The 72,089-nt window shown below is 31.4% G+C and overlaps 1 protein-coding gene across 1 annotated transcript; it reads left to right on the forward strand.

Annotated features, from left to right (window-relative positions):
- The first annotated feature begins 4,956 nt into the window (after positions 1–4,956).
- LOC139512713 (uncharacterized) lies at positions 4,957–22,055 on the forward strand. Its single transcript, XM_071300577.1, has 9 exons — positions 4,957–5,097; positions 6,669–6,788; positions 8,094–8,392; positions 10,659–11,737; positions 12,424–12,538; positions 13,389–13,473; positions 13,948–14,082; positions 15,409–15,589; positions 20,654–22,055. Exons 1-9 carry the CDS (start codon positions 5,005–5,007, stop codon positions 20,836–20,838), a joined length of 2,292 nt encoding a protein of 763 aa, XP_071156678.1. The 5' UTR covers positions 4,957–5,004; the 3' UTR covers positions 20,839–22,055.
- The last annotated feature ends 50,034 nt before the right edge of the window (positions 22,056–72,089 follow it).

Here is a 72,089-nt window from a genome sequence, read left to right on the forward strand (position 1 = left end):
ATTTCTCGTATAGATATATACTACAAACAATTTTTTTTTTTTACAATCTAGACTGTCAGATTGTATCGTACATGTAATTGTGTATGTAAATAAACTCATCATAGATACCAGGACTAAATTTTATATATACGCCAGACGCGCGTTTCGTCTACAAAAGACTCATCAGTGACGCTCGAATCCAAAAAAGTTTTAAAAAAGCCAAATAAAGTACGAAGTTGAAGAGCATTGAGATCCAAAATTCCTAAAAGTGTTGCCAAATACAGCTAAGGTAATCTATGCCTGAGGAAATTTTATGCACCGACGATAAGTACTTTTTGTTGTAAGCATATCTTTATGAGAAAAATATATGAGTTTACATGTTATTTTCATTTTCGAACAATATTATAAAAGGAAATCTTATTTTTTTATATCTGAAAATAGAATTTCGGATGTTGATTTTCTGCACTGTTGTAGGATTAAATTCATATGGCTACACAAAAAATAGGAACAAAAAAATACCTATCCTTCGATTTTCGAAAAAAATTTCCATCCTATTGTCGCGAGTTTTCGGCATCGAAATTCGTAAAGAAATATAGATTCCAACAAGTGTATTACGATATTTCTCCACTCGAGACAGTTAAATTTTAATAATAAAGCGCGAGGCTTGCCGAGCTTTTTCAATAATTATAATTTAACTGTCGAGAGGGGAGAAATATCGTAATACACGAGTTATTGTGGTGGAATCTGTTTCTCTAATGATTTTCATCCTTATTTTTCAAAGATTTGAACAGACTTGTGTACTTTTTATGTGGCGTCATCAGGCGTGGTCGTCTTTTTTCATGACGTCATAATAGGAAAATTCAGAAGAAACCAAGAAAGTTTAACGTTACAATTAAATATCGACCAATCATTTGCCGAGAACAGATTTTTCACTAGTGAGGAGAAATATTTTTCTCACACCGATCAAGAAATGGGAAAATAGCGCAAACATTAGAGAACAGGGGTGTTCAACCCAGGGCATTTTTTCCCCATCTTTAATGTAGGGTCTCCATTTTGGGTTTTTTATTCCTTGTATGGTCGGTAGATTTAGAAATTGGAAGATTTTCTGTCTTTAAAGTAAATATTCTGTCAAATGCCATGCAAAAATGAATCCTTAGATATGAAACCCCTTTAAAAATAACAAGATGTGTCCAGTAACTGTAAAATTATAGATTTTTTTTTCGAATTTGAAGAAGGCGCCATTTTTGTCTATTTTTCTAGTTACGTCGTTATATTTATGAGTTGTTTCTATAATAAGCACCGCCTCTATTTTGTTATACTTTCATATAATAATCTTTGGTCCAAAATAGGCACTTCCAGCGAGTAGAAATAGAGAACGATCATCTTTATTTTGTATGGCCCCACTATGCGGGCATGATCCTCCTTTGACATTGTTTCTGAAGTACACGACAGCTATTCATCTCTCGAAAATAATTGTCCACCTAAAAAAATATTGAAACATAACAATATAAAAAAGAAGATGTTGTATGATTGCCAATGAGACAACTGTCCACCAAAATGATACAGACATTGACAACTATAGGTCACCGTACGGTCTATAAAAAAATGAACGAAAAAACAAATATGTAACAGATAAACAAACGACAACCACTGAATGACAGGCTCCTGACTTTGGACAGGCACATACATAAATAATGTGGCGGGTTTAAACATGTAAGCGGGATCCCAACCATCCGCCTAACCTGGGACAGTGGTCATGATAACAGTACAACATAAGAAATATATTTTAAGACATCAATACATTTTAGCTACTTTTTGGTATTTGTAATGGACAAGCAAGCTAACCAAAGATATTACTTTAACAACATACTCAATACAATCGGCTGTAAATGTTACGTTTTAAAAGTGTTTAAAGGGGCACTATCTCAGAAATATATAAAAAAAATAAAATATGAAAGTTTTTTTGGTTCAATCATGAAAGGGAAATAATAAAATAATTATTCGATTTTAGCAGCCAGTCTGTTTCAATTTTGTCAAAATAAGATAAGAAACATTGGTGATTTATTTTTCACTTGCAAGTGAATAATTCGATCTCATTGAATCCGTATTCATGTGAACTTCAATTAAAACTTTTGGCTGCACTAGGTGTCAAATTCATCAGGGACTTTCTATAGAAAATCCATGAATTCATGTTCACAGATTTGACTTTAAACTTTTTCATATATCTCGTACCTCAGTAGTGCCCCTTTAATTAAGAGTTGTGTATTTATATTTTTAATAAAATGTTTGTTCCCAGACTTTTTTTCCTAGAAGATTTTTAAAATCAAAATTTAAGTTTGTTTCCAACATTCTTACATGAAAGAAAAATTTAACGCATTTACAACTTGAGTTATAAAATAGGTTTGGTAATTTATATATACACTATGTAGATGGATTTTTCAAAATTGAACAGTCAATGATAAATTTTGCCACTGTTTTACTCTTATTGCTATTGAGTTGTTCTTTTAGTTTACAGCCGGATGCATATTCTATTATTGTAGAAACTGTGAGAAAAAAACCCACACTTTTGTATATGTAGCGTGGTCCATACCGTCCATTTCATAATATTTCGAAGTCAGTGAACCAAGTGACCTGCTCCCTATCATGTCATTTACATGCCTAGGTGAAAACGTCCATGCCCTTTATTTCAAAAAGCAAATATAAATGTAATGTAAGGGACGACATCAAAAGATGTATGATAAAAAAAAAAACTTAAATCAAATAGTTTGGGAAAGTGGTGTTAAACTGCTGCAAGTTTTGTTTATCCGACATTGATTTTTACATATATATACTTTTATATAGCCATATTGGTCAATCAATTTTTTCGCAAATTAAGTTAAAGAGGGGGTGGTGGGTCAGTGAAAAAACTATGTGAATTAAGTTTTTTTTTTATCCCTAATTGAACTTTTGATGTCGTCCCTAATGTAATATTTTTTAAGAGTTGTCTATATATTTTTTTAATTAACTATTTTCCGAGACTAAGTTTTCCTAGGACATCATATCCATGTCATTTCCATGCCTATGTAATAACATCAATGTCCTTTATTCTAAAAGGAACAAGTTATTGAATGATTTTTTCCAATTTTTATTACCTCAGAGAATATGTTTAATATTTTTTTGGCAGTTGCTATTTGTCCGGCTAGCCGGACGAATAGTACCAGGACTATTTGTCCGGCCAATACAATGCGCATGTCACTATTTGTGTGTGCGTGTAATATTATCACCAGCAGCACCAGGGGGCAGCAAATGTCTGTAATCTTTATAATTAGGGTCTAATCTTGTTACTGGTAATTGGACTTGTTATTTTCTGTATACTGATACAATTCCAATGTGGATAGCGAATAATTAGGGGGAAAATCATATTTATTCCATATGTATTACTTCATTTATGGTTACATTGTAAGAAAAGAAAAAAAAATACTTGTAAAACAAATTCGGTTCGTGTTTTACTCGTGCATTTTAAGTTGACGTACATGTAAGGATTTTGTCTAGCTGAAAAAGGTTCAAAATTACTATATATATGTCTGTAGCTGACAAAGAGAATTATAGACCCCTTCACATAAAGATGCCCATATTTTGGGTGAGGTGGGAGATTTTTCTATAATGCCCCCCCCCCCCTAAAAAAAAGAGTAAACAACACTGCCAAAATCTTATGAAGAAATTCCAGGTGGGATTTTTATTATTTACGTGAGGGGATAAAGGTGACACGGTATGCTCCTTTTTCCTCTTTTCTTTTTTTTCCAGATCCCACCTTTGTTGTCCCCTATATTTCATTACCCCACTTTTTATAATCCTTTACCCAATATCCCCACTTTTTGTAACCTCAACCCCCCCTTTATATCCCATGTCGAGGCCTACTTGCAAGATTCATTTTCGAAATATAATTAAATTTTATTAAGTTAGACATGACATTGTAAATGCCTATCTCAACTACTCTTGCTTTGAAAGTCTTTTCCACCATTTATCATCGACAGCTGTAGCGAGTTGAATAATTTTGTAAAACTATAGTTCTCCGATCAATTATCTTTCATTTACCATTTTCTTGTGATTTCAATTATTTTTTAGTCCCTTTCATAAGATTATATCATTCTTTGAAGTTCATGCTATCGTATTCCATTGTTAAAATTCCGAAAACTGCAAAATGTATCATAAATTTTGATATCGTTGTTTTCAGCCATGATATTAAAGATTGAATATCAGTGATCGAATTACACGCGACCCCTGGTGCTACTGAAGATAATATTACACGTACTTCCGAACGCTCATAATATGACATGCGTATTACAATGGCTGGACAAATAGCCCTGGCACTATTCGTCCGGCTAGCCGGACAAATAGCCACTCCGTATTTTTTTTTTCAGAAAAAAATATTAGAAGAACAAGTCGGCTTCGGACAATTTACGCCACTTGTGTGCCCTTAATAGAAGGTATCTTTGGGGTCTAAGCGTGATGCAGGATTGGCTGATTTTTTTACAGTGTGACACGTGAAAGTCGTACAATTGAGCGTGAAAACGGTGAACGAAGTCCAGTGGTACACGGACGGGAAATTGCATGCGCTATCATGGCAACGAGAAGCCGGATACCGTGGATTCCCACTAAAGATCTTTATTATATTGTGAATACTAAGATGGTAATTCTTAAATAAATATCTATTTCACTATACTACCCTTTGTAGGTACCGAATTTCAGTGAATTCTAATTTATTTTTAAAATATGTTCCTTTTTTTAGCGATCAAACTAACAAATTTGGAAGGTCCCCCTTTTCTCCCCTGTTTTTTTCGCCCACCACCCGTTGTGCATATCCATTAAAAGAAAAGACTCATTCAAAATTTTATTAAAGGAATTGAGATACATGTATTTTCTATAGCGTCACAGGGAAACCGTCCGCTTTCACGCAGGTGCTTGCTATGCGATCTAACAGTAGGTTATGTCAAGAGGGGTTCCGAAGGCTCTAATTAGCATACACACAGCAACAATGAGAAGTAAATGGCGCAACCAAGTCTAACAGTAGGGAAAAACCAGGAAAATGCAATAAGAGAATCGATGAAAACTAATGGAAACATTCAATTTGGTCTGCAGGTTTGTTCGTTGAATTCTTTCAGTCATATTTTTAGCATGACAACTGCTAATTACGGTTCTTTGCACATGCTGCAAACTGTCGTATGCTCGTCTGGTCAGAAACGCATTTCCTTTTCAGAAGAATTTCATTAAAAAGAAAAGAAAACACAGACGTCTGTCAAGTCGAATAGAAATTTTACAAGTATTTAATTGTTTTTTTAATTTTTCATTCAGATTTTCTTGTTAAATCAGGGTATTCAGGTAATTTTCTTTTATATCTTGATCGTCTGGGTTTCCCGTAAAAACGAATTTTTCATAATTTTACCTGTTTACGAGATAAGTATCTGTTATGATCATTGGAGATGTATAAAAATTCGCTTATTTATATGAGGTATAGATAAAGTCTATCTGGTAAAAAATGAACAAAGGGACCGAATGACAATACAGTTTTACTTGACCTAATTTATTACGTCATTTGTATTTTAAATTTAAATTACCCCAGCTGGTGCAAACGTGGTACTCTTTTCCTTGCTATGCTTATTAATAAACAAATTTAAGTTACAAAAAATAATTATTCACTTTAAACAAATTACTTTTTTTCTTTTCTCAAACTATCAAAGAAATCCAGACTATTATTGTTTTGATTGACTGCCAACAGTGAGGTCATGCACTTGGGGTCATGGCTGATCAGCTGTTTTCCCATATTTCCTATAGATACCTAATACACAACTCAAACATGTCAAAGAAAAATAATGTCTTAAAGAATTCAAGCAAATCACTTTTGTTATTTGTTTTATTAAACATTGAAATGGTTTGTCCATGAAGTGCATATATAAATTCTGCTGAAAAAAGAAGTAATAAGGAAAGAAGTTTTTATAATTTTTTTGGACTTTATTTTCAGAGTGTACATTTGATGTACACATTAACATTGATGCTGGAAGGATATTATCTTGACCATTAAATTGGAAAAGGGAGCATTTTATTAAGGCCAAACTATCATCAACCAAAATGTAGATTTTTTTCTCACAAAAATTAAGTGAAAATTGTAAATTGTGAACATGCAAAATCGTTCCTTTAATAATAATGGAATAAATAACATGACCAATAAGGGCTTAGGCCAATGGAAATTTTCAAGTGGATTTTCATCCAATTTTTGGGGAAAAATAGCATTTACAGAAGGATTTTAAAAATTTTATTTTTTTATTCATCGAAAAAAACAAAAATTGTTTTTCAACAAATGGTCAGAATCAAACAAATTAATCTCAAAACTGTCTTTTATAGATAGTTTTTAGTGATAAGATCAAATACCCCAAATTACGATGAACTATTCTGCCCCAGGGCCTTTTAACATCATGGTTATGCCTTGGTGTCTGAAGTGGTTTTCTTATAGATTAAGTTGAATAAATGAATGTGATGCTTTAATTTTTAAAAACAAGATGGCATTTTAATTTCCCCTCTTTACCAGGATGCTAAATGAAATATCTAGGGAGAACACTGCCCCCTATACCTCCCACCTATAAAAATTCTCCTCTTAGAAGGTCTTAATCTAAATTAATCTCATGATGTTGAAAGATGGTCTTATTTTTTTATAGGTTCCAGACCATTTTGCAAGTTCAGATTTAATGAAATCAACAGAAGAAAGTAGGTCCTTGAATTTCAATTTTCTTGGACCAAACCAGTCATGTTTTGATGAGACACACAGAAATGGACAGGTAACAATTAATGAAGGAAGATATGCCTGTCATTACTAAACAAAATGTTTCAAATATTTCCAAGAAGGCATTTCCAAATGTATTGCAGTATAGGAGTAATGATATTCCATGCATTAAATAAAAGCATGCTTTAGCAGGAACATTCATGTCTTCAGACACATTTTGCTCTTTTTACGAATACAGTTTGTTATATTTGTTTGATTTAGATTTTATATTGTCTGTTCTTCTGTACCATTCAAAATTGGTTTCTGTTCTCTAACTTTAGTTTGCATCAACCAAATGTTATGAAACTTATACACAATGCTTCATATAATATCACCACTCAACACAGATCAAGTTCTAATTTATCTGGCAACACTTTCTCTGTTCTCAAGTAATTTCCCTTTTTAATTGAATAAAATAGTTGAATATATCATTTTACACACTAACTCTTCCTTTCACAACCAAATGTTTTTAAACTTATAGACAATGCTTATTCAAAGTTGTTACCAACAAACACAGACCAGGGTAGTGTTACTTTCATCGTTCTTGTTTTATGCGGCATAATGCCTCTTAAAGTTTCAGATAAAATAAATTAAAGTCAATATGTTTGAATTAGTACAGTGCATTGACTTTTGCAGGCAAAATATTGTCCCATAGACACATTCTTTATTTTTTTCTAACTGAACTATACAAGGGGAGATCATTCAAATAACTGAATTTTATGAAGAAAAATTTAGAAAATCTAATTTTTGAAGCATAAGAAAAACCAAACCAAAACAAAGCATGGTGACTGGTCATGATGGTGACCCCTATTTATTTTTTTGTGTTTTTGCTTCAAATCAAAATAGTTTAACCTTTTTACATAACATGTCGAAACTAAAGTCTATAGAACAAAACTGTCAGCAGCAATAATGATAGCAATCTACAAATAAATCAATCATTTCAGCAGTTATTGCCCCTGAATCACAGTTTTAATTTTTTTTTCTCTTTTTTTGCCTATAATTTGGTAAACTTTGTCAATAATCATCTATAACAGATGGATTAAAACTCTATCCAGCAAAAAATATCAGCAAGAATGAAGACTCTCAACAAGATTTTGGCCAGCACAAGCTCCCATTGTACACAAATATTCTTGTTGCATCATGTGCATTGTATCAGTTTTATACAAAAATATAAACCAGGTTAAATACATGCTCCTTGGTACCTCTATTTCTTTGTGTATGACTTCATGCTAAAATCTTCAAAAGTACTTGTTGTTTTACCATGTATATGTACATGTATATTAAAGTGTAAGCTATTGATAGTATTTTTCCTATTTTACAGGTTTCTATAACAGATAACAACAGTCAAGATCCAACTGCTGGCAGGGATGGACCACAACCTGTTGATTTTAGTCTTTTCTGGAGTGATGTTAATGCTAATACCATTAAAAACAACAGACAACATCTTGACTCAGGATTTTTTGAACCGACAAGTTTCAATGACAGATATTGTATGAACACCAGTGGAGATAAATTTTCTACATTAGATGATATTGTTTCACAAATTGTTGATGATGAGAATTCGTTATACTCATTTAACCATAGCTTGGACAATGCACAACATACATATGGAATTGAAAGGTAACCTATCTGTATAAAACAAGAGTTATTCTAGAATAGTCGTCTCTCATATGACTCATTGTCTGAAACTCAGTAGATTTGATATTCTTCACAAGTCGAAATATTTGTGTTGTCCTGATGTTCAAACACAGTAGTTTACATTTATTCACACAGTTTGTGTTGATTTTTAAAGAGTCAATATTTGGCTTGGCTTTAACAATCTATTAATCCTCTAATAGTACACGATGAGCATATTTTTATAGTTGGATGTTAAAGCATGAAATGTACAAACAAATCAACTAAATTGTATTTTTACTTTTCCAAAGCCAGACATTCACACGTTTAAATTATACTTTGTAGCATGTAGAGATGTTTTACCAAACTCTTTATTTGAAATAAACAAGAAAAAGAAGCAGAAATATTTGTTTTCCCTCATAAATTTAAGGATATTTAGTTTCTTCTATTTCAAGGCAAGACATCCCTGAAATGCAAAAAGTTCAAAAGATATGTAGAACACCAATGAAATTTGTACAGTTGTTATGCTTATTACATTGTATTATGTTTGGAATAACATTTTTAGCTCACCTAGCCCAAAGGGCCAAGTGAGCTTTTCTCATCACTTGGCGTCCTTCGTCCGTCGTCGTCGTCCGTCGTTAACTTTTACAAAAATCTTCTCCTCTGAAACTACTGGGCCAAATTAAATTAAACTTGGCCACAATCATCATTGGGGTATGTAGTTTAAAAAATGTGTGGCGTGACCCAGCCAACCAACCAAGATGGCCGCCATGGCTAAAAATAGAACATAGGGGTAAAATGCAGTTTTTGGCTTATAACTCAAAAACCAAAGCATTTAGAGCAAATCTGACACGGGGTAAAATTGTGTATCAGGTCAAGATCTATCTGCCCTGAAATTTTCAGATGAATCGGACAACCCGTTGTTGGGTTGCTGCCCCTAAATTGGTAATTTTCAGGAAATTTTTATGTTTTTGGTTATTATCTTGAATATTATTATAGATAGAGATAAACTGTTAACAGCAATAATGTTCAGCAAAGTTAGATTTACAAATAAGTAGTCTACATACCGAAATGGTCAGTTGACCCCTTTAGGAGTTATTGCCCTTTTTAGTCAATTTTTAACCATTTTTCGTAAATCTTGGTAATCTTTTACAAAAATCTTCTCCTCTGAAACTACTGGGCCAAATTAATCCAAACTTGGCCACAATCATCTTTGGGGTATCTAGTGTAAAAAATGTGTGGCGTGACCCGGCCATCCAACCAAGATGGCCGCCATGGCTAAAAATAGAACATAGGGGTAAAATGCAGTTTTTGGCTTATAACTCAAAAACCAAAGCATTTAGAGCAAATCTGACATGGGTAAAATTGTTTATCAAAATTTTCAGATGAATCGGACAACTCGTTGTTGGGTTGCTGCCCCTAAATTGGTAATTTTAAGGAAATTTTACTGTTTTGGGTTATTATCTTGAATATTATTATAGACAGAGATAAACTTCAAACAGCAATAATGTACAGCAAAGTAAGATTTACAAATAAGTCATCATGACTGAAATGGTCAATTGACCCCCTAAGGAGTTATTGTCCTTTATAGTCAATTTTTAACAAATTTTATAAAATTTGTAAATTTTTACTAACATTTTCCACTGAAACTACTGGGCAAAGTTCATTATAGATAGAGATAACTGTAAGCAGCAAGAATGTTCAGTAAAGTAAGACGTACAAACACATCACCATCACCAAAACACAATTTTGTCATGAATCCATCTGCTTCCTTTGTTTAATATTCACATAGACCAAGGTGAGCGACACAGGCTCTTTAGAGCCTCTAGTTCGTTTGTTCAAAAATCATAAAGGAGAAGGGTTTTAAGAGCCATTATTTGGCCCCAAAAATGAAGAAAATAGTAAACTTATTTGCACAGTTGGAAGCAAAATATATTTTAAGGTAGAGCTGTTGCTTTACATTGCACTAGAATCTAAATATTAATGACAAGGTCTGAAAATGAGGCTATTGACATTTTTTACTGTTGTTCACTAATTTCATGAAAAAGGATGCTTGAAGCCTTAGCGCCTATATTCATTAGACAAAATTATAAAAAAGAACACCTGGTACTGATATATTACAGGCTTATATCTTATAGACATTATAGATATTTATTACACTTAAAAAAAAAATGTGCAAGCGTGATCAGTTTTCTAGTTCGTGATAGTAGCATTTGGATTGTTCATATTCATTTTAGTCATATATATAAGTTATTATTTTATTTGGTTTCAGCTCACCAACCACACCAAGCAGTGCATGGTCTTCAGGAACTGATGATTTTGGTCCTAAAAGTTCATCAACAAGTTTCAGTTTTTCTGAAGTTTGGGACAGAAGTACAGCTAATGATTTACTTAATCTTTCCAACAATCCTAACAATAATATCTTTCCTGTTGAAGATAAATCTTTCATATCAGAAAGTTCCGATGTTCTGGAAGGTAGCCAGTCTGCACAATCCAAAGCCTTAGAGAGTTTGATTCAGGATTTACAACGCACAGATCTTTCAGCATTTGACAATTTAAATCAGTTTCCTATTCAAAGTACAAGGGCACAAGCTAGCAGCACACCTATTTATGGTCACAGAAATGATACAAGACCAGAAATTCAACAGAAAGCTAGAAGGTCCTTGGTTTTTGGCCAAACAGAGCAGTCTAATGTTGGGTTGCAATCATCTCAACCAGGAGTCGATTTAAAGCACATGTCTCAAACATTTCCTCCAAAATGTTCTTTATCTCAGGGTGCTGCAGCATTTCAGACTAGATCACAAGATGTGTTCACAACTACACAGGGATACCCAGCTTCATACACAACAAGCAATACAGCCATACAAGACCATGTTTTGTCTGAAACCAATGGATTTCATTCTCGTTTGCAATCTCAAAAGCATCATCCATATAGCTCACCAGTTGTCTCATCATCACAAAACAAATCAAGTTTTCGAGAACCTGAACTAGGGACACCACATCATGTAATGGGTAATTCACAAGAGCTTCGACAGTTGGCAGAGCTTGCTACTAACCATAACATTTTGTCTCATCCCCCCCCAGAACTTCATCGCCATGACAGACTTGGAAACTTTGATTCCCATAAATTACCACAACCTGACAATTACATCCATGACATGCTTTTATCTCCAATGGTCGATCACTCGGTAGATCATGTCAATCAGAGAGACCTCATTTTGACTGATGAGTATGGCAATATTCCTCCTGCAATCCATCCTGCATTTTTGAAATACCACAATCTTGTAATGCCTCCTGTTTTCATGCCACAAGGAGCCTTTCCAGCAGCAGATCCCCTAGAGTATGTTGCAGGTATGTTTATGAATAGCTATATATTATAGGGATTATAGGTTATATTTCAGTGGGAAAGCGAAACCAACAACCAGATCTGAAAAGAAGTCTAAAGGTTGAATATAAGTTTTAACACGTAGAATGTGTATTTCAAAAACCACACTTCTAGTTTTCATTAATTGTAAAAGGAGTATGACAGTTATGACATAATGGAATATTTTAAGGAGACGAAAATTTTGTAAAGATGCTTTAACATGTTTAATTTGTAGTATATCCAAAAGGTATTCATTAAACTTTCAACTTCTGTTAAGTTCTAAGTAATTCTGAAATGTAAAGGGTGGAAAATTGTTGGGAGTAAATAGTTCCAAATTTTATTTTCCATTTTAACCAGGAAGTTTATAAAAATGACCTTATTGTGATACTCAAAATAATGTTTCTCTCTTAAATGCCAGTCACGAACCTTCATGAATTCTCCAAGAAAACAGGGAGAGGGCTACTAGTATGAAAAAGTAATTGAAATTTTGCAGTCTAATATAGAGAATAAAAAATCTGCCAGTCAATTATAATAAAATTGCATTGCAGTACCGTAATCAGCTAGTAATGGGGAGAAATAATTCTATCCCAGTTCCAAATGATTGATTTTCAGGGCCATTAACTGCTTTCTTAGTTTAATGTTTGTTTTACTTCATGTGCATATTACATTACAGTGGACCAATTTGGAAGGTTGATACCAGCTTATTATAGACCAGAGATGTATTTAGATTTACAGAATTACATGTATGGTTTTCATCCTATGCATCCAGGTTTAAGAAATCCATTGAAGTAAGTTATTGTTGACAATAATGTTACAATGTCTACCTGTTACCCAGCTAATAGTATAAAGACATGATTTTATAATTATGTCACTAAGTGACAAGAGCATATATATAGTGTTATCCATAAACAAATAAAAATAACACATTTAAACTGCATGCGTCTGCTGTGCTTTTCTTGATTTTACTTTCATCAGGAATTGTTAAAGCCAAATATTTGAATGCCAAGAATGTATATGTACTGAAACATTTGAAGGGCTATACAACATGTACAACCAAAAGAGACCTAATAAAAGTCAATTAAAAAAATGTGGACATGGCATGATTACCAATGAAACAACTCTCCACCAGGGACCAATTGACATAGAAGTGAACAACTTTCCAGCCATCAACAATGAGCAAAATCCATACTATATATTAGACTGTATTAAAAGGCCCGGAAGGGACCAATTATAAACAATTGAGAGGAAAAACTAATGACTGATCAAATAAAAAAACAAATACATATATGATATACAACAACTAACTACAACCACTGTTTGACAGGCTCCTGACACGAGTCAGGCACATATTTGCAAGAGATGAATATGTCATTCTTGGTTTGCTCTCAAATTGTGATGTCTTTTTTTCTTCTGAGAAACAGAAAGCAAATAATCTATGATTGATAAAGATAAAACTATGAATATATCCAATTTCCCTTATAACAATGTATGCATTAGTTATTAAGAATTTATGATGTAAATACTTTTTTTCTCACCAGCTTAAAGTATTGCTATGTTTATATATGTACACACTCTTTACCATTCAGTGCTCACAAGCACTTTAATTTTTTGCAGTGTAAGTTGTTCTTTTTTTTTTAGGAGAACTGGTCCATCAAATGAGTTACATATTAAGTTGGAGGAATGCTATGAACAGTTCAGGAATGTTGAGAGAGAAAGAAAAAAGGTAACATTACCAGCAATGCCAATATATATAAGAAGATGTGGTATGTTACCTATGAGTCTAAATGCTAACATTTTCAATTTCTGTTCATCAAAAACACAAACCATATATTTGTAAAAACGAAAATTAATGTATTAAATAAATGTTGTTCCTTCTAGCTAAGAATAAAATGTGATACCTCCATTAAAAGGGAAAAGGAAAAAGTGTGAAGTTTATAAGACAGGGTTCACTTTTGGCAACATATTGCATTAAATTTCGACTTAATCATAAATTATGACAAGGGCCAAAATTTGGGTTCAATTTCAAAAGACTTAATGCTAGGTCAAATAAATCTCATGATATCATAATAGTATATTACCATATTACAGGCCCGAAAATCAACATATGAATGAGAAATTGACAAAAATAGAATGATTTTGTGCATTTTCTGACTTGTTAGCTTTAAATTTAATAACTGTTGTTCTTTATTATTTACAGACTGAGGCGGAATTGGCACGTCAAAATCCTGGAAAAAGAGTATCGAGTATGAATAATATAGTTGTTCCAAGGCTACCATCCAATCCCTCTAGAGTTGACAGGCTCATAGTAGACTCATTTAAGGAACATGCAAGGGTACTCATTTGAAATTTATTTTACATTATGGAAGAAATTTACATTTATAAGCATTTAATTCCTTCAAAAGGAGCTACTTTTTTGGTTATTTCCCTTGTACTTTTATAGATAAAAGATGTGCAACTTAAGGGGGTGGGAGGGGCATTTAGTCCGAGACCACAATTGCCCTCCCTTGATTTTCGTTGTTCACGAATATAGTACCTAGTGTCGACAGTGGGTTACCTGCCATTTATTTTTATACCCCTTCCAAATTTATTTCTCCATGTTTAATGCCACAAATTGCAAGTAGGGGGGTGAAATTACACTGTAAAAAATTTGGGTCCAGAATTTTAAAGGAAAGTAGTGATTTGGTCCAGCTGAAAAAGGTTAAAAATTAGCACTCCGAAAGCTGTTAAAAGATTTCAAGACGCCCTGAACATAAAATTGTCCATATTTTGAGTTAGAGCCGATGAAGTTTTCTATAATTTTGATATAATTTGTCCCAAAAGTAGTATAACACACTGTAAAAATTTCATTGAGAAAGCGCAGGTGGGATTTTTTTAATTTTCATTTATGTTCTAAAAAAGAAATGCACTACGAAATAATTGTGGTCTTGGACTATTTGAACTCTGGTCTTTTATTTAACTGTAAAAATGCAGGGATTGATTTTCGTTGAGCCTGCAACTTTTGTTGCAGAAAGCTTGACAAAGGGATAGTGAACAGGCGGTGGTGGCGGCGTAAGCTAACTTCTTAAAAGCTTTATATTTTAGAAGGTGGAACACCTGGATGCTATAAGCAATAGGTCTTGTATATTCGGTGTATGGAAGGATTGTAAAGTGTACATGTCCAACTGGCAGGTGTTATCTGACCTTGACCTCATTTTCATGGTTTAGTGGTCATAGTTAAATTTTTGAGTTTTGGTCTATTTTTTCTAATACGAAATGCAATAGGTCAACTATATTTGGTGTATGGAAATATTTTGTGATCTATATGTCAATTGTGCAGGTTTTATTTACCCTTAACCTCATTTTCAGTGTTCATTGCACAGTGTTAAGTATTTGTGTTTTGGTCTGTTTTTCTTAATTTATAAGCAATAGGTCAACTATATTTGTTGTATGGAAGAATTGTTAGCTGTACATGTCTGCCTGTCATGGTTCATCTGACCTTGACCTCATTTTCATGGTTTATTGATCAATGTTTAGTTTTCTTGATTAATGATGAGTTTATGTGACAGTTGTAATAAAGCTTTATATTTAGGACTATCAACATAATGTCAATAATTGGTAAAAAAAGATGAGACATTTCAGCATGTGCACTCTTGTAATATACTAGTTGTTATTTCAACAGATTTTAACACTGATTGATAAAATGGAGAGGTTAAGAAATATAACAGTTCATCCTAACATCCATTCAGCCATGGAAAGATGGCTGGAAGGGATAAGAAAAGTCCAAGCTAGACGAAAGGAAGAGATTGTTAATGCCACAAATCGTCATAGGAACGGAGGTCCTAGACATCAAGAAGACAAAGGTACTATATTAAAGTTTAAAGTGCGTAAATATTGTGTATAAAGTTTACCAATAAAATTGATAATGGAAATGGGGAATATCTTAAAGGTCAACAACCCAACCAAAAAGCAAAAAACAGTCGAAGCCTACCAATGTGTCTTCAATACGGTGAGAAAACCTAGTGTAGAGAAGAGGGCTTTAAGTTGGAATACGGAAAAAAAGTCACAGGAAAAAAAGTCACAAAATCCCTAGGAAAAAAAGTCACAGGAAAAAAAGTCACAAGAAAAGAAGTCACAGGAAAAAAAGTCACAATATGTTTAAGTAAAATTATTTATCAGAAGTATGTTGGAATGCACAGGAAAAAGTCACTTTGTATATATACATGTATGCAATAAGTAATTAATCTGGAGTTTTTTAATGCATAGAAAAAAAGTCATAATATACTTGTATCAGATTATTTATATATATATGTTAGTGGTAAATTTATAATTTTTAAAAACCAAAGGAATGATATATAAACTAATAAAAGCGTAATAGAATATGTTCTTTTTTCAAAATTGACTTTTTAACAAACAGAGAAAGCTGATTCCTTTTATTTAATATTGAGCCTAAGTTGTATTTCATTGGTATATGGCTTCCTATGGAGGCAGGAAGTGAAAGGTCTACAAATGGGGAAGGTGCCACAAGAAGCCACACATCAATGTCAACAGTCCCTATAAATACTAAGCTAATATAATTAATATTTAACACTTAAATAAAGGATACTTATCTTCAAAAATCCAAATAACATGTGGTCAAGTCATAAACTGTACTTCTTACTTGAATTCAAAATGAAATCGGAGGAAATTGTTGCTGTTTAAATCACATCTCTTTCATAAGAGATATAAAACAAAAATAATTACAACAAATTCTTGAAAACATGTATCTATAGTACACCAGCATGTACAGGTTTCATTTAAATGATTTGCGATTTATATCTAAATTTCCAACGCTAGTCGTTTAAAATGAATTAAAAAATGTCCATTTCCATACAAAATATCTATTTGGAATGTTTCTCCTGTTAATACATGTATGTGCAGACCATATGACTATTTCATACAAAAATATATATTGTGACTTTTTTTCCTGTGACTTTTTTTCCGTGACTTTTTTTCCTGTGACCTTTTTTCCTGTGACTTTTTTTCCGTGACTTTTTTTCCTGTGACTTTTTTTCCTACAGTTTTACCCTTGTCTGTACTTTCTTTAATTGGTTTCTGTTCTCTAACTCTAGTTTGCCTCAACCAAATGTTATGAAGTTATACACCTTACTTATTACCATAAAACACAGATCAAGGTGGAATTTGGGTAGCGTTACTCTTGCCTTTCTAGAGTTATGCCCCTTTACAAACAGAAAAATTGCAGAATTTTTGTTACCGTCCGCTTTCTTAAGTTTTCCTTAACCAAATGTTATGAAACTTATTTGCAATGCTTATTACCGCAAAACATAGATCAAGTTTGAATTTTGTTGGCGTAACTTTTACTGTTCTAGAGTTGTGACCCTAACTAATGGAAAAATTGCCATTTTTATAGGACCGCAAAAATTGAAAATTTTTTGGTCGTATATTGGTATCACGTTGGCGTCGTCGTTGTCGTCGTCCGAAGATATTTGGTTTTCACATTTTAACTTTAGTATAAGTAAAATGAAATCTATGAAATTTTAACACAAGGTTTATGACCATAAAAGGAAGGTTGGGATTGATTTTGGGAGTTTTATTCCCAACAGTTTAGGTATTAGGGGCCAAAAAGGGCCCAAATAAGCATTTTCTTGGTTTTCGCACTATAACTTTAGTTTAAGTGAATAGAAATCTATGAAATTTTGACACAAGGTTTATGACCACAAAAGGAAGGTTTGGATTGATTTTGGGAGTTGAGGTCTCAACAGTTTAGGAATTAGGGGCCAAAAAGGGGCCCAAATAAGCATTTTTCTTGGTTTTCACACCATAACTTTAGTATAAGTAAAAAGAAATCTATCAAATTTAAACACACGGTTTATGACCTTAAAAGGAAGGTTGGGATTAATTTTGGAAGTTTTGGTCCCAACAGTTTAGGAATAAGGGGCCCAAAGGGTAAAAAATTAAACTTTGTTTGATTTCATCAAAAATTGAATAATTGGGGTTCTTTGATATGCTGAATCTAACTGTGTATGTAAATTCCTAATTTTTGGTCCCGTTTTCAAATTGGTCTACATTAAGGTCCAAAGGGTCCAAATTAAACTTAGTTTGATTTTAACAAAAATTGAATTCTTGGGGTTCTTTGATATGCTGAATCTAAAAATGTACTTAGATTTCTGATTATTGGCCCAGTTTTCAAGTTGGTCCAAATTGGGGTCCAAAATTAAACTTTGTTTGATTTCATCAAAAATTGAATAATTGGGGTTCTTTGATATGCCAAATCTAACTGTGTATGTAGATTCTTAATTTTTGGTCCCGTTTTCAAATTGGTCTACATTAAAGTTCAAAGGGTCTAAAATTAAATTAAGTTTGATTTTAACAAAAATTGAATTCTTGGGCTTCTTTGATATGCTGAATCTAAACATGTACTTAGATTTTTGATTATGGGCCCAGTTTTCAAGTTGGTCCAAATCAGGATCCCAAATTATTATATTAAGTATTGTGCAATAGCAAGAAATTTTCAAGTTCACAGTATTCAGCAATAGCAAGAAATCTTCAATTGCACAGTATTGTGCTACAGCAAGAAATTTTCAATTGCACAGTATTGCGCAATAGCAAGAAATCTTCAATTGCACAGTATTGTGCAATAGCAAGTATTTTAGATTGCACAGTATTGAGCAATAGCAAGAAATATCTAATTGCACAATATTGCGCAATAGCAAGAAATTTTCAATTGGATTTATCTTTCTTTGTCCAGAATAGTAGTTGAATCAACTTAAATCATTGTTTTACACAATATACAATGTATATTCACTTTTACTTCCAACTGATAAATTAAAACAATCTTTACCATTCAGTGATAACAAGCACTTTTTTTACATTTTATTGCGAACCCAATTGAACCTTTCCATAGATTCACCTGATAACTACCTGTCCATTTAAACATTTGGCAGTTCTATTGTTCCATCTAACAGCAGAGGGGGCATCATCTGTATCCCATGGACACATTCCCCATTTTTTTTTTATCATTTTAAGAGGAACAACTTCAGGTAAGTCCTAGATATTTGAAAGCCAGATGTATTAGCATTGGCAAAGTTCATTTCCATGGAGATTATTTGACCCTGTCTCTTTATTCAAGCTTCAATAATTTTTCATGGCTTACACATTAAAGTATGTGATAAGGTCATTTTAAGAGAAACACTAATGGTAGGGGATTATTATAGCATGGGCATATCTAATTTCCATCAAGATTATTTGGCCCTGCCTCCTGAGTCTAGCATTATACAATGTACTAACAAAATTGCATACAGGAGTGACATATCTCTATCTTCACTTGATTAAATTTTTTATTTCATGAAACTATAATGCCTTCCTGATTTTTGGGATACGATTGCTTTGAAGCAATCTGTAGACTTATACCGGTGGCTCAGAGCATTGCCCTCACGTCAAACGTTTTATTCTAAACATGAAGGAACATCTCAGATTCTTATGATTGTCTTGCTTTAAAAGGTAAAAACAAACAAAGGGATTGAACTTAATCAACTTTCCTATAATGTTCTTTTCATAATCTTCATGTTTGATAATTCCCTTGACTTATATGCGTGTTTTTAACAACACGGAAAATTAGAATTAAGCAGTATTTATATTTAGTGTTTTTATAAATTTAGAAACATGTCAGAGGGAATTCCCAGTTTTAATAAAATGCGAGAGTTCTCTGAATACCGATAAATCTATTTCTGTCATATAAGAACTGAAGTGGAGTTTTTCTTATATGTAACCGTCATGAAACTGATTTTTGAGATTGTACTTCCATAAAGAAATAGAGAACCATCTAGGTCGTTAAATAAACATTTAATATATCTTGCCCCAGGGTTTGTTTTGGAAATTATGCCCATGCGTATAGTTTTCTTGACTTCAAAGGGTTTTAGATTGAATGGTTGCTCTGGATTCCCCACTCAATTAATTAATTTATAACTCATGGGATCTTTTCTATGAATGTCGGCTATTGAGGGTTATTGTTGTTGCATAATTTTAAATCATATGCATCATTTAAATTAAAATAAATGTATTCCATATCGTAGAACACCCCTTCAGGCGAAATGGAGTCTTCCATATTATCGTTTCGAGTTGTCTCCCTTCCGGAAGTATTTTCCGTGAATTCTGAACCTAAACAAGACGTCGAGTATTAGCTCGTTCTGTCAATAAACGTCATATTATATTAGAAAACGAATGCAATTTAAACCGATAAATGTGTACGGAAAGGAGTCATGATCACTGACCCAAAGGAAATTAAATATTTAAAGAGTTAGGAATGGGGTTCCTCCTAGAATTTACGTAGGAAAATAGGTGATAAGATACAAAGTGAAATACCTTCGCTCACTCTCACTCGTGAGTCTCAGTGACTGCTGTGGAAAGTAAACTTGGAATTGATAGTACAAAAATAAAACAGAATAGGCCTAATTACATTGTTCATACACTTTTATCCGGGTTTGGCTATTTTGTAACTATTTACATGTGCAGTTGAATTAGTTTTGAAAATAATTTATCCAGCTACATGTACATGTATACATGTGTCAATGAAACAACGGCAATCGTATCCCTCAGAGCAATCTGCTCTTTGATTTTTATAGTTATAGGATAAATTCCTACCATACTAGAAATGTTCACACAATCCATACCTTTATGCATAACATATAAAACTACCCCACAGAAATTATTCAAATCTTAGAACTAATACATAAACTTTTTTTTTTTTATACATACATTGATGTGTTGTTGTGAGGAAGTGTATGTGCAGTCATGGATGTTTATAAAATAAGGACATAAAACATCACTGGAAATCAACATGAGATTGTGATCTACTACAAAAAGTTATGAAATCCTTATGACACATTTATGTTATGTAATTATTTCATCTTGCACTTTAACTATTTCAGATGTTCTTGCTTTAGCAGCTAGCATAAGTGAATTGTCAGAATTAACCAGAAGGGCCAGAACTGCACAATGGTGTTCCCTCCAGGCAGCTGATAAGGACAACCCTTGTCTGACTAAATATGGAATAGATATACAATCCTTGACAACAGTCAAACAAGGAGAATCTCCTGGTAAAGATAAGACATAGAAATATCAGAGGAATAGTCAACAGTTGGCATTTAAGTGTGAAATATTATGTGATAGTAAATATTAAGTTCAGTCATAATCATGAGAGATACTGATCAGAAAATTACTAGTAGGTTGTGATATTAGAACATTAGGTGGCCATTATTATTTTATTTTTGTAATCAAAGTTAAGATTAATATTATTTGATGTTATTTTAGAACACTTTTGTAGATTTTTAATAACTTGCATGATGTCATGAATTGCATTATGAATAGTTTGTATTAAAGTTCCTGCCAGTGGTAAATATTGAATCAGAGTGTAATATTATTGGTTTAATTTTTTATTAAAGATTTCATATATAAACATTGCACATTGGCTATGCTCACTGACAGTATTTCCTGTCTAAGGACCAAGCTGAATCAGGTAAAGTGCATTTTAAAAGACAATTCAATTTCAGAAATAATGCATATTAATTAAAATACATGCGAAATCTTTTTATGTTTGGTTTTATTATGTTTTCTTTCCTTTGGAAACAGTAAACCTTCGAAATTGCAGTTGAATAAACTCATTTATTGATTATAGGAATATTTGCCTTAAAAAGGTAATTATCCATACAATTGATTCAGATGCATTCTTTCTCTTCTTTGGCTTCACAAATAATCGTTGAAAGAAACTTCATAAAATTTGCTTTTACAAAAACAGAATTGATATTTGGACTAATACTTGTTGGGGAGGGAGTCCATTAATTTTTACATATTTTCTCAGGTATTGTGCATCTATTCCTGTTTTACTGTCTGTTAATATAGACACATGTTTATGTAGAACTAATTTAATTCTATCAACAAGTAATGTAGAATTGCCCATCAGGATATTATAATAAAATTGTGTTTTGGCCTTTAGAATTTAAATAGTTCATAGCATTTAAATTGTATGTATATAGTCTTTCATCATTCCCTAACATAGTTAGATGTAAATTTACTAGTTTTATTAAGTTATTGTTATTTAGAAATGATATTTCATATCAGGTGCATATTTATTGAATCAGCTTCTTTTTGTATTCAGCAGTAGAAAGGTGATTGCTTTATGTTCATATAGCCATTTAAAAATTATGGAAAATTTATAATAATAAACAATTGATAAGTGTTGTTTGAACTCATATTCAAATATATCTGTGGTCAGATAACCAACCTTATGGCCATGGCCAGAAATGGGTCATTGGAATTTGTCAAAACTTGAAATACGAATGAGCAGATGTTAAAAAAATTTTTTTTTTTATTGAGTCTTAAATGAAAATGAACATATTTCGAAAATTGCTGTTATGAATCTGAAAGAGCTGTTATAGTTATGTTTATTATTTAGATCAAATAGTATTATTTATCATTTTGTACATAATAAGCAGGAAGTAGAATTTTTATGAAGTTATACAGCAGGGCATGTAATCATATAGTTTATTAATATGTAAATATCTTTAATACTGCCATAATTTCTCTTTTCATCTTTGGTGATAACACATAGTATGTTGTTGAAGCATAAAAGATTGAAAACAGATTTTGTGGTTACATTATTTCTGTTCATAAAAAATAACAATATATCTTCTGTGTTCTAAAACTTTGCATTTGAGTTAATTTCTTTTCAATATATTATTTTTGAAGAGTATAAGTGCCATATCTCTTTTGTAAGATTAAGTGCCAGTCTGCCTAAGAATCAGGCAGTGGTGAAAACATGACCAAAAAACCCCACCCAAATTGACATTGATTTCAGTTCATAATATGTAGTTATGCACAAAAATAACATTCATTTTTGTTTTCTGTTCTGGTAATAGAAGATACAATTTGGTTGAAATGCACTAGAAATGATCGAATAAGGGGAGATAACTCTGTAATTTGCTATCATTCTAACCAATTTTCTAACCGAGTTCTTTGATATTACAAGACACACACAATCGAAAGACTAATAATTTTTAACTCAGGATGATAGTTAGTATTAAATAACATGATTAGCTCAGTGGGTTTTTTCTGATCATGTTTTGATTTTTACCTAAATTGGCTGCTTCTTACAAAGACTAGCACTTAAATAAAACATGTAAATACACAGTTAATGAAGAGAGTTCATCAATCTTGTTCATGGTGCATCAAATTTCTAGTCTTTCATTCTAATATTTATCACTATGTCTTCAAGTTCATAATGTAACAGTATTATTCTGTGTTGGGCACACATTTTGTGCTATTAAAAAAATAAATGCCATATAGGCTTCTTTTCCCCCCTTTTTAACAATAGTTTCTCTTAATATGTTTGAGGAATTGAAAACAAATCAGATATGTTGAAAATCTTGTATATCTGGGATCTGTTATCAGTCATAACATAATCATTCAAACTTGTAAAGTTGCAATGAATAGGAATTTAACTTTTCCTTATTTATATTTTGGATTAAATGGATGGTTAAACAATCCAAATTAATATGTTGGGGATATAAATAGATTGTTTTGTTTTATTTTCTATTGAATTTTTTTAACATAGTTGGTGTTTACCATTTTCATTTTTATAATTAGACATCAGTTGGTCAAGTTGTAGATGCCAATTTTCCAAGTATTTTAGTTGTTGTACAGATATAGTAATGAATAAACAGTTTATTTTATTGGTAGATGTTGATTTTGTAGTAAATATGAGATTAGCCCATTTATGTTTAAAAGTAACATGTATTTATTGAAGAGGCATGTCTTTGAATCAATCAAAATTATCATGTAGTATACTGCCCGTTAAAAAATAAAACTGTAAATGCCATGCAATCGAAATAGAAGAATTTGTTAAATCTTGCCACCACTTAATGAAAATAAAGTAGTTTGGAATTTATATGGGTTTCCTTGTTTCATTAACCAAATTTCAATAAATATGATGAATATCCATGTAAAAATAGCTTCTGCTGCAGAAAACCCACTGAAACAAAGCTAGTACTGATTCCTAAGAAACCATTTATTTTATCATTATTTCAGTAAATATAAATGCTCATGTTTGATATCAGGTTAGAAAAAGAGAAAATAAGTTCTTAAAAGTAAGAGAAGTCTGTGTTTTGGCTTGTATTAAAATTAAGTATTACATGTAATGCATTATCTAGGTGTGTTATATAGATAATATAATACATGAATAATCATGAAAATATTATTCATAGATAGACCAGAAAATAATTATTTTAAAATTTGAACAGATCCGGTATATTGCTGATTCTGAAAATCTTAAAAGCAGAAAACTATAATATGTATTACTAAATAGCAAGAAATTTTTAATAAAAGTATTGTTTTTTAATCAGAAAAGTTAAAGAATAATTGCTCCCAGAACTAAATTTTGTTCATCATTACACTGAAATTTCATAGATGATGCTGTCTTCAGTATATAAACTTTAAATGGCTTTTAATGTAACAAATTCACTTGATCTTGTGCATAATATTACTCAGTTCTTTAAGAGCATTTAATTGTCTAGCACTTCTCTGTTGAATTTGAGAGAAGTTCGGAACTAAATTTTGTTGTAAGTGAGATCCAAAGTTTTTATTATTCAAAATGATGGAAAAATAAAATATTTTAAAATTAATCATCTTGATTTATTTATTTCAAATATACTATCATTTAGAACTGCTTTTAGTTTAGTTGAGCATAGTCACAATAAAAGACACAGTTCTACTGTATGTTAATTAAAATATCTATATCCATTGTTTCAGCATTAATGTTATATTTTCTCTACCTTTGTTGCAATATTTTTTTAAGTGTAATAATTTTATGCAAGGTTTTTTTCTACTTGTTAAAAATGATTTGGTATTCTACCTATGCACATATTCTGTATTTTGTTGGAAGGAGCACAATATATATATTATAGTCACATTACCATAATCTATGAAATAAAATAGTCAGGTTTAGATAATATAATGGTTGTTTTATAGTATAATGGCTAGAATTTTTATTATGACATTCTTTTTTTACTATGTAGAAATAATGTTGCCAACCCTGTCACTTTGTAGCAGTAAAGTTGTTTGCTAAATTTGAAAAATGTCTGCTTTTCCATTTGTAATTCATCTGCATTTTGACCTTCTTAAAATTTTGCAATAGGGTATTATAATCCTAAAAGATATCTTGCAAGACTTCAGAATGGATAGCATTTTGGTTTGTTTTGTAATGTTTGACACTCAAATCTAACCCATCATCTTCAATACTCAAAGTGTTTTATAACCAGATAATCTTAAGTGATTATGTTTCCAATTAAAGGAAAAATATTTCTCCAACTTGTGTCAAAGTTTTATTCAAATGTATTTAAGTAAGTTGCATTACAACTTTCTTTAACTTAAATGCCATTTTATCAAACGTATTCAATATAATAATGGTCACAGATAGAACCAGTTTGGCAAAGGCTTTCATTAGGGTTAACTCTTAAATATGTTTGGATTCAAGTAAAGAATATCTTCATTACAAGTGTTTTAAATTAAGGAAAAGCCTGTTTTTAATTATTTCTCTCTTTAAGTCTGAAATTTTTGAATTTTATAGAAAATGAAAATTGTAAAATCATTATGCATCTTGCGATGAAATATATATTTTTAAAGGAATACAACTTCTTAGATAAAAATTGAAAAAGGTGAACCTATTATGTTTGAAAATTTGAACTCATTTAAACATTTTACAGAAATAAATTAAACAGCTTGGATGTGAAGGGTTGGCACTTTTGTAGAGTTGTGTGTTTATTTACTAGAGATGCCATACTATTTACAATATTTATATAGAAGTGTGTAGCTTTTTATGACAAAAGTGAATATTTATCACAATAAACTAGATATATTGTAGCTGCAAATGATCAGGGTGTTAATAGAATGTTGAAATGGTATTTTCATGTGAATCTGTCGTTATTATCATCATTAAAAAGTCGAAAGGCCTCATTTAGAATTTAATGAAAATTACAGTTTGAATTATTTTTTCTACTTTACTTCTTTAGAAATCCTTGTACTAGCTACTAAAATTAACACAGAACAAAGTTCTACCAAATACCAAAAAACATAAAAGAATTTGAAACGGAATTTTCAAAAGTTTTGTTCTTCTGGGTTGATATTTGATTTTAATGAAGTTGATAAAACTGTATTTAAATCATTTAATGGTATAAATAATGTTGATCTCATATATACGGTTGTGTTGTATATTTACAAAGTGCATGAAAATATTGCATGTTACAAAGTACTGATTTGAAGAATTAGTTTGCCTTTATATAAATCAAATATCATGTGACTGAAAAATTGAGATATTTTAAAGGGCTTACAATACAGTTTTGATTTAAATTTTATAATGATTAATGCAATACAAATTATGATGAAATCAAAATATATTTAAGGTCAATAGGATATTAGACAATAAATAATTTGTGTTAGAAATATTTGACAAGGAAACGTTTAAATTACATTTACTTTTTGTTTGTGATTTAAAACATGAAATATTTGAAAGTGTAGTTTGGATTCATCAACATATAAAACTGACAAATTTGAAATAAAGGATATTATAAGATAGACATAGATAGGTGTCTTACCATAATAAATTTTTCAATAAAAAAAAACAAAATTTGGGTTTATAGACTGGTAGTAAATAACTAAAGTGGAAAAATCACATTAAAGCCATAACAAACTACCACAATTTTCTTATTAACAACAAATATAAATATATCTTAAAACAGTTGAAAGATTTATTCATAATTTCTATATTTCTAGAGAAAAATAAGATCAAGTGAAAATATTAATATAAAATGAAGTTTAAGTGAGAATTGCAAAAGACATTCATATTTTCTCACTATCCGTTCTCTTGAAATGAAGAAATGTTTAAAGTTGTTTGCCTTAAATATATTTTTATTTATTTTAATTTGTTCAAAATGAAATGACAATCAAATTTTTTATTTTTCTGAATATTTAATGTTTTTATTTTTATTGCTGTAGAATGAAATAACATTTATAATGGGTTTGGGGTAAATTTGTATGGTCAATTGATTCTTTGTATATACTGTTCACAACAGTATAATGTTTATTGACTGATATTCAATTACAATACATGGAATATATTTAAGACTGGTAGTCTTTGTTTGAAATTTCGTTTAAAAGGTTGAAATGGAAGGTTTCATAAATACAGATTAATATGACTTGAATGATTGACTTGACTTGCAAAACTTGACAGAGATGTGATTAAACTTATTTTGACAAAATTGGACGAAATTTACTGCTTATAGGGGAAAATTACATTAATGTTTAGCTTTTATAAATGTTCTACAAAAAAACCAAATCAAATTCTGATCCCTCTTAAACTGTAGGATATGTCCCTTTTATAAGGACATTCTGTTTATGTAGTAATCATTTAACTTGTTTACTTATCATAATTTTTTTTTCAACAAAGAAAAAATTATTTACGCTTCAGCTTTGTAAAAATTGAAAATGTAAAGATATCGTCCAAATCAAGTGATATTTATGATTTTGGTTATTTATATATGAGTAAAATATGAAATTGAATAGTGTTTTGAAGAACATGTGTTATATAAATTTAGAGATTAAAACTATTTTTGATTTTTTAGTTGCAAAAATAATTAATTGAAAGCAATACAGTGTTGTACTTATTTTTAAAACATTAATTTTAAATCAATGAAAATGAATATTTGTCTCAAATTATTTAGAAATTGAGTGTTTATTTGTAATACCCTGATCTAAGGCAGAGCTGTGATTATTATATTAGTTGTTATTTATTATTGTATACTAGATTTGCATAGAAATAGTTGGAATCTCATGTTTATTATTTTTATTGGTGTTATTTGTTGAAAAATGTTTTCCCTTTGAGGGACTGAGATTGAATTTGATGAGTACTGAAAAGATTTTTTTTAAAAGACCTCTTAAATTTGTCTTACTTTTTATTTCTACCACTTCCACATAAATACCAATGCTTTATTCCAGCTTTTGTCTAATACTGTCAGAGTAATAATAGTTGTAGGACTAACTATTAATTTCATTCAATCAAATTTATTTCTATTTAATTTTTAACTAGTATGGTACAAAGAAAACTTTTTTTTCAAAAGTGGCTTATTAGCAAACTGAGGATTATCATATTAATATCCATCAGTATTGGTTAGAGAAAAATATTTTATTAAAATACTGCCAAAGGATATTTAATTGGTTAAAATGACATTTGTACCTGAAGTCAAGTTTTGAAGATAAATATCTCCTTCTATGCAAGTTTAACTGATCAAACTTGTAAATTTTTGGTTAAGTGTAAAGATATCTATTCAATTCTAAAATAAAAGATTAATTCATTTCAAAATTCTAGAATATAGTATATAACTATCTTGAATAAGTGGGTGTATTTGGTAGAAACAAAGTATTTATGTAAAACATTAATTTTGAGGTCTTTTGTTGATAGGCTTTGTCTGAATCAAGTTCACATGTTAAGACTATTATATTAAGATATGGTATACATCCATACCCATGGTGTTGAATTCACTGTTTATCCTATTACACTAACATTCCAATATAAATGTGTTTTATTTCTTGATACAATGATCACTTGTGGCATGTGCTTCAAGGATTCATATTGAAATAAATAGTTCATGTTTAAAAAAAAAAATATGATTTCATACGGTTTAAAAAGCTGTATTAGATTGTAAGGCAGTATTTTTTTTTATTTGATTTAAGTATTTTGTTACACAATTATAAAAATTTAAATTATGGAGATTTTTATGTGAACTTGAAAAATGTGTATAGTACCGGGTAATGAGATTCATAAACTGATTGTTGTATTGGTTTTAAAAGAAAGGTTTGGTATGGACCCAGGTGATTTGTTAGCTCAAGGTATTGTTTCATTTCTTGTTAAAATAATGTTTTTTTTTTGTTTTCATATATTTGATCTTCTTCATGTGTAATGTTTGTCTTATTACAAAATTGTCAATTCATTATGCTTTGATTTATTGAGACTTGCTTACAGAATCTACTGCTCACAACATTTTGTTCAGATGTTCCCAGTATTAATACAGCAATAAATTATTATTTTCATATATAAATGATGAGAATTAGCATTATTGAATAGTATTAAGTTTAACCTTTAAGATTAAACATTACACTATTGAATCTTATTTCAATTGACTGTGTAGGCATTTGCTTGAAGCTTTTTTCATGTTTGAAAAAACTTATGTAACAGTAATATATAACTCCTTGCATATAAGTACTGGTATTTACCAAACTAACAAGAAATACTTTTAATCATTAAAGAAACAGGGTTTTATGTCATTTAAATTTTGAATATGCTTGCTAGGCCTCATGTTTCATTATGTTTAGAAAATTAAGGTATGAACTTACTGACTTTTTTGCAGAAATAGTCTGAAGAAAATAGTTCAAGTTCGTTTAAAAAACCCAGATAAACAGTAAAAGAAATAGAGCCCATGATTTTTTTAAGAAATGGTCCAAAATACTGTTCATATTGTTGTAGCTCATGAAGACAACAATATTTTCCTTTTCAATTTTAGTGATTGTATGTGTTATGGGATAATGTGCAACATTGACTTGACAGCAATATTTTTGTAGCAGGCTCATACAGCAATATTGCTTCATTATGATTATGTGTAATTTATATAGAATAGTCCATACTCCTCTGTAAAACAGAATTGTAATAATGATCATTTTTGACAACCCAGTAATATGAAACAGCTGTTGACATCTTTGTTAGATGATAATAGGATTTAAAATTATCATATATTTCAAAAAGTCAAAAAATATGGTTGGTAAAACTTATGATTGTAAAATAAAATATATCTAAATGATAAAAAACTTCAGAATCAAACAATACTGTTACAAATCATTTCCATGACAATATTTTTGCTGTTATACCTTGAGCTTTGAGAAAGTGATTTAGGGCAGCTTGTGTAACGAGTGCCTTGGAAAGAATTTTATTTTCTGGTTAATATTGTTTGCTGTTTTGAATTTTAATAAAAATGGTTAATACTTATTGTAGCTTGTTTCTTTTTATTATACCTGTTCATATCTTCCATTACTACAACAATGCGTAGGCTCACCTTTTACATTTGATAAAAATATAGAATATTTTAAAAGAAACAACAAATACATTGTTCAGTATTGAAAGAAAAAAAAACATGGATAAGTATATCAGTTGTCTCGTTATTTGTTATTTATGTACAATTGTAAGAAAACACCAATAATTGTGAAATTTTATATTCTTTATTTTATTATTGAAGAAAAAATATGCTTACTAGCAGTGCAAATTTGTATGATAAGGCAAACTATTTGAACTTTCAATTCAAAATCTTTTATATAAACCCCCAAATAACATCCATCAGATGTGCATATTGTTGCAAGAGCTTCAAACTTTCGAGATATTGTCGTTTATGATATTTAGATATTCGATGAGTGGAGACATCTGCTCGACCTTGTTTGTATTACAAATCCCAGCACCATCCATTCTACAGGCGAACATGCCACCAAAGACTACCAAATTAGTCAAACTAGTGGTTAACTTCAAACCAAATCTAGCATTCCATGAAATGAACCCTAAAACAAATGATAAAAATAATTAAAATACACAAGAATCATTTTTGGAAAGATTAGAACTTGTTCTAAATCTTTACTAAGGCACTGGCCTCCCTAACAAAACGACAGGTTAGCTACTGTTACTAAATGAATTCACACTGAAATATAGTTTCCTATAGTTCTCATGTATGTGCACATAATACACATATGAACTGACATTTTTTTTGGAGCAGTTCATCCAAGAATGTATGTAACTAAGGTGTGTTGATGTGCAGGCTTTTTTTTTATATAATTTTGGTTAGGTAATTGGGTATTGATACAATACTATAATGATTGACAACTGTCATTATCACCAAACAATCAGAAACAAGGTGGACCTTTAATTACAATGCCCCACCTCCTAAACTGTCAATCAAATTGACCACATTACTTATCAACCTCAGTCTTACATAATTAGAACCTTCCATATACAACTTCAATATATATATACAAATATTTGACCTCATAATTGAATTCACAAATGTATATAAGATGTTTGATACATATAAAGATGATAGATTTATTTATTGCCTATTACTTTTGATCTACAATACATAAAATGATTCTGTAAATTATATCTGAAAGATAAATTATGAATGGATTAACAAGATCTTTTAAAAAAAATGAAATATTAATATAAATATGAATATATGAAAGCTATTCAAGTAAGGCCTATAATTTACTTGATAAATTTCCATAATCATCTGTAATTAATCAACTTTTTAGATTAGTTCACTTATTTTTTTTATCATCAGGAATTGGCTTGAAACAGTTTTAGAATTTTAAAATTTTTAATTAAAACAACCCATTGTTTATTAATTTATTCCCCATCAATTATTATGTCTATTTTAGTTATTTGGATTTTTATTAGAAGTGCATATATATTTTTGCAATCAAGAAAGAATTCACATTTTAATAAAATAGTTTTTTAATTCGTTTACGATAAAAAAAAAGTACATTTTCAATGCCCTTTTTTGAGAAATATTTTAAAAATTGATCAAAAGGCACTCTACTTTTACTCTCTTTTATTCTTCAATGCCATATAACCTATGTTTTAACTTACAAAATGCCACAAAACAACATATTTAGATTATTTTTGTTGTCACTTTAAAAGTTCTTAGCTGTTAGTCTAGATTTTATGTCTTACAATGATATATGGAAGCATTTACAAGAAGATTTTTATACGCCCGTCAAAATTTTGACGGGACGTATTATGGTATACAAATGTCCGGTGTCCGTCCGTCTGTCCGTCTGTCTGTCCGTCCGTCTGTCCGTCCGTCTGTCCGTCTGTCTGTCCGGCGTAAACATGTCGCACCGTAACTTGAGAACGACTTATCCAAATTTCATGAAACTTAACATAGTTGTTTCTTATGATGGTCAAATGATCTGTATACTTTTTGGTGAAAATAAGATTATAACTTTTGGAGTTACGGCACTTTGTAACTAAAACAGGGGTGTGTTTTTTTCACATGTCGCACTGTATCTCAAAAACGATTCTTATTTATGGCTTAAAACTTAAAACACTTCTTAGTTATATTAATCTTAATATCTGTATACTTTTTGGTGATGATTCAAAATTTCATTTTTGAGTTATTGAGTATTTTGTAAAAAAGGGGGAGGGTTTTTTTACATGTCGCACCATATCTCAAAAACGATTTATGATTATTGCTTAAAACTTTACACATGTCTTTGTTATATTAATCTGAAGATCTGTATACTTTTTGGTGATGATTCAAAATTTCGTTTTTGAGTTATTGAGTATTTTGTAAAAAAGGGGGAGGATTTTTTTACATGTTGTGACGTATCTCAAAAACCATTTATGATTATTGCTTAAAACTTTACACACTTCTTTGTTATATTAATCTAAAGATCTGTATACTTTTTGGTGATGATTCAAAACTTTATTTTGGAGTTATTGAGTATTTTTTGTTAAACAGGGGAGGTTTTTTTTTTACATGTCGCGCCGTATCTCAAAAATAAATTTTGATTATTGCTTAAAACTTTACACACTTCTTTGTTATATTAATTTAAAGATCTGTATACTTTTTCGTTTTGAATCAAAATTTTATTTTAGTGAAATTTAGTTTTTTGTAAAAAAAAACAGGGTTGGGGATTTCACATGTCCCCGCCGTGTCTCAAAAACAATATATGGTTATTGCTTAAAACTTTCTCAGAAACTATTTATGATTATTGCATAAAACTTCCACACAAGACGTCGGGCGTATCATGCGCTCATGGCGCAGCTGTTTATTTGATTTGCAATTGTTATTAAATGAGCTCATTTTATTCTCATACTGGAAAAACACTTTCCTTCTAAAGACCTGCTGATAATGCAATTTTCAGCAATAGTGCTTTATTAATGTTCATTTTCCCCCACCATACCTTAATATGAAAATTAATCTTTCCATGAGTGATTGCCCCCCCCCCCCCAAGGGTGACTGGGATATAGAAATATGGTCACTTGGTCTTCTCCCGACCGACAATAAAACGCTTGCCGAAGTGGAGCGTCCGTTTGGCTGTGCGGGATGTATCAAGTTCGCAGTCACCTCTGGTCAGAAAGGGACGTTAAATTCGATGCCTCGTGTAAAGAGAGTGCCACGCTCTTTGCACGTTAAGAACCCTTGCAACAACTCTTTTGAGGGGTCCAAAATACCCTTATTTTCCAGTGGTAGTCCAAATTTCCCCGACCATCATCCCGGATGGCCTCTATCGTATCAACCTACCTATTGTATTTATTGTGAACTTGTTCTCATCCTGAATATGCATGAAATATTTGCCACTGGACGTTAAGCAACCAACAATCAATCAATCCATGAGTGATTTCAATCACTTTGACTTTTTAAAGTTTGTAAATGGGTACCAATGGTTTTTTTACTCGCATATCCCATGTGAACAACTGCAACTGGTTTTGCATCACCTTCAATGGTGAAGGCTGTAACTCCCAAAATCAATCCCATCCTTTTATCACTCTTAAAGAAATAGAGGTTGGGATTGATGTGACCCCAGCGAATTTTAGAGACGCCCTATATATAGTAAATACACATATCAATAATTTCATCACCAGTCCAGTAGTCAGCACTTTTGTGTTGACATGTTATTGATATGGTTATAATTATAAATTTACTGTTTACAAAGCTTTGAATTTTTGAAATACAAAGGCTTTTCTCCCTCAGAAATAGACTACCTTAGCTGTATTTGGCAAATCTTATGAATTTTTGGTTCTCAATCCACTTCAACTTTGTACCTCATTTTGCCTTTTATCTTTTATTGATAAGAGCGTCACTGATGAGTTTTGTAGACGAAACGCGCGTGTGGCGAAAATACAAAATTGCAATCCTGGGGCCGTGTCAACGAAACTGTCCTAGGACTAGAACATGTCTTAAGTTAGGATGGTCTTAGGACATGTCTTAGTCCTAAGTCAGGTTAACGAAGGTGTCATAAAAAATAAGATATGTCCTAAATTTGGTCACAAAGTTAGGATATATAAATAGGTGTCTTAGGATCAGCCTAAAAGTTACGATGTCCTAAAACGAAATAAAAACAACAAATATGGAAAAAATTCATTAATAAAAATACTAATACAATACTAAACTATTATGATGTTATAAATAATAAACTAATTAAACAAAAATTTTCAATATTTGTTAAAGATTCAAATGTGTAACATTATTTTCAATTTGTAGACAAATTTGATATTTAAAATACTTCCAGATATAAAAAAAAAAGCGATCATAGTATTTAGTTTGATTTTTTGGAATAATAAGCATATTACAAGAAATATGTGTTGGTGTGCTTGAACTTACTTAATGTACATATCTAAATACATTGAGGTATTGCCGACTTGTCATTTGGTGAAGTACTGTACTGTAAATTAAAATTGCTTTTCTGTACACAAATTATATGAAATGGACATCAATAGTAACTCTCCAAAAAGTATGTTTGACGATGTAATATCGTTACGCTCATACATTTATATAGAATAAATGGTGCTGTCCTTTTTGCCTTAAAAATACTATCATCATGAGTAACATTTTTTTGCAACTAACCAAACGGTGCAATGTTAATGTAAATATGGGGGAAAAATTACTTCCTTCTACTTAATTCTTATACAATACATGTCATGAAATCGAGGGGACCAAAAGACAAAACTAATTTACATACTAACCATAAATTGTAGCACGAATATCTCATATAAAAAGTTGTGTGACTATTTAGTTTTGTTGTATGCAATTTTTTTTATATTTTTGTATCGTATATAATATCGTATCTACTAGTGTTACGTTAAAACAATATTTTGCGTAACTTGTTTTCCATAAAAAAGAGTCATCCTCCCTTCCTTTACACATATAGTAAATACAACAAAATATATGTCATTGAATTTTCTACATATTTTTTTTCAAATAAATAAATGTTAGGATGGTCATAGGACCATCGTAGTTAGGACTGTCTTAGGACAGCTTTGTTTTACATCCTAAGACATGTCTCAGACACGTCCTAAGACCATCCTCAATAATGTCCTAAGACCTATCTTAGGACATATCCTAGGACACTTTCATTGACACAGCCCCTGGTATCTATAATGAGTTTATTCATAATAGTTTCCTCAATTATATGAATTTGTTTGAAAGAACGGTAACCCCTAACTACAAAACAAAAGTGTATTCTTATTTGCTTAATTAATGTGCTTAATATTTTAAAATTTCACTATGAACATGATATTTAAGTGTAAAATAATAGCAAATGCGTAGTGAAGATTGAAATATGAAATCGAAATTTGCCTAACACATACATCAAAAAACCTATTCACCATATCCAATAAAAAAACCCAACAAGAAACCAATACTGACGAACATTTTAAACTTCAATTTTAAAAATTGAGCTGAGTAACTTGTGATTTGTATTTTCACCCGGGTTTTAGATTTAGACATCGTAGTGTAAATTTTGTATAAGAGATAAATATTAAGTCTATATATTGTGTTGTCTTTGTTGTTCAGTCTACAATTTGTTTGTTCCAATCCATTGTCAGCTACAATCTTCAAGAAAGTTCGGTCGGTCCTTATAAATATTATCTGCTGGCTAGGGTTTTCTTATTGACCTAAATGGTATGTATCGTAGATTAAATTTTGTATAAAAGGTAAATATCAAGTCTAGAGTGCTGTCTTTGCTATTGAGTATAAATAAATTGTTCCAATCCTTTGTCAGCTTGAATTTTAAGGAAAGTTTTGTCGGTCCTTATTGGATATTGTCTGCATGCTATGAGTTGTTCCATCGACGGTAATGGTATGTATCGTGTTTAAATTTTGTATAAGAGGTAACTTTTAAATCATATATTCAAGAGTGTTGTCTTTGCTGTTGAGTCGACAATTTGTTCCAATCCATTGTCAGCTATGATCTACAAGAAAGTTTGGTCGGTCCTTATCAGATATTGTCTGATTGCTATTGTTTTTCTGACCAATTAATGTCTGACAGTTTGAGGTAGCCCCCAATTAAGAAATGATGGTTCTGTTTTTTTTCATTCTGATTGTTTTTTTTTTTAATTTCAATCTTCGTTTTGTACAGGTATTGGTCGTCAGTTTTATCAGGTTATAATCCTGGTACCTTTGATAACTATTATCACGTGGGCGATAGAAAGCACATACGAGTATTTTGTTTCCCCTTCTATATGTATTTATCCAGTCATCAATTCTATGTCTTTGCTTTAAGTATCTGTAATGATTTTTAGCAGCTATAATCATTCATCAATGAATGTCTTTTTTTGCGATCACTGTGTTCTTTATCATAGTTAAGGTAATCATGGATTATCTCGCTTGCTTTGATGTTTGAATCTCGTTATAGTTCTTTGCCTATGAAAATATATGGTTAAGTTGAGTTAACTTTTGTGTTTAGTATACGAAACTTTGACAGTTGAAATTTTTAATTCTTAAATGTTTCTTTGGTACTGACTTGTTTTTTTGTAAGTTCGTTGATGAGGTTAATCGGAACATCAGAACTGAAAAAAATGAACAGTTAAATGAGTGTGAATTAATGCTTGATGTTGGTGTTGATTGGAAGGTTATGTCGGATATACTATCTGACATAAACGGATTGGATAATATATTTAGAGTTGATTGTTTGTTGTTACTTTTATTTCCATTTACTATGAAGTATATTTATATTGAAGAGATTTTATGTTTGGAAAAGGATGGCAGGTTCTATTAGTTATCAAAGGTTCCAGGATTATAATTTAACACGTTTCAGCTACATAAGACTCATTAGTGACGCTCAGATCAAATTGGTTAAAAAGCCAAAGAAGAACAAAGTTGAAGAGCATTGAAGACCCACAATTCCAAAACATTGTGCCAAATACGGCTTAGGTAATCAAATCCTGATATAAGTGTCTTAACTTTTTTTCTAAATTGCCGAATTAAAAATATTTGTAAATAAACTCATCATAGATACCAGGACTAAATTTTGTATATACGTCAGACGCCCGTTTCGTCTGCAAAAGACTCATCAGTGACGTTCGAATCCAAAAAAGTTAAAAAGGCTAAATAAAGTACGAAGTTGAAAAGCATTGAGGACCAAAATTCCTAAAAGTTTTGCCAAATCCATCTAAGGTAATCTATGCCTGAGATAGAAAAGCCTTAGTATTTCAAAAATTCTAAATTTTGTAAACAGTTAATTTAATATATAAATATAACCATATCAATGATAATTCATGTCAGTACAAAAAGTGCTGACTACTGGGCTGGTGATACCCTCGGGGAAATAAATCTCCACCAGCAGTGGCATCGACCCAGTGGTTGTAAATAAACTCATCAAAGATACCAGGACTAAATTTTGTATATACGCCAGACGCGCGTTTCGTCTGCAAAAGACTCATCAGTGACGCTCGAATCCAAAAAAGTTAAAAAGGCTAAATAAAGTACGAAGTTGAAAAGCATTGAGGACCAAAATTCCTAAAAGTTTTGCCAAATCCAGCTAAGGTAATCTATGCCTGAGGTAAAAAAGTCGCAGTCATCGGAAGCTAAATATTCCAATTTGCATCTTTTCTGCCAAATTACACATTGAAATAGTGAGAGTTTATAAACTGTGTTGGGTTCTAGACCTCTTAGAAAGAGTAAGACCAGGTGTCGGGTACTCTTGTTCCTGACATTTGCATACTTTGGTTGACACATTTGTATATGTTTTGCTGATCTCAATCAATTGATTAGCTTTAAAAAATGGAGATATTTGGTTACTAAGTTGCTTACTATAAGTAGTTAATTGAAGAAATCATGCTTCAATCTGGCAGCCATACCACATCTTCATACATCTATTTGAATTCTACCTAAAATCAGTGCTTATTGTCAACAGTTGGGATAGAAAACATAGGTTGAGTTTGATGGTACTATGTTGACAATAGTTATCAAAGGTACCAGGATTATAATTTAGTACGCCAGACGCGCGTTTCGTCTACATAAGACTCATCAGTAACGCTCATATCAAAATATTTATTAAGCCAAACAAGTAAAAAGTTGAAGAGCATTGAGGATCCAAAATTCCAAAAAGTTGTGCCAAATACGGCTAAGGTAATCTATGCCTGGGATAAGAAAATCCTTAGTTTTTCGAAAAATTGAAAGTTTTGTTAACAGGAAATTTGTAAAAATAACCACATTATTGATATTCATGTCAACACCGAAGTGTTGACTACTGGGCTGGTGATACCCTCGGGGACGAAACGTCCACCAGCAGTGGCATCGACCCAGTGGTGTAAATAGTTATCAAAGGTACCAAGATTATAATTTAGTACGCCAGACGCGCGTTTCGTCTACACAAGACTCATCAGTGACGCTCATATCAAAATATTTATTAAGCCAAACAAGTAAAAAGTTGAAGAGCATTGAGGATCCAAAATTCCAAAAAGTTGTGCCAAATACGGCTAAGGTAATCTATGCCTGGGATAAGAAAATCCTTAGTTTTTCGAAAAATTGAAAGTTTTGTTAACAGGAAATTTGTAAGAATGACCACATTATTGATATTCATGTCAACACCGAAGTGTTGACTACTGGGCTGGTGATACCCTCGGGGACGAAACGTCCACCAGCAGTGGCATCGACCCAGTGGTGTAAATAGTTATCAAAGGTACCAGGATTATAATTTAGTACGCCAGACGCGCGTTTCGTCGACATAAGACAAACAATACACACACACCATCGAAATAAGAGTACTCGCAGCGACCGAGAGCTAGTTCAAAGACAATTACAAATACTCTATAAACCATGTTCCCGCTTACTTAAGTATCGGGAAATCGTTTATCTGCAAATAAAGGGGTTACTTTATCACATATACCCTGGAAAGTAATACATGTCGTTATTTCACTCATTGAGTACTTGAATTTTACTTTACATCAAACTAAAAACATTGCCTATGTCTTTATCTGCTGTTTATATTGTATCTTATTCTGATAGTGGTATACATTCATATTTTTTGTTTAAAGCAATAATTTACTAAACAGTCTTTATAATTTTATTAACTAATAAAAGGTTAGAACGTATAAATGTTTTAAGTCAATAAATCAATCATAAAGAGGAATGAAAGGGATAAATATATATCTTTTGACAATCGTTAACGATCGAGTGCAGTTTTATGATTTAAATAGAACAAAATATACGCAATCCCTTTGTGTCTTCCTTTTTTATATGAAAGTTTTGAATTGTGTATCCTATTATTAAGAATAATGCTTACGTCATTGGTCTTTTTTCGAACAAGGTTGATAAAGTCAATAGATAATAATGTATATGTTTCCTAGTCCTTAAATATCATGAATAGGAATTATTTTAAATTATCCAATAAATGTTCAAATCAAATGCATAGGATTCAGAAACTGTTCAAATCGAAAAGTGATAAAGCACAATGTTATTGAATAAGGAAGTCTCATTTATTGTTGCAGAAAATTGTTGAAAAAATTCAGCACTTTATTTCGAAAACGACAATGAAGTCTTCAAAAGTCTGCACAGGAATTCAAAATATTATACAAACAATGTTTATGCTTCAAGTTTTATGTTCAAATATCGGTTTTTGTAATTTAAGATGACAAAAGAAGATTTTTCACATCAATAAAAAATTCCGAATTAAATAAAAAAAAAAAAAAAGAATCGCATTTTTGCCTTAAAGCATCATTTTTAATGAGGAAATATCTATTTGTAAACAGTTGATCATATTTCAAGCTTAGTTACTTCATAATATATAAAAAAGCATTGGTTTTTTTTTGGTCGTTGCTTGTGTTGCATTTTGTTGCATAAATCTATTTTTCAAGGTGACGGAATCTTTTCATATAAATTGTGGAAAAGGTAAAGGGTTATACGAACTAATAAATTACAAAAGACCATTTCCCTCTAAAATTGAAGGGATTCTCCATACCTTACGAGTAATTGTACCACCTCTCTGAAAGAAGGAGAATACTGGTTAACATCTTTCCATTCGTCCATCTGTCCTATAACATTTTGGCTACATTTTTCCAGTATTTGGTTACTCTGATAGTAAACTTTAGTGTTTCGTTGTTTTCCTCTTATAGTTGATGTGTTCCTCGGTTTTAGTTTGTAACCCAGATTTGTTTTTTCAAAATCGAATTTTGACTTTTGAATAGCGGTATATTACTACTGCCTTTATATAATCTATACTGTATCATGTATTTTCAGATTCCTCACTCATTTTAACCTATTTTCTAATACTGAATAATTACAGTCTTATTTATAATGTGTTTTGGGCCGAAATAACAAATTAAAGATTCCGGAAATTTTGTGTATGTACAAGTATGTGAAAGTATAGATTCTGGTTCCCAGGTCGGATTCGAAAGGTAAATAGTAGTTCATTGGAAATTTCAATTATTTTCATGTTAGAGTTTTTACATTCAATTCTACATTTATTTTTACATATTTACTGGACTATAAGTGACACAAACCGAATGATAAAATGACAACAGAAACAAAAGCAGAAATCATTATTATTACCAAAAATAGTTTTAAAAAATGTACAAACTACTTGAAACATACCTAACTGTAATAACTAAAAAAGGTAAAACCCATTCTCTTTTATACAACATGCTTTTAATTAACATTTTGATAAATGAACATAATCCAGGTGGATACAATAATAACCCAGTTTCCAGATAATTTATAATGGAACGTTCACATGTTGACAGGTGTTTAACCTTCCTTTTCTCAGAAGTGGAGAAGTTTGTATGATTCTCGTTATTTATTATTACATTTTTTGTTTATTTTTTGCTAATTATTTATGACAATTATGACAGAAAAAATCATTTCTGGTGGTTTGACGTCATGCAAATATAACCCGAGGAAAAACACATCACGAGGGTCACTAACATGATAGTATTTATATCTCAGAACTGAGGCGTTCATAAATTAATGTCATAAAACATTTCTTTTTTGTATAGTTATAAACTGTACTAATGAGTTTCCAGTTGGATTTCAACATCTACTTTTAAGTCGCCTTCTTTTTTTACAGACGACAACCTTGAAACAGGAAAATAGAAATAGTTGAGATATAATAATGTTCATTATAGTCTTTTACGCACATTATGCCATCTGATGGTGGAATAAGACTGTCTGTTATTAAGGTAGTTTGTGTGTGCTTTTCGCAATCTAAGATGGTGAAATAGCAGAAATAAGTCAATATAGATCTTTAATATATTATGAAAATTTCTAGAAAGAAATGCAATTCATTTGTAGGACTTTTGTCTAATTGGGGGAACATATGTATTTTGTCCTATTAGTATTATTAAGACTGTTTTGGTTGATTTGATACTTTTTACAAACTTAGTCATACAAGGGAAATAAGTCTGGTTATCTACGGCAATGCACAGTAAACACCTCTTGTTTTATAGCGCAAAAACACGTCCCGTGGTTCCAAATTTGTTCATTTTTTCTAACAGTTGATTGAAAGACGTATTTTATCGTTTTATATTTTGAAATTCTATCGGGTCGTTTTGTTGCCATATATATATATATATATATATCAACATTGATTTAATGGTATTTAATCTTTACAAACTCTTACAATTTTTCACAACATGAAGCCTGACAAAATAGCGATGAGTCGTCATTTTCAGATATATAAAAACAATAATAACACCTTTTCTACCTAAAACTTAGTCAGGAAGATGAGACCAATTCAGCAACCACGTCAAATAAAGTACTCATATGTTGAATCGATGATTTAAATTACATGTGAAACTATTGATAGACAATGTATATTCAGTTATTATATTTCTTCGTTCAGCTACCCATGAACATACACTAGCAATATTGATTTAGCCTTGAATTAATTTCAACCAGTCATTCGTCGAAGATGTTACTTTGTGTGGTGGGTTTGTTTGAATTTTACTCCTTTTGTACTATGTAGGGATGGTAATTACACTTCCGATTTGGTTGATGGGTTTTAAGTCTCTGACAAAATGTTTTCAAGACAATGATTTATTTTTAGAATCATAATGAAATACAATTAATTTACAAAAAAGAAAGTACACAGACATCACTTCACAATAAACAGCATCCTTGAATAACATCTACAGGATGTTGTAAGGGGTCTTTATATAAATAGAAAGTAAAATAAAGTCATGAATTTCGTTACCACAAATTAATCAAAATAGTTTTTATGTATGTTCTTTGTTTGATTTATTGGATAATACATTCGTGACTGCTGAACATGAATGTACCCTGCTTTATACTAGATCGACATGCTCAGTTAATTTTTAAACGAACATGCATTGTAACAGTCAGCACGAAGACCTTTCACGGTTCCTAAACACATTACCCTTAATCCGATACAACTGATACCTATTTTCTACATAAATGGAAAAAGACATACATACATGTAAAAGACACCGGAAAATGGAGAGAATGTGGTCTAAATTCCCCGTACTTCATCCCAGTCGATCCCCTCTGGAAATCCATTATTATTTTCTATCGATAATTTATTTTATATATATAAAATATAAGTCAATTGGATTCTTTTGTTTACACATTGCATATTTTTTAACTACAGTTTCAAGATCAGATCTTCCTATACTGTTCAAATAATTGCTGTAATTTTTTATATATCAAAGTATCGGTAGAGAGAGGGGTATATTTTTGACGCCTGACGATTACTGCTATCTGTATACTCATAGTTTATAAACTATTCATCAAAATTTGGAAGCTCATTGGTCATGTTGGTCAAGTTTGGTTGTGTTCTTCTCTTGATTGTGTTGTATTTTAATATTAATACCAGGTTCTTTAGTAGTGTTTGCTGAAATGTTTAGAGATTTCAACAGGGTATCGTACTAGCTGGTCTAGAATAAGAGAATAATTGTATTGTTGTACGGTGTCTCATTACCATTGTTTCACCAGTTTTAATATGAAAATAACAAGATGTTAGTTGATTGCAAACACCTATGTCTCAATCAGAGACAAAATTACAAAGAAGTTGGCAACTATAACTCACCGTACGGCCTTGAGCAAAATACTTTCTACATAGTACGCTATAGTAGGACTCGATATGATACAATTTAAACGAGAAATCTACAGGACTGGTTTATGAAAAAAATAAAAAAAAATAACGAAAATCTTACGCGGAACAGCAACAAAACGACAGGGTCCAGACTAAAGACAGGCACATACATAATATGGCGGGCATTTTTGCCAGCGCGCCAACTCTTACTTAAACTAGGACAGTCTTGTGACATAAGAGCATACTATAAAAATCAGTTAGAAATGGCTTTACTCATAAGATCGATACAAAGACAAAATCAACTAATACAAACACAAAAGACACAAAGATACAGATATGAGAGAAATCGCATCAACTGAAAGCTAGATGAAAGTAAATAACAACTAACACAATAATCATGGATGAAGAATTAATATATCAATAAGTATACACCAAACTAAAAAAAAATATAAAGGTATCGGCAGATTATAGGAACGTAACAATGTTTTTGTCTTATGTCTGTTAAAATCTTATATTAATATCCAAAAACAATAAGTTTATGTATTAGGGACAATAAGTTATCCTCATTCCTTTCGTAAATTAAAAGATAATGTTATTGTGACATATAAATCCTTATAATACTATGTATACATTTGCATATACAGTAAAATGAAGGTCGAGGTCAATCATGGAAGAATGTCGGAATTTTTTATTCTATGCAAGAAAAAATCACATGATACACGTGACTTCTTTAAAATGTATATAATTGTAGGTGGTGATCTACTCGACTGGAGGCTAATAGTACTAAACTAATTACATAATGTTTCATCTTTGTTATCAACCGCATCCTTGTCAAGAAAATATAAAAACAAATAAAGTAAAAACGCTTTTGAAATAATTAATAAGTACATCTTGAACTCCTGTCACAAGAAAAATAAATCTATGTATATCTAAATTTTTTTGTAAATATCTAATGCAGATGTAAGTATACCAATTTTGTTACCCAGAATTTTAAAAACTCGCCTAACGTACATATTATTTCTTAACCTATATGTATATATATATATATACTTCTAAGTTGGACAACTCGGACTTCCGGTAATGTCGCAAATGACGATAGGAAGTCAATTTTGTTGACAGTGCCACCCACTTTTGTAAAAACACAGCCATGTCCGATCAGAGTACAGACGTTAAAGACGATTCATGTTAGGAGAGCGAAATAGTTAAAACTCACAGGTGACCTGTTTATCTACTGTCTAACAATTTGATGTACTGATGAATATATTTTCTGTCATATATTAATTAATCAATTAAGATACAATAAAAAGATGAAGTTATATAAAATACTCTAAAGGGAAATTCAAACCACAATACCATGACAAAAATAGAAAATAAGACCAAAAAGACATACTGCAGTAAACAAAGCACACATAGGAAACTAAGGAGTGAACAACACGAACCCCACCGAAGGCCAAGGGTGATTTCACGTGTCTCAGAAGAGTAGGCAGGTCCTGCTTCATATGTGACACCAGCCGGTTTGCTCATGTAAGGAAGAACCTGGTGATCAGACTAATTCGGTATGTCACATTAGGGAAAAAGGGGGATCGTAGCTACGACAATCGGAACATATCCGTCGTCACCTGTGAAACAGATATTATATAACGGTCAACAAGTTTGTGATGGCATCCGTAAAATAAACGAAGGGATACCGGGGGTAATTTCAACTTCAACTCTTTGAACTTTTGGTTTAGTAGGCAACCCTCTATCAAAGAAATCATAATAGGAAAAACTAGCCCTAAAATACAACACCAAGTTGGAGATATATACGCAGGCCTTGCTGAAATGTTGCTACATAGAAATGGAAAGTTTACAATTTTCTTACAGTTTTATTTCTAACCAAACCTTATTGTCGATTTTTAGACGTAGGTCAAGACATGAGGTAGGTAGACTGTTGTATCCTTTGTTTCAACTTCGATGGGATAGAAGTGTTAAACATACTCACCGATCTTTGAACTATAAAGTGGGAGGACATCATCTTAATAGCGGAAAGTGAAGGTAACGGATAATGTAATTTCTTTTACTTTCTTCCTAAGAAGTTCCTGTATGAATTCAGCCTCATACGAATAAAGACAAAAAAGTCGACAAAAAGAGGATAATTATTGTTTGTTTAAAAACACGTTATACAAACTTAACAAATATTTCATCTTGATAATATCGGTTTCAGGGAATATTTAGTTTGAATAAAAGTGATTTGTAACGAAGTACGATTCATCCCGCCATAAGACAAGCTACGTTGGCCATTATTTTTTTTATAAAAGAAAGTACAAACAGTGGCAGTCAAGTTTAAAGATGTCTGTTTCAATCGTTTTTCCGAGAGAAAATTTATTGCTCATCTTTGTATTAAATGATTATTACGAATTGCTTGTATTTTGCTGACAATTTTCATAAAATATTTATTTTTCAATAATTTATTTTGTATCCACACATGTTGAGCCCCTGTGTCATGGTTTTTCATTGGTTAATTTTGTTTTGTTATCCGTTCGATTTTCTTGAAATTTACAATTGAATTACATGATTACATAACTGAACGACACAAATTACATTATACATTGTACGTAGCATTGTCTACATACAAGGACGACGTCGTGGAGTTGTTCGTACCATTCTAAAATTTCAAACATTTTTTTGGTAAAAATCCCCTTCTTCAAAAAAGATCTTATAACAAAATTTCGAACTTGGCGGATATAAATGTTCACTGGTTTACATATCCTGTAGAATTATGTAATATGCATTTATTTTACATGTTAAAAATATATGCAATTCAACATAGGTTCATTAAATTGTCAATATTTGAATGTACAATAAAGTTTACGTTTGTTTAGATCTAGCGCGAATCTTATTAAGCATCTCATTTTCTCGGTTGTGCCTTCAAATACAGAAAACTCGATTTGCTGTCAATATGACAGCTCATTTCATGCTATGATCTCAAACAAAACTTGAGGTATCAAGCCTGAAATCTGACGATTGTCGACTCAGAAATACATTTCTTATTTGCAAGATCCGTATCATACTTGTTTTCCTCATCAACTGGACTATGTCCCCGATGATACCAACAATCAAGATCCGAGTGCACTTGCAAAAGTGTAATAGTGTAATTTGTCTTTGAATTTCTAGTTAAATAATATGTATGTGAACTAAGACGAAATTGGTAACTCGTTCAAACACATCTAGCTGTTCTCTGTAGGCCTTTTGTGGTTTTATGGTCACATGTTTCTTACCGATAACGGTAAACCCAGTTACACATGTCATGCACAAGACAATGAGTATCACACAGGTGTGGTCTATAATGTGTTTTTGTAGTTGAAAGTTTGTCCCAAACACCTCACACCTTTATACATACAATTATTCTTTCATGTAACTTATCGCTGAAGAGTTGATCAGCTGTAGAGCCCTTAATAATAACAGCCGTTCTTGTTGAAAAATGGATTAAAGCAACAATGTAAAATGAAGTTGTTTTAAGATATTAAAGAGGATCCAAATGTACATTTTAAAATATAATAGATAGGAAAAGGACAAAATAAATTGTGTTTAAATGAAATGCATGACAAGAAAGAAAAAAAAATGACACTTTTTTTTTGTGAAAAATGTATACCAAGCGTTTAAAGTTGAAAACTTTTTAGGGAAATTTATGTATATGCACTCAAGACACCTTGGTTTGTAAAAATGTAAATTTGAAATAATTAAAATAATTACCATGTGTTACATGTAATAAGTTAAGGTAAGAGACTGGTTAAATTAGATACTTTCAACGTGTTAACATGTTCGAGAATCACGTATAAGCTTGTACAATTAGTTTTTCTAACTTTCCGGGCGAATTTTCTGCATGTTTGGACTATGTTATACGACTAATGACAATGGCTATTAAAATATGACATCACACAGAAACACTTTCAACAGCGAATTCAAACAAATCAATCCTTCACAAATGTCACTAAGCGACCTTAAATTTTGACGAAAACCAGAATTTTTACTATCATAAAAAAAGTCATGAACAGTTGGTATTTTTAAATTCGTTTTTGGTTACTTTGTATTCTGCAATGGCATGAATTAAATGTCACAATGTGTATATTTCCAGATCATATACTTCATAATTGTACAAAAGTAAAGGTTCACCTTTTTTAGACAAAGTTTAGCACAGACAGTTTTTAGCTGTTCTTGCAGCGCCTTTGTGGTTTTAAGCTCTTTTAAAAGAAATCGGTATCATATGACAAATAAAACCTCAAAACAGACTAAATATATCATCAAACAACAATTTTCTTTCAGATGAAAATTTACGATGTCGATAAAATTGCTTTGAACCACAAACCAACTAACAAATAAGGAGCATCACTTTTCAATATTTACCTATCAAGGTAAGATAATCTCCAACATTGTGGAAGTATAAATTCGGTGAATATAAGTCTGAAACGGTAATGTCAATATCTGAAATATATCAATATTAGACAGGCAAATATACATAAAAACCGCGTTTATGTAACCCTGGGTTCAACAAAAAATAAAAAATAAAATAAAAATAAATCACATTGTATACGTATCAATCATCATCTAGGGAAACATCAACATTCTTCAATCAATGTAAGATGACATCTTAGAAAGAAAAACAACACTGAGATCGTAAACATTGATCACTTGGTTAAAGCAACACACATTTATATTCCCCTTCAAGATACTCAATGTGTAAATAAACTCATCATATATACCAGGATTAAAATTGTACAATAGACGCGCGTTTCAATTACAAAAGACTCATCAGTGACGCTCGAATAATAAAAAAAATGTTTAAAAGGTCAAATAAAGTACGAAGTTGAAGAGCATTGAAGACCAAAAATTCCTAGAAGGTTTGCCAAATACGGCTAAGGTGATCTATTCTTGAGCTGGGAAAGCCTTAAAATTTAAAAAAATCAAAGTTTTCTTAACAGTTAAATTATTATTATGAGTTTTTGTAATCAATAGTTTTTCTTTCAGTAAGAAACACAAAAAGATCACCAACTCATTTAACAAAACTTGAATATGTTACGTTAAACATATTTATTTGTACATTTTTTTTTGCTCACAATTAGCATTAGGCTGAAATAAGATAAATATATCAACACAAAATTAAACGAAGCATGTTCCAAAAATTAAGGATTTTCTTACCCCCCAGGAGTAGATTACTTAGCCGTTTATGGCACAACTTTTTGGAATTTTGGGTCCTCAATGCTCTTCAACTTTGTATTTGTTTGGCTTTTTAACTGTTTTGATCTGAGCGTCACTGATGAGTCTTATGTAGACGAAACGCGCGTCTGGCGTATTAAATTACAATCCTGGTACCTTTGATAACTATTAAGATATACACATCATTTAATGAAATACAAGGAAAATGATAAAGAAAGAACGACAAAATTAATGATGACGATGTGTTTTTACCTTTTTCCTTGCATTACTAAATTTGTCAACGAGGAATCTTTTTGATCTCTTCATACAGTTTAAAACTTGTTTGACAACTTGCTATTTTTGGTTATATGAAATTGTAAGATTTTCCCAACATAGAGAGATCTATATCTAAATTACAACATTCTGGAAGCCAACTAAGATAGTTAAACATGGTTTACCTTTCATTAAGTAGACGAAACAGTCAACACATATGTTTTAAGAGGACTTGCATTATAAACTAACGTCCTATATTATAGTGTTCAAAATATAGTGCCTCCATATCTTAATTAATACCGAAGAACCCATTTTACCTCATACCTACACAAAACCCTGTAGAAATAAAATTTTAATCGAGATTAATCATGAGGCAATACTGCAACTGAGAGTAAATGACATAGAGGTTAACATCTTTAGATCACTATACAGCCTTCAACAAAGAGCAAAATGTATAGTCAGCTATATTAGATCCCAAATTTACAAAAATAAATCAACTCAAATGAGAAACTAACGACTTGATTTATTTACAAAACAATGAACGAAAACAAATATGCAAAGATGTAACAAACAACAACCACTGAATCACAGGCTTCCGACATAGGACATGCACATACAGAATGTGGCGGGGTGAAACAAATTTGCGGACGCTAACACCTCAACCTAACATGGAACAGTGGTGCATCAGCCCATCTTATCGCACAGCAGGTAACTTATCACGTTTTAATTTGTTTATAGCCGTCACAAGGTGATCCCCTACGGATCCGTAGGGTTTGGTAAATTTCATAGGAATTCATGACGTCACATCTACTATTAATGGTGACGTCTTCTATTAATGTTTTCGTGTTTCAATGTTTTGTTTTCAATGAAACGCAGAAGAAAAAGTCCAGTGTGCGATAAAATCTTTAAACGGCTAACTACTAACCCCCTACGGAGCATAGAAGGTAAATTGTATTCTATGGATTTCAATAACCCTCTATGGATCCGTCGGGGTCAGTAGCGAACCATACAGCTTATAATATGATCAAACTATATATAAAAAAAAATGAAAAGAGCTTTACAACAACATACAAGACACAAGTACAGTTCTGAGAGTACTACTAATTTACTGACAGCTAGTTCAAAGTCAATAACATTTAATATAAAGAATCAGGTACCTGAAACTTCAAGTTGGATATCAATCAGAGCACCTTTAACATTCAACATTCTAACTCTCTTTCATCTTGTAACAGTATTAAAACATTTGACTTTACTACACTTTACACTAGTATTCCACATTCCAAACTAAGAAACAAATTGAAAGAGTTGGTATTGCGTTGCTTTATAAAAAAGAATGGCCAACGTAGATACAAGTATCTTGTCTTAGGGAGGGATAAATCCTACTTTGTAAAGGACTACTTTGATTCAAACAACAAAAAATTCTCTGAAACTGATATTATCAAGATGCTTGATTTCTTGATTGACAACATATTTGTTACGTTCGGAGGACGTGTTTTTCAACAGACTGTCGGCATTCCAATGGGAACAAACTGTGCCCCTCTACTTGCCGACTTATTTCTTTATTATTATGAGGCTGACTTCATAGAGGAACGTCTTAGGAAGAAAGAGAAGAAGTTAGCAATATTCTTAAATCTACTTTCCGCTATATAGATGATGTTCTTTCACTAAATAATTCCAAATTTGGTGACTACGTGGAACTCATCTATCCAATCGAGTTGGAGATAAAGGATACCACAGATACAGTTAAGTCGGCCTCATATCTTGACTTACATCTAGAAATTGGCAATGAGGGTCGGTTGAAAACAAAACTTTACGACAAAAGAGATGATTTCAGCTTTCCAATTGTGAACTTTCCATTTCTAAGTAGCAACATTGCAGCAGCACCTGCATACAGGGTATATATATCCCAATTGATACGATATTTCCGTGCTTGCATTTCCTATAACGATTTTCTTGATAGAGGGTTGCTGCTCACAAGGAAGCTATTAAACCAATGAGTTCCAAATGTTGAAGTTGAAGTAATCCCTTCGTAAATTTTACGGACGCCATCACGAGTTGGTTGACCGTTACAACAAATGATATCGGATATGTTCCTAACGTCGTAACTACAATCCCCTTCCCTTTCATGAATGTGACTTACCGAATTAGACTATTTACCGGATTTGTTATCACATAAGCAACACGACGGGTGCCACATGTGGAGCAGGATCTGCTTACCCTTCCGGAGCACCTGAGATCACCCCTAGTTTTTTGGGGGTTTCGTGTTGTTTATTCTTTAGTTTTCTATGTTGTGTCATGTGTGCTGTTTTTTGTTTGTCTTTTTCATTTTTAGCCATGGCGTTGTCAGTTTGTTTTAGATTTATGAGTTTGACTGTCCCTTTGGTATCTTTCGTCCCTCTTTTTCAATGAACTTAGTACAAAGACGTCATTAACAGTCAGAGTATAAATGACAGTGTGCAATGTCAAATAACAGGTATCGATATATTTTAGAACCGTGAATGAGAATATTTATATAACAATATTATTTAATTTGGAATTAAAGTACTTTTAAAAATCTAAATGATCTAATTTCAATGTTGAATCGGTAGTTATTATAAAGCTAATTAAAGAATCGATAAGTTTACCAATATGTTTGTCAACTTCCGCACTCGATAAACAGCCTATCTGTAAAAATAAGTTTGCGGTATCCCGATTTAACTAAGTTTTCTACAGATGCAGTCAAACAAACAAACTAAATCTGTCTATCAATTATGGAATTTAGTAAAGATTTTAAGCAATTTGTGGTAACGAAATTACGGGCTTGATATTAAAATTACCAATAATACACAGATTATGTTATTGAAATCAAAAACGTCAAAACAGACGTAGACGCAGCTAACAATTTGTGATATAAAATGCCAAATGAATATCCACTCAAAAAAGGTAAACAAAAACAAAAGTAACATTAGGAAATCAAAATCGTCGCTTTTATCGTAAACTTTTGTGTATGGTTTCCGATGTAAAGCTGAAATATCTAAATCTAGGAAATGACCGTTACTTTCAAGCATTTGATAGACTAAAAAAGGACTCAATTTCAAGTACCTTTTTTGTCTCTAAAAAATCAGTTTTTGGTTGTGTTATAAGAGAAAAGCCTCTAATTTTTTTGACCTGAACAAGCATCTTTTCAGATAACAGTATTTCGTAAAGGTCAAACAAAACAGTTCTTTTCTTGGAACCCAGTCAACAACTGTATAAAGTTTGCCAAACTCATCAGACATCACAGATGAGGTTAAAATATACCTTTTAATATATTAACCGCTTTCTTTGAAATGTCAGCGTTTTAAAACATAATTGTCAATCATATTAATAATTATGATATATTTCCCATTTGTTTTTTTTCTTCAAATTTTTCAAATTGACGTAAAAGGAATACAAACACACTATTTTTATTAGCCGAACATAAGGATAACAAATGTGAGAGGTGCGTATATAACTATGAGGAAACGCTTGGTAACCCAATTCAAGAGCAGTAAATTATTTAGCCTGACCGACCTTGCAATTTTGAGAAGTTTGAATATTAAAAAACGATAAAATGATCATGCATTGATTAATTTACAAATTACTGATTCAAATTTATTCAGTGAACTTTTGAAACTTATGTCGGTTAAAAGCTTACTAGAGCTTATGTTCCTTGTTTTTGTGTACTTTGCCGACTCGAAGTACATCATTTAGTTTTGTATTACTATGATACACTTAAAAGCAACCGACACTCTAAATTTATGAATATTGAGATGTTTTGCTAGAGCTGATATCATAAGGATTTTTTTTTTTAATTTCAGTATATGAAATATACTCTTGATTTTAACGAACATCGATAGTGTTCGTCAAAGAACTCCGATATATTAATGAAAAATACAAATGTAAGATCATATCTATATAACACCATGCAAATTTTACTTTTTATAATTTGTTTTTGAATGCATCTCACACAGCATTAATTACGCGCGTCTTGCGTAAATATAAGATTTCAATCCTGGTATCTATGATGAGTTTATTCTGGTATTGATTGTACTTTTATTTGATAAAATATTTGAAGACATGACTATTGGTACATCCTTTCATATTCACACATAGAAACAGAAAGGTTACATTAAAATATGTTTCAATGTCTCATACCCCGACTATTTTCTAGCTGATCAAGATTGCCCCAGATATTGTTCGTGTAACTTCAATACAAAAAGGATACCACAGTTACAGTTAACTCTGTAATGACACTTATGTAACTCATTTATTCAATATAGTGAAGTGAGACCATAATCTGCATCTTCGATATTTTAAAAAAGCATAGTACATACCTATGATTTTTCAGGATTAATCTCATTGGTAAGTGTCGTCTTGTTATATTTCCAAATGAATTGTAAATACTTTATTCATTTATCTAATACGATTTACAAATACACATGGAGTTGATTGTGAGTTAATCTGCGGGATTTGTTTTGTCATATCGGTAGGTCAGTTGCTTAGCAACATTTATAACTTCAAAGATCGGGGTATTGTTGATAATCCTTTTCAGTTCTTTTTTAAGTCTAATTTGTATCGAACATCACAGCCACTACGAATTAGGAAAGACAGAGTATATCTATGTCTTTTTTGGCGTTATGTTCATTAATTGCCCAGTATAATCCTCTACCGAGTCCATCAGTATTTGAAAGTGTGTTCCAATTAATGAATTTGAGCTCATGGTGAATCTTGCCTTTGAATAGTACATTTTGCAAGACGTGTAAGTGACAATGTTCAGGGTACCAATTATAACTTTGCCAACCTGATTACATGTGCATGAGAAAACTAGTACAGGTGCAGTCAGGGGGTTTAGACCTAAATTCGTCAATATCGAGATCCTGAAACACGTGTTTATGATTGAAAGTTTTAATTGCATATAGTTTAGTAAAGGTATGATATATAGTATATACAGACTGATTGTAAAGTAGGAAGGTACTTTTGATTGAACTGATGAGTTTTGATGAAGGATATTGTGTGAATGAATGGAATAAATACATTTGATAAATCATTGTTATATCATTTCAATCATTGTATAACTGAAACGTTTCCATTCAATTAAAGCATTTCTGTGGCGTTAAATTCTAAACTTTTCTAAAAAATTGAAAAAAAAGTTAAATCGATAACATATTTTGTTGATGGTTTAAAATAAAAAGCAACTTTGTTCAAATAAATAGATAAAACGAAACCAACCGATATAGACAATCTCTATTCAATATTGTTGCTCCATTTTATGTTTTCATCACCTTATTAATGAAGATATACCCAATAGCGACCTTGGGGAGAACTGTCCAAAAACATGTTTGCAACCGCGATAACTGTTGCTACTAAAATTTTCACTGCTGACAGTTTACTATCTGTTTACATTTAACGGCAAATGAAATAGTTAGGAATAAGACAAATGATTATGTTTATGTAAACTGAGTCGAAAATTGAAATCACCAAGTTATCAGCAATTGACAAAAATGGTTTTGATCAAATTGGTTCATAGCATATGTAAAAAATGATTCTCAATCAAAAACCGTAGACATTAATTATCTGTACTTTAACATGTAATTGGGAAAGCAGTAGCGATTCATGTCCTTGAAATAAAATGAAACAAAACAAATATGCATCAACGTCAATTGAGCCCAAAAGGTGTATGACTTTTATTGGTAAATCTGACAAAAGTACAGAATATTAATATACGAAATTGCACACTTTATAACAAAAGTGCGGGCGTTTAAATATATCAATCTATTTTATGTGAAAAAAAACCCAATTAAATATTAGAAGCATGCACAAGTATCCAGACGAAATTCCTTAAGATTGGTAAATTAGTAGTCTAGGTCCACGAAAGTGTCCTTGATAAATTGTGATTCATTTATGTTGGTCGCGCTATTCTGTGTTCAAGGCAATATCATATTTCAGTAAGTGGGCATGTTTTATTTAAGTATACGGTAAATAGCAGTGATACGTCTTTTCTATCAGAAATCATATCCAATGTTCTTCCTCAGTCATAATAACCTTCCATCATTACCGAACTATACAAAGAAATAACACGATGGGTGCCGTATACGGTGCAGGAAATGCTTACCCTTCTGGAGCATCTAATTTCACTCCCGGTTTTTAGTGGAGTTCGTGTTGTTACTTATTTATTATTTATAACTGTTAATGTAAATGTCCTTTGGTTTTGTGAGTCTTTGTTTACTCCTTGGTTTTGATTGTTATTGTTTAAACCTATGTATATGGTTTATTGAGAATAAAGATGAAGATAATTTTGACTATATTTTGTTGAAATTGGACCGATGTTTCTTGTCGAATTGATTTAATGAGAACGTTATGTATTACACTTCTAGTACATATGTACGTCACAAATCCCTTACTACAGCAAAATACTTCAATCGAACTAAAGAATGTTATTAACCTTGAATAATTTTCAGTTTCATCATTGGAGCATAATTAACATTAAAACATCATCTGTTCAAGCAAAAATCAATTTAATTAACGAGTTTGACAAACCTTTACAGGAAAGAAATCTTAATTATATGAATTATTAACCATATTAAAATATGAATTGTACTGACTGGCATTTGTTTGAAGGACACATCAGTACAAACTTGCCTGGATCTTATAGCAATACTCTGTACTGACTGGCATTTGTTAGAAGGACAAAGAATGATAAATTCGCCTTTTCTTAATTGCGAATAAGGCGGAAAGCTTATAAGAATAGTTTATAACCATAAATTGAGCAAAAAAGATTCTTGTATTGAAAGACAAGTTTCTTATTGCAGCCTCGATTTAGTAACTTTTATCGACAATTTTGATTAGTTTGTTAAATTCCGAAGTCCCCTGATAGAAAATTAAAATAAACATTATTGTGACTGTTTGAATATAATATTGTCATTTTTGTTGGTTTTATCCCCAGAAGTTGTTCCGGTAACTATTTGTTGTTTGTCATGCATGCTTCCGAACAGGAATTATTTGATTCATCATAGGTAATACACATTGTGTCTAATATTTGCAAAGGCTTTAAGACCACGCAAGTAAAAATTTAGTTACTCATTCGAAAATCATTGTCAAGTGAATTTTCTCTGACGTCTATAATTTTTTACCATCTAAATGTGCTTCAAAGTTATTATAAGAATAAATTCGTGAATTTGAAAACTATTTTATTAGACATGTATTGTCGAAATGCGCATCTGGTGCAATAAAATTGGTACAGTTAATTTTATTACTACCACTGGGTCGATGCCTCTGCTGGTGGTCTATTAGTCCCCGAGGGTATCACCAGCCCAGTAGCCAGTACTTCGGTACTGGCATGAAGATACGGATTTTTTGTGTTATTAAAATTTGCTGTTACAAAATATTAGAAATTATTATAAATTAAGGAATGTATCTCCCTCATGCAAAGCTCTGATTCCTTTCACAGATTTGGCTATACTTTTTGGACCTTTTGGATTATAGCTCTTCATCTTTTATATAAGCTTTGGATTTCAAATACTTTGGCCACGAGCATCACTGAAGAGACATGTATTGTCGAAATGCGCATCTGGTGCAATAAAATTGGTACTTTTAATTTTATTGTAACAAAAAATATTTTAGGAAGAGCCGCTGTATGGCTCATATATGAATAATAATTGCCACCGTGCTTTTATATCGAATCTTGTCACTCTTACTTGTTAGATAATATTGGCTAATTTGTTGATACATTGATATTAGTTGTCTGTCATGAAGCTACATCATTCGAACAAATAGTTGTTGATACTATTCCCTGACATTGCTCTGATAACTGTTTGTTGTTTGTCCCGCATGCTCTCAAACAGTTTGACATTTGGTTACATCACTCGAGAGTCAGTTGTTGATTCAACCCCGGAATTGGTTTGAAGAACTATGTGTTGTTTGTCCTGCATGCTTCCGAAAATACCGACATTGATTTACAGCATTCGAACCTAAGTTTGTTGATTCTGTTCCCAGACGTTGTTCAAAGAACTATTTGTTGTTTGTCCTGCATGCTTTTGAACATTTTGACATTGAGCTACACCACTCGAACAAACAGATGATGATTCTATCCCCAGAATTGGTTTTATGAACTATGTGTCGTTTGTCCTGCATGCTTTCGAAAAGTCCGACATTGATTTACAGCATTCGAACATATAGTTGCTGTTTATATTCCAAGATGTTGTTCTAAGAAAAAAATATTGTTTGTCCTGCATGCTTCCGATCCGGAATTATTTGATGCACTATATAGTTTATGCACGTTTTGTCTAATAATTAAAAAAGATGTAAGACCCACCACGCAGGAAAAAGTCGATAATTCATTCGAAACCGATTGTTAAGCATCCAAATGTGCTTCAAAGTTATTTCATGACCAAGTCACGTTATTTACCTTTTTTTCAGACTGAGCAGTTGATTTTCTAAATGGATAATGTAAAACAAAATCGAGAATTTGGAAACTATTTTTGTCTGAAATATTACGGTTACAACTGTGAATTGTGTTGTAATGTTTGTGTATCGTGTAATTATGATAAATTATTGAATCTTCATTTATGGCAGGGTATTTTAAGGAACTTTGATTGGTTTTGCTCATCATTATATGTCATCTCTAATTCTTGTTGTTGCTGACATCTTCGTCATTTGGCTTCAGATGGATGGATTGTCTCTTGATAAGCATGCTTTATCTTCTTATTTTCATATATAATGAAAACACTTCACCGGAACCGATAAGTTAATTCAGTGCTTAGTGGACAGGTCCCTTTAAAAAAGTTAGCTTGTGTTAAAAATCTGAAATGTTCGTAACTAACGAGTATTTTTTTTTTCATGAAAGTTTTATGCGAAATAAGTCGTTAAATAAACGCTGACAGTACAATGAACAAGCTCGTAATCGTTCCGAGTGCAAATGCATGTGATTTGTTTGTCAATGTCCCAAAACATATACTTTAGACTTTAAATGTCCTTTGGTGCATCAGTTGTTTGTCCCAATTGTAAACATAAACTTCAGCTGACAATTTCGTGTAACTTCACAACCAAAAACATTATTTATTATTCTTATGTAAACTATGTTCACTTAAATAGCATCGTAGTTTATTGATTCAAATGTTTGAACTTAATTTAATTATTGGAATTTAATTATTAATTTATCACCACAAATTTTCTCTATTTGTACCAACACGTGCCCCGTTGACATGAAAGTTGATTTTAAGTGTTTTTTTCTTTCTTTCTGAAATTGGATTGGACGAGTTGAATTTTGTCTTTTATATGTTTAGCTAGTTTCAATGTCAAACTAAAAATAGCATCGACAAGCAATAAATCGCATGCCTCGACGTTTATAGCTGTATTTGAAACAAGGAAATGTATGTCGATTATTAGTTTTCGTATACATTTCCTGGTAATACAGTTCTTTGATCGTTACAATAAAACCAATTGATTTATGGTAAACATGCATATGGTCTGATTGACTAGTTGACTTGACAATAACCCACGTCGAAATTGTATTCATTCGACAAATTAAGTTGTGTTTGATTGGTATTTTTAAACACAGAGATTGATGCCTACAGGGAGAATGTGTTCGATATTGGTACACGGGAAGTTGATATATAATGGGAGGGTTGAGCGCACACAATAAATCTAACCTCCATATACTTTAGTGCCTGTTACAAGCAAAGATTCTATACTCGATTGGTTGTCTTTTCTTCCTGGTTATCCATTTTATTTAATTGACTTAAATCAGACTGTTAATTGTAAGTGTCAGCTGATTTAAAGCCTTCAATTGCCTGAAGATATGTAATTAGCCGTCTTTGGTGGTTTCTTGTTTAATGGTAATCATACAACAACTTGTAATTTTCATAAAGAAAGTAACAGAAATGTTTATTTCTTTAACTCTATCATGTTAAACAAATAAAAGTTGCAAGCCATTTAGGATTTGAAGAAATATATACCATTAAACATGTGACAAAATGGCAAAATTTGTGAATGCAAGGTAAACTGAGAAATAAAAATGTTACACAATTGTAAAAAGGTAGCTTTGGGAATACTCCTCCAGTTAAATAACAGTTTTAGGCAAAGTAGACATTGCATATTTTGTCTATTCTGTTCTTAATGTTTCTGGTTTAGATGTTACATATGGCTGGATGTATTTGTCTTCCGAAACCGGGATGCCGAGTTTACTTGATAAGAAATATTTCCGAAACACATGTCATGCACTCTTGACTAAGAATCATACGAATGAGATAAGAGAATATGTAGAAAGTAAATTTTAACTTCTTCCAAAATTGAAAGCAACTACAGGGGACATTTTTGTCTTTGCAATGGATTCAATGATTAGAAAAAATAAGTTTAATTAAAAAAAGACTGCAATTTGCACGACTTGATTTTGAAACTTTTTCTTTATTCACACTTTACAATCATTTGCTCATTTTCTCGCGTGATTTTTCATTGCCATGTGCCACAAGTGCAACTGCGTAATATGTTCTGTATTCTGTATTTGGGACACAGAAGTGGTAGATCAAATTGGGAAAATCCAATGCTATTTGTAATTGCTCATTAAATTATTTCAACCGATTGTTTGATGGTCAACAGCCTTTAAGTCTGGTAGTCTTGATATTAGGATTACTTAATTTCACAGTCAAAAACATAGAAACATTGTTAACTGCATAAAATTTCTTGTTATTGACTACTTAAACTATACTTTCTTTTGCTAAATGATATTGGCATTCATTTAAATATTACATTTGCTACAATTAGGAAAAAAGCAGGTTTAAGGTCACGAACACCAAGAGGAATTCTTATATTGAAAATATCTTTTGGTTTCTAGTATTAAAATATTTATAGTTTTTTTTGTTAATAAACAGGGATTATAAAACGAATAACTGCAAAATGTAAAACCTAAATTCATGATACCATACATTTTTGTAATATTATCCTAAATTTTAAAAGAACCTAATAAAATGTTTTGCAGGAATCTATTACGTACATTTATATATCATTTTTATGAGCAAGGTTAAATAAAATCCTATTTCATGCTTGTTTAACAAGATTTGTCTTTATAAATGTTAGTGTAATATGGGTGTTGCTCGAAAGATCAAACATGTATAAACATATTTTAATTTCTATTATTTCTAAAGAGCTATATTTAGAGACGATTTTTTGATGTCGCGTGGAAACCGTGTCAAAAATCTGTTTACGATCTTGTTTTAAGAAATAAAACGTAGTAGTGACATATGTTAAATATGATTATAAGGAAAATACGAAACGATTATTGTGATTTATGTATGGATACAATCAATAAAGAAAAAACGAATTTCGTGTTGACATCGTTACATATCATATGCCAAAAAAAGAGGTAAACAAAAAAAAATACATGAGAATAAGCGTTTAGAACAACTAGAATGTTTAAGAATTTATATGCATTCAAATTCACTCTTATTATGGGAGCTCAAACCTAAAAGTTTTAAATCCACGAGGAGCAATCACTTGAATATGTGATGAGCTATATAACAAAACGTATGTTAAAAATGCATTTTTTTCTATGCATATCAATGACCATTTCTCAAAAACCTGTCATTTTTTGTAGTTTTTGTTTTGAACCTTTTCTGTTTCATTACCTTTTGGTATCGTTATATTTAATGTAAAATCATTGTAATGATGTAAAGCTGAATAATTGCAGTTTATCGATGTGGCCTTGGTCTGTTTACTGCTCATTAGTCGGGTTATTGTTTCTTTGACACATACCCTGTTTCCGTTCTGAAATTTATTTGTTTATTTATCAGTTAATTTTAACTTTTAAACAGCAAACAATAAGATAAATAAAACCGAATACAATGAGGCATATTTATTCTCATATCATTGAAACAGAATGTTCAAGAAATAACAATTACAATTTCGAGAAATGAAAATTTCAACTAAAAAAAAAATGTAATTTTGACATTTCCAGTTTTCTTATAACGAATTATGTTATAAATCCCCAAAAAGACAAAGAAAAACATTCCTTTGCATGCAAAAGCGACAATTTAGCTTGCTATTGGGTTAAGTTAAGTCAACAATTCCATAGTTCAGTTACCCATTTCGCTGAGTTTAATAAAGGCATCAGTAGTATACCGCTGCTCGAAATCATAAATCGATAGAGAAAAAATAATCTGGTTACAAACTAAAACTGAGGGAAACGTATCAAGTATAAGAGAACTACGACACAACAGAAACACAACACCAAAATGTAACACACACAGAAACGAACTATAATGTTACAATGGCCGTTTTCCTGACTTGGTACAGGACATTTTAAGAAAAAATAGTGGGTTGAACCTGATTTTGTGGCATGCTAAACCTCCCGCTTTAATGGCAATGTCAATTATAAGATTAAAATGACAACATTACACGACAGGGCTACAATAAATAAATGGGAGAAAATATAGAACACACAAATGTGCAGTTAATTTTTCTTTCATTTACGATGTCTGGATTCGAGTTTGTTATGAAACGTCGATAATATAACGTTTGCATAACAAACTTTTATTACAGTTAGGCTCCGATACTGCCTTGACACGTGACGTTTATTTTTTCTATATTCGGCTGTTTTAAAATACACAATTTCAGTATTTTAAACCATAATATATTTGTGTTAACTGATTTTAATAATAATAAAACATAAATATATACAGTACGTTCACCCAACATTTCCTGTAATTATATCTTGCAAAAATACAACTTTTTTTGAAACAATTTATATTAAAACTGTTATTTTAGGATGTTTGCTATAAAACTTATATAGAATCATTGTTGTTAAAACAACAAAAACAAATTGCTTCTATATACGAGATAAATCAATTATCAGTCATGTTTTCTTCAAATTGACGACTTCAAAAATAACTTGCACAATTTAGGAAGGATATTCCTGTAAATCACTAATCATATACATATACGTCTTAACGATCAACACATGAAACGTGATACACGTAATAACATCAGAAACCGGCACCGTAATTCTGGTTCTTCTGTTTTCAACCTCTTTTATTTCAGACAGCAATAAACAACTTCAGGTGGCGCTGTAGTTTTTCCTGACCCATAGGGATAATGATAGCATTTTTTTATATAGTTTTCATCACTTTCTAACACTACCAAAAATTCTACATACATAGTGAATTAAAGTACTTACATTATTATATTCAAAAAATAATTTGAGTATGTATGATGACTGTTTCCATTTTTGCTACCTTATAAACCTAACGTCACTAGTGCTTCTATGTCTTTTATCATGCTGTGAATACAGTATTAAAAAAATCTCAGTAATTTATTTTCAGCTGTTTGTAAAATAATTTAATATTTGTCTATACCTGATTCATCGCTCAGTTGGGGAGAGTATGTAAAGTAAATACTGTATTTTTTGTCCAACCATACTGTTCAGATAATGCATTGATTTCAGAAGGGTACACATAATAGGAACCTACATTTTAGAACCCTCACAATCAAGTTATACAGTTAAGGAAGTATGTTGGCCCTTGGAATATCGTGCAATTAGTTATCAAAAGTACCAGGATTATAATTTTATACGCCAGACGCGCGTTTCGTCTACATAAGACTCATCAGTGACGCTCAGATCAAAATAGTTAAAAAGCCAAACAAATACAAAGTTGAAGAGCATTGAGGACCCAAAATTCCAAAAAGTTGTGCCAAATACGGCTAAGGTAATCTACTCCTGGGGTAAGAAAATCCTAGGTTTTTCGAATAATTCAAAGTTTTGTAAACATTACGAATAGAACGTCACACAGTCACTGATTTGGTGTTAAGGGGGAGCACTTGCGAAAACCAGCTGAAGCGTGATCGCTTAAATATATTTGTGACAAAGGCAAAACCACAGTTCCATGGTGCATGACAAATTTTGCTTTTTGCAGAATTTCAGTATCTTCAAAAGCGAAATCCACAGAATGCTACTGGTTGCTGATTTAATCGTCAGTGACCATATCCAATATATGATAAAGTACCGCTGCACTAGTTTTATGTGATGGAACGACGTATTGCATAGTAAATTTGTAGTAGATAATCCATCTGGTACATTTCTTGGTACGATTATAAATTCTCGAGAGAGAAAATTCTAATTGACGACCATTAACCCGCATTTTGACAGTCAGTTGTTAAACGTTGTTGTGGCAAACGGTACTTATTATACTACCCTACTGATAGCCTTTTTGGTACTCACATGAAGCAGAATTCACACAAAAGATTCTCAAAGACGAAAGAAGAAAGAAAAAAAAAAAACACATCTTGCAAAATTCTTTGATTTTGATTTTCAGATATATTGATAATGTACTATTATCCAATAACTCACATTTCAGCGAGTGATGGAATCTCAAACATCGGTGACTTTAAAATTTATGATACTACAGAAACTGATGGTTTGCTTCAAATCTTGATCTTTTTCTCGATGTTTAACAGATGGACGACTTCAAATTGAATATATGACAAGTGTGATGATTTCAATTTTTCAGTTCTTAAAAGTCACATACTTTTGTCTTCGGGGTTTACATATCTCAATTGACAATTTACGTCGTGCATGTTAACACTAACTAGCAGTTGTGTTTAACAATACAAAAATAGAGCCCGATCTTCAATTTAACTGATTCTGAGCTATTCACGGTTATGACATATTGATTCGCATCGGAGGAGACGCTTACTTTGTCGTCACAACAGTCACGATTTGTTTTAGAGTTCATTCGATTCCTTAAGTTTTAGAATGCAACCTTTATTTGTCTAATTACAGATCTGATGAGCTGTACCAGTATAGCAGACTGTGTGACATTGAAACATAACATCACAGCAGATCGTCTGACCTTGAAACAAATGCCCGTGCTGCAGAGCTGGTAATATTAACCGTACTAGCGAGGAAGCTCCGGTGATCCGGAAACACACAGAAGATCATGTGACCTTAGAACACATATCTGTGCAGCAGATCTGGTGATTTTAACCTTACCAGCGATGAAGCTCTGGTGATACGGAAACATACAGCAGATCGTGTGATCTTGAAACACAAATCCGTGCAGCAGATCTGGTGATTTGAAAACATACCAATGTTGCAGATCAAGTGACCTTGAAAGACATATCTCTGCAGAAGATCTGGTGATTTTAACGGTACCAGCGATGAAAATATGATGATCTCGAAACATACAACAGATCATGTGACCTTGAAACACATATTCATGCAGCAGATCTAATGATTTTTTAACCGTACCACCGAGGAAGCTCTGGTGATCCGGAAACATGCAGCAGATCTGGTCATTTGAAAACGTAGCAATGTTGCAGATCAAGTGACCTTGAAAGACATATCTGTGCAGAAGATCTGGTGATTTTAACGGTACCAGCGATGAAACTATGATGATCTCGAAACATAAAACAGATCATGTGACCTTGAAACACATATTCGTGCAGCAGATCTAATGACTTTTTAACCGTACCAGCGAGGAAGCTCTGGTGACCTGGAAACATACCAGCAGATCATGTGACCCTGATCCATTAAAAGTTATTACATTTTAACTCATTTTATTTCAAAATTTGGAAATGTTGAATATCTTAAAAATCATATGTACCTTGTAACTAGTAACCAATGCATGTAAATTTGAACAAAACATGTTTTCGGTTTAGTACAAAACTATTTAAGATTTTTTAAAGAAATGAAAATGTATATCATTAAGTATGACGTCATTGAAAAGACACAACAATAACAAGAAAACAAAAGCCATGCCGAACAAGATAAAAAAAAGAGCAAAAACTATAATTATAAAATTTCAAAGTGAAAAGATGTGAACTAGACATTTATTACATGCATCAAATATAATGAACATTAATGTCAGAAACTATAAAGCGTCAGTTTTTGTCCCTTATTTTACGTTAAAGTATATAAGCATGGTCCAGCATCACCAGGAGCGTCATCAACAATTGCAGTAAGTATTTGTTATTAGTTTGATTAGTGGGAGGAGGAAACTTACTGCTTGCAAGGTGGTACCGTAAGGGTGTATATTATACCCAAAAGATATTTTATCAAATTCTGTATTAATCAAAACGTTTATTTCGACTCTAGTTCATGTTTTATTTTAGTTTTCTGCATTGGATGCACATGATTTGTGCGAATTTGTTTACAGTAACTGTGAATTTTTCACCAAAATCATTTGCAATTAATCAAAATGTTAAGGTATTGAAAATAGCAATTTTCGAATAAGGGCGAATCACATAGCTTGCTAGGGACTGGACCATATATATCTTAAAAATATAATCTGACCAATTAGTGTACAGTTTATGCATAAAAACAAGGATTTTTTCTTCATAAATAACCAAATCTTACACAATATCAAGTAATGCATTAATAGTCATATCATTCAGAGAAAATGTACCCGATAAAACTCTAATTTATTGGAATAAATTTTCTATATGCATTGGAATTAATTGACAAAGAGGATGTTCTTTGTATAACAATAAGCAAAATACTTCCGCATAGTGAGACTTCTAATAACAAGTTTGTGTCACGACTTGGGTTAGAAACAATAAAAGGAAATATTTAAACAATCAGTAATAGATGTATTTTATCTAAAATGATGTTTATGGTTAATAACAAACCTGATGGTGGTAAATTTATAATTAGCCATTGCATGCTTTATCAGTCTAGACAATTAGTAAACTTCAGATAAGAATACCTTAACCTTCCATCATTACCGGAATGAACAAAGAAATAACACCACGGGTGACGTATACGGTGCAGGGAATGCTTACCCTTCCGGAGCATCTGCTTTCACTCCCGGGTTTTAGTGGAGTTCGTGTTGTTTCTTATTTATTATTTATAACTGTTGATGTAAATGTCTTTTGGTTTTATGAGTCTTTGTTTACTCCTTGGTTTTGATTGTGGTTCTAAACGTTGAAAATGAAATATTTAATCCAACTGAAGTCACCTGGTCGAAAAAAAAATTGCTTGGAATTAAAACTTGTCTTGTGATTATCTACAATTTTAAAGCCAATTAACACCCGTTAAGCATTTTGAGTTAATCATTAATTATCAAGGATCCTTGGATGATTTTTAAGATGGCTCCGTCATACGGTGTTTGTTTATCCCAGCTCATTCGTTATGCCTGTATTTGTAAAAATGTTTTTTACGAACGTAACCACTGCATCGCTGGTAAATTATAAAGTCAATGATTTCCTTACCATTACTTAATTCAAACTTTTACTCAATTCTTTCAAAGATAAAACGATTTGATTAGTTAAGTTGGTTGCACATGTAGAAAACATATTAAAAAGATATTTTACTTCCTAAATGATAGGTAATATTATACTAAAAGCGCGGAAATCCCTATGTGATCCGTATAAACTCATTGGACATTTTAAAAAAGTTACAAGTAACAGCCAGCTATATATATAACGTTTGGACTATTTTCAATCTCGGTCTATTTCTGAAATTTATTCTTACATAATTTTGATTTTTTAACCCTAAATGCTAACATTGCCTATGTAAATTTTAAACTTGTTTGTATGCACATTGAACGACAAATCTATGACGTATAAAATTTTCTGACGTCAGACACACAAATCAATGAATGTGTTTGTAGATAGGTGTTTTTGTGTTCTGTTAAATTGTTCCTTTTAAAATTGTTATACGATGATGACTGATGTACTTATATTTTGACTATTTTATTTATTGTGTCTGTTTAGTTAACGCAACAATGTAAATATAACGGAATTTGATGAGACTGTCATCAAAGTGAGAGGGTTAGCGCTATAAAACCAGGTTTAATCCACCATTTTCTACCTTTGAAAATGCCTGTACCAAGTCAGGAATATGACAGTTCTTGTCCATTCGTTTTAGATGCGTTTTGTTATTTGATTTTGCCATGTGATTATGGACTTTCCGAATTGATTTTCCTCTAAGTTCAGTATTTTTTGTGATTTTACTTTTTTCTTAGCAATATTGTAATTAGATCGTTGAATATTATTACCTATAGTACAAATATCGTTTATGTCATCAGTAAATTAAACATAACTAAATTTGCAGCCTTTTCGAATGTTTTTAGGGGGATGTATAAATACACATCCACGTTCATTTTCTATATAGACATTACTTTACCTATGGGGTTCGTGTTGTTTATTCTTTAGTTTTCTATGTTGTGCTATGTGTACTTTTGTTTGTCTGTTTATCCTTTTTATTTTTAGCCATGGTGTTGCCATTTATTGTCGATTTAAAAGTTTGACTGTCACTCTGGTATCTTTCGTCCCTCTTTTTTGACCTATATTATAATAAAACATTATACATATTATCAAAAGGTTAAATCCTAACTATCCTATTGCCTGTCGATACTTTTATTTTGGCATTGCATGAATCGTGTCTTCTTTGACTGTCCATGACGTCAATATATGAAATCCCTCGGATGTTTCCGTTGATTTTAGTCTCTGATGCACGATTTTCTATTATTATTTGTTTTTGGCTTTTTACAAGCATTCAGTAACTGCTAGTTCGCTCAACTCGAACTCTCGTATTGATTTTATCTGTTGGTACACTTTGTTATGCATTTTTGTTATTCAATGCTTACTTATTTTGTCTTATATCTCGTCTCACTATTTTTTATATGAACCACCTTTGACAAATATTAAGTGTGACGATACATTTTTACTTTTAATCTCGTACCCTATGAACAACAATATACTTATTTCGCGAAAAAATATTTCTGTACTCAATATACTCCTTACAACAAAATGATTTTTTTTAATTTTCTGTGTACGTCATTATATTTAACGTCATTTTGTGAAAAGTTAAAGTTGTCTTTCCGGTATTGTTTTACATCTTACCCCCCTTTTTTCTTATTATAATTTTGTATTTACAATATGTCATAGATCAGATGTATTTGTTCAGTGTATGTTTACTTTTTTTGTTAAGATGTGTTTTGATTGACTTAATCCACTTCAATTTATGCATTATAGTGTCTTTGTGTGTTGTAATGAAAACTATTATTTCAGGTTAGGGTGAGTTTAAGCGCCTGTTTAATGATTAAAGCAGATGCATTTGTTTTCGACTGTCCTAAAATAGGAACTTATGTTCAGTGGTTGTCGTTTGTCGATGCTATACCAACCATAGGGCATGAAGTTACCCCATGGATACTCATGTAATCTAGTCAAACATAAAGTTATAAAATTTACAAAAATAGTTTCCGGACGCTGAATCATAAGCTCAGATCAAAAGTGTTATAAAGACAAACAAGTACAAAGTTGAAGAGTATTGAGGACCCAAAATTCCAAAAGTTGTGCCAAATACGGCTAATGTTATCTTTGCCTGGAATGAGAAAATCCGTAGTATTTTGAAAAATTCATACTTTGATAACAGGAAATTTATAAAAATTACTATATAGTTGATATTTTTGTCAAGTGTTGACTACTGGGCTGGTGATACCCTCGGGGACGAAACGTCCACCAGCAGTGGCATCGACCCAGTGGTGTTAAAAGTTATCAAAGGTACCAAGCTTATAATTTAATCAGCCAGACGCGCGTTTCGTCTACATAAGACTCATCAGTGACGCTCAGATCAAAATAGTTATAAAGCCAAACAAGTACAAAGTTGAAGAGCACTGATCACCCAAATTTCCGAAAAGTTGTGCCAAATACAGCTAAGGTTATCTATACCTGTAAGTCAAATATTTATAGAATAACTTATCGAAGAATTCAAATAGAGAAAAATATTCAACGCGGGACCGGACCACACATTAATTTATGAATGAGCGTAGCGCATGAGTTAATTATCAGTGTTGTTCGGTCACGAGTTGAATATTTTTCGATATTTGATTCTTTAATTAGTTATTTTTTTTAACATTGGCAAAATGTTTTTTTTTATAAAATTAATTTAGAAAATGTAAGGAAATATATTTTTCCCTACGCATTCACAATTTGTTTTGATTCGACGTTATCGACGTCTTGACAACGCTTATTGTTGTATGACGTCAGAGAATGACATAACCACGTTTATTTCACATGTGAAATTATCTGTTTTTATTTAACTGGGACATTAATATAAATCATTGCAACCAATGTAATAAATTTAAGTATATTTTAAAATTTTAGTTGGAACTCAAATATGGAGCTGCTTTTATTTGAAGATAATTGAATGAGTAAGAAAATGGAATTACCCGATTGTTAATAAGAACAATAACATACATGTTTAATTTTGCGTTACCTTCATTAGTCACATAAAGCACTTCTATGTATCATCCAACTTTGTACTTCTTCACATCAAATTAACTTAAGCATGTTAATCACACGCGTACTTTTCAAGGCGTAAATGTAATAGCTCGTAACCTTAAAGTACTCAGTTACCATGCCCCATTTTTCTTTAAAATAGATTAAACAAGACACAAAAGGTAACTTATTCGCGATTCGTAAAGTATAAATAATAAATATTCTAGTAAAATATATAAGATGACATAAATTTAAGCTACAGGTGGGATATAACAAATGCCAATTAATTAATTAGCAATGTACTTGTCACAGTCATACTCCAGATCAACATTTACATTCTTGAATTATAACAGAAAAGCTACATCACAGGGTATTATACAAACAGGTTTGTAATGCAAGAACCATTATACATTTACTCAGTATCCGATAACATGAGGCAGGCATAACCTGTGAATAGGGACGAAGTCTGTATGTATTATCTTTTTTAATTCAAACATGTTGATAAAAGAAACGGAAATACCGTAACGTTCCCGATTTTGGTTCTGTTGTTAGGGATTTAGCTGTGACGTTCTTTAAGTTATGACGTCATATTCAATGTAAACAAATGAAACGCTTTCGTCAGGTAACGTTTTTTTTTTTATATCAAACAATTATTAAAAATAAATTTGTATTGAGTTCCAATCTTATATTTTACTAGACTGATAAATATATATTTTATTCAAAGTCTCATGCAAACAAGACCAGAAAAGGAAGCAGATTTCTGCGCGAATTTGGTGAAAACCGGAACAGGAAGTAGATCTGGAAAAAAAATTCACAATTTTGAGTTTATTAGTAGAATGAAAAATTCGGGAAATTTTCCCGATTTTTTTTTTTTTTTTTTTTTTTCTTATTGAATTTTCTACCATAATTGGGGACTTCGTCCCATAATAAATACATAACATTATACACGACTGCAACATTAAAAAAGAAATTCATTGTAACAGAAGTAAGACATACATTGCAACATCCTTAGTAATATTAGTTAACTAGAGTTAAGATTGACATTGAAATATATCTTAGTATGTGCTAACCTTCCACAAGACAATGCATATTTCCGTTAGGCATATTATGCCTTTTGTTGGCCGTAGCTCCATAGCCTGCTATATTTGAAAAAAAATATACTCGAAAGGTTCTGTAAAGTGGATTAAGATTTATCGCATTTTAAAACATATGTGTAAATGACATGGATTAAATACCACTGGAGGTGATCTGTGGCAGTAATTACGCTATATGTAGCCTCTCATATTCAATAAAAAAAATGTGTTCATACAAGTATTCAATGTGTCCGGCGGGGCGTATGGTAATAATTTATGAACTTAAAAATCTTTCTATGTATCATTTCCTTTAGCCATTGTCGGGTAGTCGTGGTATTTTGTTCATAATCAAGCTCTTTAAACTACCCTTAGTAATCTAAGATACTCTTTAGGTTATATCCTATCTAAAGACCAATAATGAGAACTTCACCGGAACAATGTTAAAATCATGAAAAGATAATAGAGTTACGTTTTGTTCTTTATTTGTATACTTTTTACCTGTACTAAAATGCCAGGCACATAAACAAACAAGCAATTATTAATTACTAAGTGAGACACATTTTACCTCGTAAAATAAAAAAGTCCAGATAAAAAAAACCCGTCTCATTTCATAATCGACTTCACTGCAAAAATATGTCATTAAAACGTATGACGTAAAACTAACAGAGTGCTAAAAGTTGTTCTATGTTTAGCAAAGAGGGATGAAAGATACCAGAATGACAGTCAAACTCATAGATTGAAGAAAATAAACTAACAACGCCATGGCTAAAAATAAAAAGACATAAAGACAAATAATATTACAGAAGACACAACATAGAAGTGATGCATATGGGACGCATTCGAAGGTTAACACACCAACAAATGAAACAATATATTCTAAATGCAAATAACAATATGATTTAGTAACTATGTTTCGGAGTTGTGTCTTAAAAGCGTTGATACTAAAAAAGACCACAGTAAATACGAAGGCTGACTTTATATTTAACACCTACTTAACATATTTCACCTTTACTTGGATACATTGTCACATATAATCAGAGGAAGATATCTTTTGAAATTGATATCCATATCTGAAAGATCAATTTCTAAGGAACTATGGGATTGCAACATAACATAGATAACGGTCAGATTTAATGTGAGGTTGATCCCTATTAATTTCAGGTCACTATGGTTAAGTTCAAGGTGCAGTTGCTCCACATACACTTAATTTGGATGCTTAATTATGCACAACATATAGGCTTAAATGATATTGATATTGAAATTAAATCAAATATTTTTACATTGGATTGAAAGGTTGCTTCGATGTATGGTCAAACATAATGAGAGGAAAATACCGATTTTGATGTAACTATGTCTTTGATCAAAGTCAAAAGTTACTAAAATATAGATTTTGGTTTCCGGATACATTTTCATCTTTATTGTATGCAGATATAATATAAACTAATGAAAACAGTAGTTAGTTTTCATCTCCCTTTTAATCTATTATGTCGGTTTATCACATTTTTAAGGTTAAAAGAGATGATTAATCATGGTAAACATTTAACCCAAGTGCTATCTGTGATTATAGAATGCGTTCCCGAAACCACCTCCACCACTTACGATAGTAACCAAACGTTTGAAAAACGAAACATATAATTATAAAAAATTATGATAGCTTGAACGCCCAAAAAGTCCTACAAAGAACATGAAAAATTGAAATTTACCAATGAAACTTATCATTTTACTCATGGCAATACCGACATTGACAAACGATAGTAAAATCACAAATGATTTTTGATGTGAACTACAAGTGTTTCTGAAAATATCTTCATTTAATACGTACATTCGTTACCAAAATCTTGGTTTTGGTGCGATTAAATAATATAAAAAACTGAAAATAAGTCATCAAAATCATTATATTAACGAAGCATTTCCCAAAATTGTTCAATTCTAATGGTTTGACATGAATTTACTATCTTTTTATTTGTACCCCAAGCCTCAAGTTGTGAATCAAGTTTTCAAGTTTTAATGCGACACAATTGACTTTTCAAGCAAAACATGTCTGTTTTTGTAGGGGGTGTAATTGTGTAAAAAAGTGTCTCATTTTATCAGAAGTATGTTTCTTATGTTGTCGAGTATACAATTATTGCTTTTCAAAGTTAATGTACTTATTCAAACGTTGTAAATTAGATCATAAATTAATTTCGTGTGTTTTTGTAGTCGTCTTAACATTAATTATCAGTCATAAAAAACATAAAAAATCATATAACAAAACACCTTGGACTTGACTTGAACTATTGTGAAAAAACTGCTTCATGCAGCGGTCATGGTCAATAATTTAAAGAAGGCGGGATGTTTTATTATATGTAAATTAAAAATGTTTTCAAGGCGGCAAACTTGTAACTCATGACTATATTGATGTTACTCCAAGAATGCCGCGAAACCGAACATATATATATTCTGTATAAGAATTAAGTCTGATTCTATAAAATGAATGAATACACAAATTTACATGTATCAGTATTTCTGA

The sequence above is a fragment of the Mytilus edulis genome, chromosome 2, assembly GCF_963676685.1.
Source record: "Mytilus edulis chromosome 2, xbMytEdul2.2, whole genome shotgun sequence".
In the NCBI taxonomy this organism is placed as follows: domain Eukaryota; kingdom Metazoa; phylum Mollusca; class Bivalvia; order Mytilida; family Mytilidae; genus Mytilus; species Mytilus edulis.

Bases quoted from the DNA above. Each gene is read 5' to 3' on its own strand.
- LOC139512713 (XM_071300577.1), top strand. From the start codon at position 5,005: ATGGCGCAACCAAGTCTAACAGTAGGGAAAAACCAGGAAAATGCAATA. The intron at 12,539-13,388 runs GTAAGTTATTGT...TTTTTTTTTTAG, and splicing joins GGTTTAAGAAATCCATTGAA to GAGAACTGGTCCATCAAATG. The intron at 15,590-20,653 runs GTACTATATTAA...TAACTATTTCAG, and splicing joins TAGACATCAAGAAGACAAAG to ATGTTCTTGCTTTAGCAGCT.